Genomic DNA, 62,120 nt, shown 5'->3' with positions numbered 1-62,120 from the left:
CTGAATGATACATTGGATCAGATGGACTTGACAGATATATTTAGAACTCTGCATCCCAAAGCAACAGAATATACTTTCTTCTCGAGTGCACATGGAACATTCTCCAAGATAGATCATATACTGGGTCACAAAACAGCCCTTCATAAGTATACAAGAATTGAAATTATACCATACATACTTTCAGACCACAATGCTATGAAGCTTGAAATCAACCACAGGAAAAAGTCTGGAAAACCTCCAAAAGCATGGAGGTTAAAGAACACCCTACTAACGAATGAGTGGGTCAACCAGGCAATTAGAGAAGAAATTAAAAAATATATGGAAATAAACGAAAATGAAAATACAACAATCCAAACGCTTTGGGACGCAGCGAAGGCAGTCCTGAGAGGAAAATACATTGCAATCCAGGCCTATCTCAAGAAACAAGAAAAATCCCAAATACAAAATCTAACAGCACACCTAAAGGAAATAGAAGCAGAACAGCAAAGGCAGCCTAACTCCAGCAGAAGAAGAGAAATAATAAAGATCAGAGCAGAAATAAACAATATAGAATCCAAAAAAACTGTAGAGCAGATCAACGAAACCAAATCAAAGAGTTGGTTTTTTGAAAAAATAAACAAAATTGACAAACCTCTAGCCAGGCTTCTCAAAAAGAAAAGGGAGATGACCCAAATAGATAAAATCATGAATGAAAATGGAATTATTACAACCATTCCCTCAGAGATACAAACAATTATCAGGGAATACTATGAAAAATTATATGCCAACAAATTGGACAACCTGGAAGAAATGACAAATTCCTAAACACCCACACTCTTCCAAAACTCAATCAGGAGGAAATAGAAAGCTTGAACAGACCCATAACCAGCGAAGAAATTGAATCGGTTATCAAAAATCTCCCAAGAAATAAGAGTCCAGGACCAGATGGCTTCCCAGGGGAGTTCTACCAGACGTTTAAAGCAGAGATAATACCTATCCTTCTCAAGCTACTCCAAGAAATAGAAAGGGAAGGAAAACTTCCAGACTCATTCTATGAAGCCAGTATTACTTTGATTCCTAAACCAGACAGAGACCCAGTAAAAAAAGAGAACTACAGACCAATATCCCTGATGAATATGGATGCAAAAATTCTCAATAAGATACTAGCAAATCGAATTCAACGGCATATAAAAAGAATTATTCACCATGATCAAGTGGGATTCATTCCTGGGATTCAGGGCTGGTTCAACATTCGCAAATCAATCAACGTGATACATCACATTAACAAAAAAAAAGAGAAGAACCATATGATCCTGTCAATCGATGCAGAAAAGGCCTTTGACAAAATCCAGCACCCTTTCTTAATAAAAACCCTTGAGAAAGTCGGGATAGAAGGAACATACTTAAAGATCATAAAAGCCATTTATGAAAAGCCCACAGCTAACATCATCCTCAATGGGGAAAAACTGAGAGCTTTTTCCCTGAGATCAGGAACACGACAGGAATGCCCACTCTCACCACTGTTGTTTAACATAGTGCTGGAAGTTCTAGCATCAGCAATCAGACAACAAAAGGAAATCAAAGGCATCAAAATTGGCAAAGATGAAGTCAAGCTTTCGCTTTTTGCAGATGACATGATATTATACATGGAAAATCCGATAGACTCCACCAAAAGTCTGCTAGAACTGATACATGAATTCAGCAAAGTTGCAGGATACAAAATCAATGTACAGAAATCAGTTGCATTCTTTTTTTTTTAATTTTTTTTAACGTTTTTATTTTATTTTTGAGACAGAGAGAGACAGAGCATGAATGGGGGAGGGTCAGAGAGAGGGAGACACAGAATTTGAAACAGGCTCCAGGCTCTGAGCTGTCAGCACAGAGCCCGACGCGGGGCTCGAACTCACGTACTGCGAGATCATGACCTGAGCTGAAGTCGGCCGCCCAACCGACTGAGCCACCCAGGCACCCCCAGTTCCATTCTTATACACTAACAATGAAGCAACAGAAAGACAAATAAAGAAACTGATCCCATTCACAATTGCACCAAGAAGCATAAAATACCTAGGAATAAATCTAACCAAAGATGTAAAAGATCTGTATGCTGAAAACTATAGAAAGCTTATGAAGGTAATTGAAGAAGATTTAAAGAAATGGAAAGACATTCCCTGTTCATGGATTGGAAGAATAAATATTGTCAAAATGTCAATACTACCCAAAGCTATCTATACATTCAATGCAATCCCAATCAAAATTGCACCAGCATTCTTCTCGAAACTAGAACAAGCAATCCTAAAATTCATATGGAACCACAAAAGGCCCCAAATAGCCAAAGTAATTTTGAAGAAGAAGACCAAAGCAGGAGGCATCACAATCCCAGACTTTAGCCTCTACTACAAAGCTGTCATCATCAAGACAGCATGGTATTGGCATAAAAACAGACACATAGACCAATGGAATAGAATAGAAACCCCAGAACTAGACCCACAAACGTATGGCCAACTCATCTTTGACAAAGCAGGAAAGAACATCCAATGGAAAAAAGACAGTCTCTTTAACAAATGGTGCTGGGAGAACTGGACAGCAACATGCAGAAGGTTGAAACTAGACCACTTTCTCACACCATTCACAAAAATAAACTCAAAATGGATAAAGGAACTGAATGTGAGACAGGAAACCATCAAAACCTTAGAGGAGAAAGCAGGAAAAGACCTCTCTGACCTCAGCCGTAGCAATCTCTTACTCGACACATCCCCAAAGGCAAGGGAATTAAAAGCAAAAGTGAATTACTGGGACCTTATGAAGATAAAAAGCTTCTGCACAGCAAAGGAAACAACCAACAAAACTAAAAGGCAACCAACGGAATGGGAAAAGATATTTGCAAAATGACATATCGGACAAAGGGCTAGTATCCAAAATCTATAAAGAGCTCACCAAACTCCACACCCGAAAAACAAATAACCCAGTGAAGAAATGGGCAGAAAACATGAATAGACACTTCTCTAAAGAAGACATCCGGATGGCTAACAGGCACATGAAAAGATGTTCAACGTCGCTCCTCATCAGGGAAATACAAATCAAAACCACACTCAGATATCACCTCACGCCAGTCAGAGTGGCCAAAATGAAGAAATCAGGAGACTATAGATGCTGGAGAGGATGTGGAGAAACGGGAACCCTCTTGCACTGTTGGTGGGAATGCAAATTGGTGCAGCCGCTCTGGAAAGCAGTGTGGAGGTTCCTCAGAAAATTAAAAATAGACCTACCCTATGACTCAGCAATAGCACTGCTAGGAATTTACCCAAGGGATACAGGAGTACTGATGCATAGGGGCACTTGTAGCCCAATGTTTATAGCAGCACTCTCAACAATAGCCAAATTATGGAAAGAGCCTAAATGTCCATCAACTGATGAATGGATAAAGAAATTGTGGTTTATATACACAATGGGATACTACGTGGCAATGAGAAAGAATGAAATGTGGCCTTTTGTAGCAACGTGGATGGAACTGGAGAGTGTGATGCTAAGTGAAATAAGCCATACAGAGAAAGACAGATACCATATGGTTTCACTCTTATGTGGATCCTGAGAAACGTAACAGAAACCCATGGGGGAGGGGAAGGAAAAAAAAAAAAAAGAGGTTAGAGTGGGAGAGAGCCAAAGCATAAGAGACTCTTAAAAACTGAGAACAAACTGAGGGTTGATGGGGGGTGGGAGGGAGGGGAGGGTGGGTGATGGGTATTGAGGAGGGCACCTTTTGGGATGAGCACTGGGTGTTGTATGGAAACCAATTTGACAATAATTTCATGAAAAAAAAAAAAGAAAATAGAATTGGCAGGACCACTGGTCTCTTGGTTTTAAAGGGTAGAACTGCATCTCCTTCTTGGGGAGGTTTACACGAAAGATGGATTCTTGGGTGGTAGGCCTTGGACAGGGCGCTGCCCCCAGGCAGAGGGACTGGAGGTTGGGGGAGGATCCTGCAGCAGCTGCTGGATTCCCAGTTTCCTCTTCCCTGCAAGGCAGGCTCTGTCAAGGTCAAAGATGCAGGTTGAAGAGACATCTTGCCTGGCTGTTGTTTCTTCTTGACTAGAAGGATCATGGCAGCTTTGAAAACTACTGAGTCAGATTGTAAATATTGACACCAATTTCCACAGCACCAATTACAGGAGTGGGAAGACTCCCAAAAAGACAGAGAGGCAGTTTAAAGCCTTTGGTAATTAAAATAACACCTGAATAATGCAGTAAAGTCAATGTATCATTGAGAATCAGAGACTGCCCGCTCATGGGGCCTCCTCGGGTAGAGGGGGTGGGGAGCAGGCTTCCTTTAGCTTCAAGACAGGACTATCGTCTAGACATAGGGTGGGAATGGGGACCCCAAGCCTGGGATTTTTTTTCTTTAAGTAATTAAAGAGATTATCCTCTTTCTGGAAAAAAAAAAAAAGTTAGATGTATATGTTGGTTCAGTCTCAAGATAATACCTAATTAATTGCATGAGAAAAACAAATTCTCTGTTTTCTTGTTAAGTTTCTAAAGATACCTATAAGGTCATAAAATTAATACAATATTCAGTTAAAATTCTCCTTTGTTGCTATTCCTTTGAATATTGTCTCTCTTGCCCACATCTGCAGCTTAATATCCTGCTAGTTATTTCTGCTTAGGTACACCACTGCAACTTGAAAGTTACCACAGTTGCTTTCCAGCTGTGATAGTCTATGAGTCCATGCCTTACACCAATAATCTGCTCCCAACACATTCCTCCTGTTTCTATTGATGCCCCATGGCTCCTACAGATCATGCAGTTTCAAAATCTCACAACTCTCAAGTGTGCTTTACTCTTTCTTCTTCCTTCTTCTTCTGGTGTCCCCTGTACCCCTTGGTACCCTCTTGGTTCCAGAGATTTGCCAAGGCAGCTCCCTTTCTTATAGCTTTTGAACCCATCCCTTCTGTTCTAAACAATGAGCCCCTTGGTTCTATCAATTAGGACTTCATGATGCTTCTCATATTCTATCCTTTCTCACCATTCCTAGAAACTATGACTTGGGTAACTAAGGCACTCAGCATCTTTCATTTGGACCCTGGCACAGCTTCATATCCGTGTTCATCCCATTACAATTTATCTTGCGTGAATTATCCCATCAGTTTTCTTAAATCACAACTCCTATCACCCTTCCTGCTCCAAAACCCTCATTGGATGCCCTTGTCCAGCAAAGAAGTTACCACCTTTAACTCTGGCTTTTGAGCTCTCTGCAATACTGCCAATCTTGCCTTTCCAATCCCGCCTCCCCTTACTTTTCCTGTGCTCTGGCCACTAGATGATCCAGTGTCTCTCAAACACACCCACCTATTCTTTTTTTCCTCATGTTTTTATTCATGTAGAATACCCTCTCTCCCTTATCACTTGTCAATGTATCTTCAAGATTCATTCCAACATTCTCCATGAAAACTTCTTGATTCTCATTCTTTCCTATTATAGACCCTCGTAGTTGCTTTGTTTATACCCATCAGGAGAGAACACATTCCACCTATGATTGACAAATGGACAGATATCTAGGAACTGCATCTTAATGACCTTTATCTCCTCTCTAGATCCTTTGTGCTTAGCGTATAGAAGCATTTAATGAATGTTTATTGAACCGGATAGGTCTCCTTCCCTCTATTCTATCTCCTTGCCATAAACGCATTTACATTATCACCTAATAATCATGGCACTTCTTATCTGTACAACATTAAAGGTTGCAAAGCTCTTTCATATCTATTATTTCAACTGACTTTTATGAATAGCCTTTCAAAGACAGGTAGGATAAATACTAGCCTTACTTTGTAGTTAAGAAAATAGGCTCACAGAGGGGAAATAAGTTGTACAAAGCTATAAGCAAATAAGGAATGTAGCCAGTAATTGAACCCAGAGGTGTATCCTGATTTGTAGTAGAAGACCAAAGAAGAAACCAAGCAAAGTCCAAGCCCTCCCAAGTATCTCTTATTCCACCTTTATGGATGGCATAAAGAAGATATTCTAAGCCACCCAGGAGTACCTCATAAAGGGATACCAGTCAGGGAACTGAATAGGTCGCATTGTGCGATTACATGGTCATTTTGAATTTGTGTTTTTTCTTTCTCTCATGCCCTAGATACAGATATTGTTACATGAATACCAGATACCTTGGATTCCTTCTTCCCCTCCAATTTAAGCCATAAGTCAAAACCACCTTTCAGTTTGAACTCTTAGTACATTCTTGCTACTCAGTACATTTTTGCTCATCAGGGAAACTCTCCTAGGACTATGCCTAGGACCACTCATGTGATGCCCTGGGACCTGGGCCTAATTTTCCTCCTGCTATCACATTTGGAACTGAGCCTTAATTTACCCACTCATCAATTCTCTCAACTATCTGTCCATTCATCCATCCATCCATCCATCTATCTACCTGTCCACACATCAGGTGGACATCCATTGAATCAATGCCATCCATTGATTGATTATCCAACAGACTTTCCCTGAGTACAAGATTCATCACTACCATATATTCTACCTCCTTAGGACTCTTTCTGGCTCCTCAGTTCCAAAGAATCCTGTTAAGACAGAAATACGCTAATGTGTTTTTCTTTTACAGGTAATGCTTGTGTATTTTAACAGTGAGCTTCACGAAGGGAATGTGAAAGCTTTATGAAATATGGTGGAGGTTGAAGGCGTTTTTGGATGTAAAGGATCTTTTCCAAGCAAACCTCACATAGGATTTGGAGGGGCTAGTAATCTCCAATTTCCTACTCCCCAAAGGTCACACCCTTCTTTTGTTATTCAACACTGTTGAAAGGAAAGGTATAGCTAACCTTCCTGAAGATATTAGTGATGGTTGTCCTGCATAGGTTCTTTGTAGCTTTCCCTTAATAGATCTCAGTTTGGATGCTCTGCCTGGGGGTTGCCAGTGTTTAAAAACAGAGCTTGAGATAAGTGGATGTGGCAGGAGAAATCCTTGGGTTTTGATTATACTTTGGATTGTTAGATATTAAATGTGGAGAAATGAGGAAATTCAAGAACATAAATGTATGCTTGATCCCAGAAATGTTAGGAGTACATATCCCCCTGCCCCCTTTTCCACACTTACTTTCTGTGCCTTGAATGGATCCTGGCTAAGCTGCAGGGAGACGTCTGAGGTCCCTATTATCATGAAGCCCTGGGGGCCAGGACTTCCTAGTCATCCTTTCTCAATTTCTGGCAGGCTAAGTGAAATAAAAAGCCTGTTGGTTGATCTCAGCCTAGCAGAGAGCCTTGCCTGGAAAGAGCAGACTGTGGGTGAAGAAGACTGTGCAGCACATGAAGACAAATGAGATGCTTCTTGGGATCAAATTATGTGAAAGCTTTTGCAAATAGTTTTTCCTTTTCAGTTGGCAAATACAATTCCTGATATTGGTTACCTTTTTATTTTTTTAGGTGGCAAAATATTTCTCTCCTCAAATTCTCCCTTCCCCTTTTATTCTATTACTCTAAACTCAGTATGTATTCTTTGACAGGTTTTGAAATGCCAGACATTTGCTATCTTTCAATATGATTGAGCCAAATTGAGTGCTATGATACACAGTAAAGAATTCATTTATTTGTTTTCCCTCCCCCAAGTTTAGTAAAACAACTCAGATACTGATTTTCTTTAACTTGCAAAAAAATGTTATTTCCCAGAGTTCAGAGACCTTTAGCGATCTGATGCCAGCTTCAGTGCAGACCCAGTTCATGTGTGCTTCTGCTTATAGTCAGCTGCTTGCCACGAGGCTGGCTCACTGTATAGTTATATTAATACATACAGTTTGAGTTTTTCCCCTACTATATGAAAGTTTAATAGGAACGGAAGAATAAATGAGAATTGCATAAGAAATTAAAAGGTGATAGTAAATTCTCCTGGAGAAACCTTTGTGGAGGGGATCATGTTATTGACTGTGGCCGATTGTAGCTCTTTCAGTAATTCAGTGATATATCTCAGAAACATGTGGTATGTTTGAGTGGACAGGTCAATCAATCTTTTGGACTCAGTAATGAATTTTTCATAGTAATCAGAGAGTTGGTCTGAAAAATCCTGTAGTTTATATCTGAACTGCTGGTGGTAATCAGAAATGATTTCCTTCATTGCAGTGGCCTGGCTTTTAATTATTTCCTGAGCACTGGTAGAAAGCTCTGCAATCTTCTCTTTCCCTTTTCCATCTGCATCAGTAAGGATGCTAAGGTATTCCTGGATATCTTTCTGCACAAACTGCTCAACTTGATTTGAGAGTTCGGAAATCAAACCAGCAGTACTGATAGTGTATTTGGAATGGAAGTCCATAAGGACATCCACTAGGTTCTTGATCAAGCTGATGATCTTTTCTTCAAGTTCATAATACCTTGATGTCCAGCTGACCACAGTTGGGTCAACATATTCTTTGTGAAGATCCTTTATGAGCTGATGGAGCTGTTGTAACTGTTGAGAAGCTTCCTGGAGTTGGTTTTGGACAAGTTCATTAAACTTGTCAAAGTTAATTTTCAGGAATGTAAAAGCAGTTGGAATATATTTTTTGAAGATTCTATTGATCACGTGTTGAATATCATTAATGAGATAAGTAAATTTCTTTCCCTTTAAGTGTTGAATTTCTTCTTCTATCTCTTGGAAAGCTCTTTCTAAATATCTCTGAAGATGACTTAGCATCTCTGTAGTCTTGATAGACTGAAGGTTATTAAGTGCATCCTGGATCTTTTGTGATAAAGATTTCAACAGGTTCCCAAACTCCAAGACAACATCTCTTAGTTTATAGCTCTCTGAATTAAAAGGAAATTTAATCTCTACATCCTTGATTAGCTCAGATTTCTCCATCAGGTCTTGGAAATAGGAAAACAGTATTTCTAACCCACTATGGATTTTTGAATATACCTGTGACAGCACCTGCCCTACTTCCCTCATGACCATAGTGAAGAGTTCATCTCTAGAATATGTCCCGGCTTTTCCTGGGAGCTGGAATCTGGTGAACTTTAGGAAGTCAATCAATGAGTCAACCTGATGACTGACTATGTCTTTGTATTCCTGAGTAACTCCCATTAATCTCTCAAACACCTTATTCTGGAGTCCCTGGAAATCAGCTTGGCCCTCCTGAGCCAACAGTTCACGGTACAGATCCTGGGCCTTTTCCTTCCACTGCTGGTAGGTTCTAGTGGTGGCCCTGGCTACCCTCTGGAGCCCCATATCCACCTCATCAGTCTGCCTCATGGTGCTTTGATAGGCCCACTCGGCACTGTTCTGCAGACTTCTTCTCAATTTTAAAGAAGCATCTCTCAGATTGAGTCCTGTGTACTCCTGGTGATACTTGTTGGCATAGTCATAAAGGACCCCGGTGGCCTTGGGCACATTGTCTTTGAGAGAGCTTAGTAGTTCAGACACTGCCTCTTCTTCCCAGCTGACTTTGATCTGACTTTTATCATCAGATTCCTGGTACCTCCACTCAGTTTTGAATATGTTGAGTTTTTTATCCAGAGAGGACTAAAACCAGAAAAAAAGGGATGATAAGAAGATGTTTTCAATTATCCTGATTACATAATATACTAGAGTGAAACTTCATTAGCAGTTAAAAGTAAAGATCAGAGGATCTTTCATATTCTGAAGGGGGTTTATCTTTAACATGTCAGTTCATGTGTTTGTCTTATGGTTAAACAAGTTCACTGCTGTTAATTCCTCTTTATCATATGCCTCAAAAAGAATAAAATTATGCATGGCATTTACATAGTAACACTTAACATTAAGGCTTTCTTAGAACCAAAGATTATAAAAGGAGGAGGAGGGAGGGGAGGAAAAGGAGGAAAAGGGGGAGGAGGAGGAGGGGAAGGGGGAAGAGGAGGAAAAAGTGGAGAGACAGGAGAAGTATAAAAAAGGAAAAATCCCAGAGCTCATCTAGCAGAGCCCTAGAATACCAGTATCAGGAGCCATTCATTCTCCAAACTTATGACAAACTTTAGCAGTAGAACCTGATTGCTTCTTCTTTACTAATAGCATCTTTGATTTGGCCCAGCAGAGCTTGTAGAGTATATCAGAGAAATTTGGCATATCTGAACTAACACTTCTATTGTGGGGAAGAATTCTGAAGCCTCAAATACTTTGGAAACCACTATTTGAAAAATGTATTCAGCACATGGCAGACTTTGCTCATGATTTAGGTGATGAGACATAACCTCATCTTTCTTTTTTTTTTAAATTTAATGTTTATTTATTTTTGAGAGACACACACACACAATGCGAGCAGGACAGGGGCAGAGAGAGAGGGAGACACAGAATCTGAAGTAGGCTTCAGGCCTGCTGTCAGCACAGAGCCTGATGCGAGGCTCAAACTCACTAACCACAAGATTGTGACTTAAGCCAAAGTTGGATGCTTAACTGATAGAGCCATCCAGGTGCTCCATAACCTCATCTTTATAAATTTGCCGAAAACTAATAAAATAATTGTGGAAATAGGATTGAGTGTGCATCTAATTATAATCAATAAAACCATTGTAATACATTCTGGAGAATAGTTTCTCAGAGAAAAAGTTGAACCTGCTCATTGCTTGGTTTCATCTACTTTGGGAAAGCCTGGAGAGGCTTTCTGATCTGCCCAAATTCTCTACTCACTCTTGGGGTGAGTAATCCATTAGATGGGACTCACCTGAGGGCGGTAGTACAAGTTCCATTTTAAGGTATTGTTATTGCCTTCCAAGTCCAAGGCCACAGTGCCTATGGCTGGGGAGGACACTGAGGAGGAGAGGCTATTCTTATTTAGTTGGTAGTGCAGATGGACATCAGTGAATGTTGGGCTGGTGATGTCGAGGCGAATGTCTTCTTTCCAGTCCCTGAAAGGAGGAAAGCAGATGCGCCATCATGAAAGGGGTATGGACATGGAAAAAATCAGAATGATTTGAAAAGGCATAAGATTTCCACAAAAGTTCCATACCAAAGTCCTTGATATTTGTTATCTTCTTTATATTCCGCACTGATGTCATGGTGTGCGAATGTTCCCTTTGGCCTATAGAATAACACGCCATCTTCAATTTTGTGTGTTCCCACAACTGTAGAGGAGAGATGTTATATTTCATTAGATTAGTAACCACAGGACATAAGTATTTTCATTGTAAAAGCCAGGAGAATTCTATCTTAACTATATGCTTTCCATATTTGAAACATGCAGCCCACATTTAAGAAAAAAATAGAAGGAGAGGCGCCTGGGTGGGCCGCTGACTTCGGCTCAGGTCATGATCTTGCGGTCCGTGAGTTCGAGCCCCGTGTTGGGCTCTGTGCTGACAGCTCAGAGCCTGGAGCCTGTTTCGGATTCTGTGTCTCCCTCTCTCTGACCCTCCCCCGTTCATGCTCTGTCTCTCTCTGTCTCAAAAATAAATAAACGTTAAAAAAAAAAAAAGAAAAAAAAAGAAAAAAATAGAAGGAGATATTATTGGTCCTAAAAAATCATCATAGAAAAAAATATACTTTCTTTGAATCTATTCCTCTTGAATGCCAGTAGGTTTTCTACAGGGTGGTTTTTACGTGTGGGGTATGTATCTTTCTCTCTTTTTAAAATTTTGCTATGGAGAGTAATTGTGCTTCCGGTCATATACAATATGTTCTTATTTATTCACAACTCTCATTGCAAATATATAGCATCTAGAAGAGTAGTCAGGACATTTTCTTACCATTTAGATCATATTCCAGGAACTGAATGGTTGAACTGCACGTGGAATTCAGGAATGTTTCAATGTATTCTACTTTGTTTTTCAAACCAGTGCTCCAAGTAGCATTATACAGGGGAGAGGCCACTCCAAAATGTGCAGTCAGTGCTCCAAAGGAGGGTATGAAAATTCCAGCAGGTACAGAGAACTTGATGGAAGGAATCTCAATAGTCTGCTCAGGCATGGTAATAGCTGGCAACTCAAAGTCTGCAATCTTGCTGGCCACCTCATTTAGATACTCAACAGCACTGCCAACTGAAATACTTTTTGGAAGGGTGAATTGGGACACAGTTAACTGAGATGCAGGTATAGTTATTTCAAAAAAGGGAACTGAGGCATCTTCTGGTTCAGAATATTTTGTTAACACATCAACTTTGGGGAATTTCACTTTGGGTAGTGTTGGTATACTGAGGGCAAATGGCAAAGTGCTTAGCTTCTTGTAGATTTTTATTTCACTGAAATCAAGTGTGTAGGATGGAACCTGAAGATCAGTAAATGGGACTTGGAATGTAGGTATGACAAGACCTGAACTTAGGCCATTTAATTTCAGTCCGGGAACAATGAATTTATCAGCCAGTTCTTGCACAGGGACAGAGAAATGATAGCCATTGGGGTTTTTCGTGTACACGAGAGAAGTCGAAGCATGAAGATACTGTTTTCTATCAATGCTGGTGGTTACATCTAGCTTTAGGAGGTCCCATAAGCTCTTGTCATAAACTGGTAGGGCAATGTCTTTGAGGAACCACAGAGACACTTTTAAGGAACTTGCAATGTCAAGGCGTGCTTCTTCTTGGTCATTGGAAAGGTGTACATTGTTCTGGAAAAACCCAGAATGAACCTGGACCTCACTTTTCCAGCTGACCTTCTGATGCTCAGAGTTAGCATTCAGGGACACATCCTGGCCAAGGTAATTGATATCAAGGAGGGAATTGGGCTGACTTGCACGGACCTGAACAAGGGCTGACATTTTCCATGGGGAGAGTTCCAGGGTGGCTTTGCTTGTATGCTCTCCAGATGTTAAAAAGAAGCCCTCTAGCTGTAAATGGTTTTTCGTATTGTGTTCCCAGATGGCATAGATGCGTCGGATAGTGGCTTCTCCAGCAAAATTTTCTTTTACTTCAAGGTTCCAGATACCATCGACTTTGGAAGCCCCTTGCAGCTTCACTAAAGACCTAGTACTCTTGGAATTCAAATAAGTGCTGGCCTCACTGGCAATAGTTCCTGAATATTCCCGTGAAAGGACTGAACCCTTGATATCTCCTTTGGTAGATGACTCAACAGAAAAGTAAGAGGTAAGGCTTTCTAAAATGAGCTTGTGGTCAACTGCCCCAGTAGCAGTAGAGTAAAGTTTGGGAGAATTGAAATCATATGTTAACCCAATGGATGAAGAGATAGTAGGCTTTGACTTGGTATTTCCATTAAGTTCTTGTTTGAAATTCATTTTCAAAATGGGAATTTGGACTTTTGCAGATGTTGTCACTGATGCTTCCATGCTTTTCTTGGTCAGACTAATAGTACTGTCATGATTGCCTTCCATGAATTTATTACTCAGAGACAAAGCTGTGGCTAGCTTTAAGCCTCTTTTCCTTGTCAAACTTGAGGTGCCCTCTAATTTGTACTCCAGTGTGTCAGTGACGGAAGAAGAGGAAGTAACAAAATGAGCAACAATATCTGACTGGTTATAAAGTCCAGCATTGGCATTCAGTGTGATGACACTTGACTTAAAGGAAAAGTCATAGGTAATATTGCCCATGGCTGGAATTAAAATATTGTTTGGGGTACTCACTGCCTGGAAACCTTTTACATAAAAAGGGATTGGGATGGAATGCTTGTCTTTGTTTTTCTTATACTGAGCATTTACACTTAAATCAAACGATTGCTTTGTTGTCTTCAAGAATTCCTTCAAGCCTGTTTTTTCCCATAAGGAGAAATCTTTCACCTGAGGAGTTGTGAGCACTGTGTAAGGTAGAGTCATTTCAGGAATTGTTAGAGGAATGTTCAGAAAATCCAGATTGGCTTCTCCATTTATTCCTACGTGGGCCTCAATGCTGTTCTCATTGTTTCCAGCAGAGAAGTTTTGATGGTACTTATACTGATTGAACCTGGCACTTGCTTGCCAGCTTGCTTGCTGGGCACTAGGACTCAAAAACAGTGCATAATTATTCAGGAAGTCTACCTTCCCTATCAATTTTAATGGAAAACTAACTTTCAAATTCCCTTCATTGTTTGTGGATGCAGTAATCTCAAATGGCTGTGCGGTAAAGAAAAGAGAATTTTTCAAAGTTCCAATAACTTTTCCATTTAAATGAGCGTCATGGTTACCAGTTATCTCTGCCTTCCTTTCTCCAAGCAATGCTGTGCCTTTAGCAGCTAGAACACTGCGGCCCACATACTGGGATTCAACCTGTGACTGGATTTCAAATTTAGAAAAGTCGAGGAAGCCAGATTCATAAACCAAGTTTTGGCTTAGTCTTAGATGCTTGCTACTGATCTTATTAGACAATCCAAAGGATGTGATGGGTCCTTCCACAGTAAAGCTAACTTGTGATTCATGTGCTCCTTCATCTGAGAATGTCTGGTGGGCCCATTTCCATGACCCTATTCCAGAAGAAGTCCATGCTACGTGTCCAGCTTCCAACAGGGTTTTGATTTCATTACGCAGTTCAGCCTGGCTGGAGAAGTCCAATTTGGGGATGTTCAATTTGTGGAAGTACTTTGTGTTGCTGTCCAAAGTAAGCTGATTGTTTATCCTGACAAGCACACCATTACTAAATTCCAGCATATTTTTTTCTGTGTGTAAACCCGCCACTGTATTTGATTTTCCCTCAACAGCATTTCCAAAAAACAGCACTTCACTCTCATGCTCCGTTTTTATGTACTTGCTGGAGAACCTCATGGATTGCTTCATAACCAGTGGATTAATATTAGAGTCTGAAAGCTGTCCATTGGCTTGAAAATCAAAATTGAGAACTTCTAATTTGGACTCTCCTTTGGCAGTGATGGAAGCTGCGATCTCCGCCTTGTTCCCTGAAGTAGTTGCATTCTGAATGTTGGCATTTGCATCTAATACGAAAAGGGGAGATTGGATTTTCAAAATGCCATGCAGCTTACCAAAAGAAGGGACTTCAACTGTGTGTGACAGGTGGGGAAGCTGAAATTCTGGTATGTGAAGGTCAGGAATTTGGTAATTTTTTAAATCAAGATTTGGGATTATGAATTCTGGAATTGCAATTTCTGGAAAATAGAAGTCTGGCACAGTGATTCCAGCAAGAATGGTGTCCAACCCCTTCAGATCCCTCAGGTATATTTCCGGAACTGGCCACTGCAGCTCACTGGACAGCATTTGGTCAATGGTTCTGATGATCTTAACTTTTATTTCTACCAAGTCAATTGTAAAAGAAGGAACATGGAATGTGTTAAGGACAGTAAACTCTGGTGTGGCAAACCTGGATGGGATTTTTATATCTTTCAAACTTTTGAAGTTGATCTGAACTGATGGAATCTTCAAATCTGTCAGGGGGACTATGATGTCAGGAGTCTGATATGTAGCTTCCTGAAGAGCACGGAGACTGACTTCAAAGGCAGGGATGGTCCCAAAGATGGTCTGGATTTCAGGAATAGTGAACCCTTGTTCTACCAATGCTTTCAGGTTTCCAGCCCAGTCTTGGAGAGAATACTGTTCTGCAAAGTCAGTAAGGTTCTTAGCAGCGAGACTCCACCAATCAGAAATATAAGTGACAAGTGTGCTGTAAACCTGGCCAACCAGGGACAGGTATCGCTGAACTTCCTGCTGAATGTCCATTTGATACACTCTGTCTCGTATATCTTCCAGAGTCTCTTGGAATTTGGCTTTCATGGAAGTTAAAAATACTGCACTTAAAGCCTCCTGTAACCAATCAAAGAATAAGGTTATTTGGATGTCCTTTGTGTTTTCCAGATGGACTGAGACCATGGCCTTGATGTCCTCCACAAACAGTGTTAGTGCTATAGCTTTCTCTGAAAGTGCCAGGGCCTGGATTTCACCATTGATTCTCTGAGTCACTTCGCGGATTTTGTTATTGGTTTCATCTACAAACTGGTGATAATCAAATGACCTTAATTTCTTTATCAACATGTCAAGGAATCTGTTTACTTCTTCAATGATTTTTTTAAAAGACAGTGCTTTAAGTTGCTTGATAGCATCATCAATAAGCCTAACCAATTTCTCAAAGTGATCTTTTATGTTAACTTGTTGTAAGACATTACTTAGCTTCTCAACAGTCTCCTTCAACTGATATTTATGGGCCAACTGTACTGATGTATCCATTAAAACCTGCATGTGTTGGTCTATTTTATACATCTTAATTAACTTATGGACCTTGGCTCCAAAAGCATTGATTTTGTCAACTACTACAAAGTCTTCCATGAGATGGATAACATAGTATTTGATGTACTCAATAATTTCTTTTACTCTTTGAAATGGAATTGTAGTTCTCAACTTATGTAAAAGAACTCTAACATCCATAGCCTCAACCTGTTGTTTTAACTGTTCAGCAAGGTGCCGCATGTCTACATTCTGAATCTGTGTCTTGAGCTGTTGCAATTTTTCTTGCATCTGGATTCTGATTTGATACCTAGTATCCGCATTTTGAATCCAAGATGCAGGACTACTTCCAATTCTGTTAAAATCAATCTTTTCAATAAACAAATACACATCATGGATTGTTTTTACTAAATTTTCATGGATATGGTAATGTTCATCAAGAGTTTTTAATTTTTCAATGATTTGATCAATAATCTCAGCAATAGCTGTTTTAAAATCATGTAAATCATAATTATCTTTAATATACTGATCAAATTGTATCACATATGTTTGTAGTTGAGATAGTTTTTCATTGAGGTTGATTTTGGTATTGTTCAATGCAATTTGTAGATCATTTTCTGTCATTCTGTAATTTTTTGTGAAAGCACTTAGTTTTTCCTTGGCACTCGCAACTTGACTCTCCCAATTGAATGCATTCAGATAATCATTAACTTGCTGTGGGAGTTTGTCCAAGGCTTCTCTGTATTTCGTCATAAATTGATCAATATTGATGATTTTCAATTCTCTCTGTATGGTTTCCAGTGCCATTATAATGACCATTCGTTTCTTCTCAAAATATTCTGGCAAGATTTTAAAGAATGGGAGGTTGATGGTGTGAACATCTTGATTCTTATCATATTTTACAAAAGCAACAACAGTGAATTCCTGAGGCTGGTCAATAGCATCCCTCATCCCTAAAGCATCGATTACGTTGGTGGGTTCACTGAGGAAAAATGGCACTTGAATTGAGAAGTCTAGCATGGCAAAGTCAGCCAGGGCTTGTCCTCTAAGCTCCACACCAACTTTGTCTTTTGTATTGTAAGCATCAAAGTCCTGGCTGTATTCATTTTCGTTCAGCTGGGTCTTGAGTTTCCAGGTGGCTGTCTGCTCAGCCGGAGTGAGCAGGGCACTGACTTTGTGATCAAGAGAAGCACTGATGCTGCTCTTCAATGGAAGATGGTGATTTGTGGATCCTTTGTAATCATGAGAGACAGTAAGGGCCAGAGGTTCTGCTTTCAACAGGAATTTGCTATACAGCTGACCAGTATGCTCTCCCCAGAAACTCAGTTTTCCATTGCCATTTGTATGTGCGTCGATGGTCATTGTAAATGGCGCCATTGCAGAGTGAAAAACGTTGCTGAAATGGAGTGAATCAGAATTGTAGTTTGTACTGATGTCAATGGCTGAAGCCAGCCCAGCGATGTTTGTGTTGAGCCGATGGCTGAACTCTGTACCCTGCACCTTAGCTACGGTGTCTGTCTTATAACTTGTGGATAAGTCAGCATAAGAAATGGTGTAGATGTGTTTTATTTCATTATTTTGGTAGACTCCTTTTATGTTCCCACCCACATTCAGCTTCAGGGGCTCTAGTCGTAATTTCCCACTGTTGGTTAGATCCAGAGCGCTGAATTTCAGGTCATTGTTTAAAGTAGTTACAAGAGAATAGGGCTGTAGCTGTAAGTTAAAATTTTGCTTATAAAACTTGTCAGAGCTATAAATGTTGTCAAGTTTTGAAGAGAAGTCCAGTGACAACCCTGCGATGTTCAGGTTGTTCGTGTGGTCAAGCTTCATTTCAGCATAAGAGCCCATCATGTCATTTGAAAGCTTAAGTCCCTCTTGGCTGATTTTGAAGTTAAAGATATTTTTGCTGTCAAGACCCAAAATCATGGCCTGATAAACACTTCCCAAGGACACCTCTGTGAGGGCAGCTTTTCCATCTAGGCTGAATTTTGCATTGTGTTCCCTGAAGCGGCCATTCGTTGTTAGTCTCACAGATGCTCCAGAGGGGCCAAGTGCCGCATTCAGCTCATTCTCCAGCACCAGTGGACTATACCTCAAGTTACTCGTTGCACTGGTAGACATTCCATCTCGGGTAATCCTTAGTGTTGCTTTGTGAACACCACTATTACTTTTGTCAGTGCCCAAAATATCAGCATTTAATTCAAGGCCATGGGAATTGAGTGTTCCAGAAAGTAGGGTGAAGAATCTCAATGACTTGTAATCAGCCTGATACTCAGAACGTAGCAATGCATTTTGCTCAGAGAAGGTGAGATCTATTTTGTTAGAAGTGGCAAAGTCCTCGTACTTCCCATCTGTGTCAGATTTCATAGTCAGCTCATAGTTCTCATATTTTAGGGAAGCAGTATTTTTAATGATGCCACCTTGCAGATTCGAGGTGGAGGTTAAGGAGACAATTCCATCCTCATATCTTCCTGTTATCTGGTTGGTGCCCTGGAGGTAGGAGGAGTTAAACCTCAGGTTGGACTCTCCACTTAACTGGCCAGTGGTAGAATCCTTCTGATAAGATAGATCATATGTGCCTTTGGCATGGAATGAAGAGACTCTGAGCTGCCCATCAATCTTGACTTCCTTGACATACAAATGATGTTTCCTTTTTGAGTCCACATGTACTGAAGCAGACATCTGAGGACCCCAGGCACTAGAAGCATAAAATGTTAGCAAGCTTTTTGAGACTGGATTGTTTCTAATTTTTTCTGTGTGGCTGAATACCATCTTTGAATCCAGAAATTTGTGGTGTAGAGACCCATCATATGACAATGTGAATGTATTCTTGTGGTCATATGTTGTTTCTCCAGATCCTGACATAAAAATTAAAACACATTAGTTACATTAAGTAATAAAATTTCCAGAGCAATTTCTATGTTCAGAGTCTTTCAATAATAAAGTCCCCCTCCACTCCCACCAACCAAAATAAATAAACTTCCACTGATCTGGGTTAGTTGTGCAAGTCTCCTCCATTGATAACATAAGCATAAAATCTGAAAGCAAAAGACTTCCCTGACCACCACAGATCTTGTTGGGTTCCCTTATCAAGGGCTTCTCTGTGCCTTATACTTATCCACTATACCCTATCATGGCACCTCCTACGTTGAATTTTCATTGCCAGGTTAGCTATCTGCTTTCTCTGTTACTGCCCTAGTAGGATACTTGGTACATATTATATGCTTAATAAATACTTCTATTAGATGAATGAATAAATAGGCTCCCAAGTAGCAAGGAAAACATCTGAAAGAAAGCCCAAGTCTTTTCCTTCCCAGAGGAGGCTATCCCGCCAGAGCCTGTGATGAATTAGCCCGACCACAGCTCACCTTGCACACTGTAGGAAAGCAAGTCAACCACAGAGTCAGCCTTCATGTAGTACTGAGTCTGAAGCCTCAAATGGTTGGTGCTGGTGTTGCCACCAGTGTACGAGGCAGACCAGTTGTACAAATTGCTGTAGATACTCGTAGAGAGGTCTAGAACACCCAAGAGAGGTACTCGCAGTTGATACGACTTGGGAATGGTAAAAGTGGGGACTTGGAATTCCTGAGATGGCAGGTAGAATTCCATCGACTTGAAGTTGATGGCTAGTGTCCGAATAGCCTCTAACATCTTTAGATCTTTGGAGGATTTGCCACCAAAAGGCAAAGGAATCTCGATTTTCACACTATTCTTGTTCAATGTGTATTTGACCCGGCCATCACTGAAATGAACAATAAGGACAATGTCTGCAACAGTCAGGCATCGAGAATTCAAAGTTCTCTGCCATCTGACCTTCCAAGCAATGGTGCATGTGCCCCATTCCCAACCCCATACCGTACTTTTCTTCCTGCTACTCCCTGTGCCCGGAATTGTGCCTTTTACCTCTCTGCTCATCAAACACTCAAATCCATTCAAAATCCTTCCAAGAGTCAGTCCTTTACATCAGTCTCAAAGAACATGCCACAATTCTGCCAACATAGCTAGTACGTATTTGTTCATTTGTCAGTGTCTACATGGTGTCTTCTGGGAGGAAGGATGATACCTTAACTGGTTTTTATCTTCTCACTGCACCTCGTCTAGTATCTTACACACATGTGACGCTTGATACTTCATATTTGCTAAACTGAAATGAGGCAGCTGGATATGTGGAAGGTGCAGGTGTGGAAAGCAGTGATAGGGGGTTACAGTTTTAGCTTCCACTGAGTGGTGATGATACATCTGTGTTTTTGACTCCCTGAGTCACAGGGATGTTATCTGTGTCATGAGGCTAACGGTACCCTTTCTGCTGACCTCACAGAGCTGGCACAAGATACCTAAAAGCACTTTGTAATATTCTCAATACTATGCTTCTACATATGTACATGTACTATGTATTATGCATATGCATATGTACTCTGCTCCTGGACTATTATAAGTTATCCTAAAGGACAAGAGCAGAATTTAAATGTTGTAAGCAATGAACTGTTGATAGCATGACTCCAACAGGGACTAGCACTGCCTATCTGGGACCCCAATCCTCAGTGGGAGGATGCTTAATAAGCCTTGTCCATTTCTAAGGTCACACGGGCCTATCTTCTGTACAGCACAAAGAAGACTGTTGGTCAGAAATACTAGCAGTGAAAGAAGAGAGTCCTGGGTCGTCTGAAGCTGACAATTTTTCCTCTTATCTTTAGTAGACTTTGGTAGACTTCAGCTGTTTTACACTTACTTGGTCTATTTAATTTTGCTGCTCAGCCATAGACTATGGAAAGGCCCACGTGACACAGATCACTTCTTACTTTTGTTTTCATTTTTAAAGTGTTTTTATTTATTTTGAGAGAGAGAGAGAGAGAGAGAGAGAGAGAACAAGCAGGAGGGCCAGAGAGAGAGGGAGAGAGAGAGAATCCCAAGCAGGTTCTGCACTGACAGCATGGAGCCTGATACGGGGCTCAAACTCATGAACCATAAGATAATGACCTGAGCTAAAACCAAGAGTTGGACGCTTAACTAACTGAGCCACCCAGGCACCCCCAGATCACTTGTTTTCTTAACCTTGAAGATCATACAGAGAATAGTCAATCTAGAAAAGACTACAGTGTTTTTAGCTCCTGCTCTTTTGTTTGTTTGTTTGTTTTACTGTCATGAAATAAAGCAAAGCATCCCACGTATTTTTGGAAATAGAGAAGTGGACAAAGCAGTTTGGAACTGACTTCCCCACAAGGATGGGGCTATATTGCGAAAGTGAATATCCCCTCGGGACACTGCCTTCCTGCAATGCTCCAGGGCTGTTCTGACCCTCAAGAGCTCCATAGCCATCCTGAAGTCAGCAATTTCTCTAGCCACTCTCAAATCCCCACAACCAATTATGAGCATATCTTGATCCGGAACAAAGGGAGTTCACTTACAATGGAGGAAAATTAGATGGCTTTCAAATCCAGGTTGCAGAGAATAAAACCTCTTTGGGTGAATATACCAGAATCCCCCAGTTACTTCCTTAGGTTCTTTCCGATTGGATTGGTGTTCACGTTCAGATCCCATGTTCAATAATGCAAAAATGCCACAGTGCTTATGCTACAGTTATTAATCTCCTTAAGATGCTTAAATTATTTCCCTTAAAAATGTAAATTTATAAACAGTCTAAGTTACACTAAGTGAAATCTTTCATTTACTTTTCATGGTTCAAGAAATTTTTTTTTTTTTTTTTTTTTTTTACCTTTTCAAGAAGAGGTTTTCTGGGATGTGGAAGTTTGGCAATCCCATTTTCTGGAGGTACAATTCTTTTAGGCCACTGAGGTGATCTTGCAAGTTCTGGGCATAAGGAAGACTCCCAGATGCCTTCTGAAGCCATGTATTTGTTGCCTATGAAACAATAGAAGTTTTTAGAGCAATGGGTATGGGTGGATGGGCCTCCAAGTACAATTAACATTAGGTGATAATCCATATTTGACACATCAATCATTAAGCAGGATGATGCACTGAAGGTGAAAAGCAAATCATAGAAAATTGTGAATTTTGGCTGTTAGTCATTGATCTCTTCCTGTATTTTATAAAAAGAATATATAACATAGTCAAACTCCTAGCCAGGGTCCTAAAGCTTCCTTTGATATTATACGCATAGTAAACTTTTCTGCCTAGTACTATTCATTAGGTATTTATCACACACAGCCTGGTGTAACTGGGTAACTAAACACCCGTGAGTGTTTCTTCGCTCCTCAGGAATTCTCTGGGGTAGGAAGCATACCTTATCCATCTCTGGATACCCTCTTTTACCTAACTCAGGGTTGAGTATGTAATTAGTCCTTATAACCATGTATTTATTGACTGACTGATTTGTACTTACAACTATTAATTTGGAACCCATGTGCCGGAAAGTCATGTCTGTTTGAGGAACTCTGTGATCCAAGAGACTATTGGCATACATATGCAAGCTTTTAGGATAATCAGAGAGATCCAGGGGGAAGTTAGAAGCTGCTTTTTTGGTATCCACATTGGTGCCTGTGTTCCATTCAAATTCAATCTTCTCTTCATCTGAAAATGCACGTATGAAACAGTTGTCAGTGGTACTAGGTCAGCCCCTAACCCATGTCCAGGTGCTCTCTGGAAGTACCCATGGGGAGAGGAAGGACATACCATAACGCCATGCCAGCTTCTTGGAAATTGTTGAGCCATAAGCTGTAGCAGACGAGTCCATTTGGAAGAGTAGTTTTGTGGGAGACCACTGGGTGAGGATTTCACTTCTGGCTTCTGCTTGCAGACGGGGTATGGAAATAACACCTTTGATTTTGCCTTCTTCACTTCTGTCGTAGCTATTGGGAAAAAAAATCATTTGATGTCAATGACTACCCATGCCAAAGAGACACATAGGATCAAACTGAAAAACCACTTGTGGTGATAAAAAGGAGGTACATGAATGCCCCCCAAAATGAACTCATTAACTTCTGAGGCCAACTTCAGCACAAATTCAGGACTTTCCAGGAAGGTATGGGGGAAAGACAAGATTTTCAAAACCTGTTTGAATCCTGCTGTACCATTTACTAGCTCTGTTGCTTTGGCCATATTATTTAACTCCTCTGCGCACCATTTTCTTATCTATTAAACAGGGAAACTCAGACCTATGTTGCAGTTTATTGTGAGAACTGAGATAATTCCTTTAGCACAGTGTCTGATGAATAGTAAATGCCCAATGAATGGTAGGAAGATCCAACTGGACATTGTACAGAGGGTCAGAATGCTGAGGGCTCTATCTGCCCCTTGGAGCACAGACTGGGGACACCCCAGGTTTGGTCAGTTTTAAAGCTCAAAAGGAAGAAAGGAAAGAACCAAGACTTCAAATCAGGTCACCCTGAGCCTTCATACCTTACGTGGCCGGTAAGAGTGACCTCAGTGATTTTCTTGTTCTGGATGTCCAAAGTGAGCTTGTAAGACTTTTTTTCCATAGCAGATTCATCACGAACTCTGAGGACTGTCCCAAGGTCAACATCAAAATCTGGAATTTGGATTTCACTAGACAAAGTCATACTCTGCCGGTTATATTTGAACATCATAGTAGCCTCAGACTGCTTCACACCTGAAAGGGTGTACAAGAGAATCAAGACATGTGCATTCAAAGCTATGTTTAGGAAGGAAGGGGAGGAAAAGGCAGAGAAACGCTAAGCATTCAGTGTGCTTCAATGAGGACACAGTTCAGGATTTTACGGGTGTTCGTGCATTTGTTCAGTATGCAAATATTTATTGATTGCCTGTCACGTGCTTGGCACTGCCCTTGGCACTGGGGAGACCTTGCCCTTATGGAGCTTACATTCTGGTGGGGGGTGTCCAGACAGTCAAGAAGCACATTATTTATGGCAGATGGTGATATGTGGCAATAAGGTGATATGTGGGCAGACACCAGAATGAAGAGAAGGGCTGAGCTATGCCATGTTCTGGAGGGACCTGGAATGCAAAGGCCCTGACATGGGAGACACTTGGTGTGGTCAGAGAACAACAAAGGCTCGAGTCCTTCTGAGTCAGCAGACATGACATCTCTGTGTGACCCTCCACCTGTGTCTTCCTGGCTCCTTGCCACCCCTGCCCTGCCTTCCCCTCTCCCAGACTTCTTCCTTTGTCATGAGATTCCTAGGTTTTCTTTAACTCCCAGGTGTGTTCTTTTTACATTTCTGTAACATTGTTACATGACATGTTTTTCAGCATGCACCCCCCTCCTGTGGGTTTTGTTTTTCTCACTTGATTTTGTGACATACCATTTCTACATTACAAAATCTTCCAAAGTGAACATTTAAGTTCGCCCCATCCCCTAAGACCTGCTCCTCCACCAGCCTTTTCTATCTCAGTAAATGGCAACCCCATTCTTCAGTTGCTTAGGCCAAAAAACTCAAGAGTCATCCCAACTCAATTTTTTCTCTTACAGTCAATACCACATCAGCAAATCCTGAGAAGCCTGATCTTCACAATATGCCCAGAATCCAACTACTTCTTAGATCTCCTCTGCCACTGCTCTAATCCAACATCTCTGGCCTGGATTATTGCCAGAACCTAAATACTAGTTTCTCTGTCCCTGTCCCCCTAAAGTCTTTCCTCAATATAAACATAAATCAATTCATGCAAACTCTCTAGTGGCTTTGTATTTCACTCAGAGTAAAAGCCAATGTCCTTACCATGGCCTACAAGACCATCCCTGCCCTACCTCCCCCTTTCTCTGTGACCTCATCTTCTACCATTTTCCTCCCTGATCTCTCTGCTTCAGTCATACCAGCTTCCTTCCTTTTCCTCAAACATGGCAGCCACAACCTGCCTCAGGGCCTTTGCACTGGCTAACCCCCAGCCTGTAACACTCTTTCCATATGGCTTATCCCCTTACTTCCTTCAAGTCTCTTTTTTATTCTCTTTCACCAGTGCTACTTTCCCTTGTCATTTCAAATGGCACCGTCTTCCCCCATCCTTCTTCCTCCCTGCCACTCCCAGACATTCCCTACACCCTTTTATGCTCTATTTTTTTCTCTAGCACCCATATGGCATTCTGAACATTTACTTGTTTGGCTTCTTGCCGTAAACTGCATGAGGACAGAGACTTTATCACCGCTGTTTATTGTTCCAGCCTCAGCATGTAGACAGGCCTGACACTTTTCAGGCATCAGTAAATATTTGTTAACTACATTAAAATTAAATAAGTTGTCCTTGTGAGTCCTGGACCTGAGGCTGAGGCAGAGATGTGGGAGCCCTTTCTAGATACTTGCCTTCGGTCCGAGTTACAAACTTCAGGGTGTCCACCAAGATTCCACCCTCTCTCTGCAGTTCATAGGTTGCGCTGGCAGAATACTGTTCTACTTCTCCAGTGGGCTTCAGTTCCAGAGCAAACCTAAAGGTGTCACAGTGTGTATGGTGCATAATGTTAGAGCTTTCAGCAATGAGATTAAGGACCCCCAAACAATTTAGCCACTATTTCAACAACAAAAAAATTTTTTCCTTATTTTAACATTGGCTCTTGTCCCTAACTAATGATGACCCTTCTGATCCCTTTCAGTCCCTCCAAAAGCCAAGGTTAGGGAAGACCCCAGGGTGTTTGGACAAACAGAGCCGGAGCTGGCCGGTTGTGTTAGCAAAGCTGAGGACAAGTAGAAGTGCTGAGAGTTGAAGGCAAGGAGCCCGTAAGCACGGCCAGGGCTTTGAACACACCAGTGGGCTCCAGGAAAAGTTGTGCTAACGTGTCTCAAGGCTCGGAAATATGGACATTGAATTAGGAGCAAATTGGAATCTGTGCTGTGATCCCATTATCTAATGCATAAGGGAGAAAAAGGGGACACCATCTACAAAGAGAGGCTTTTAAAGGAATATCTCTCACTGGCAATGCTACAGCTCCCTTGAAGGAGTGTGATGGAATCACTTTGTTAATTTTTGAGCTGAGACTTCCTTAGGGGTTGTGACTGCTTACCTTCCTGCCCCACCCTTCCTCACCTATGGAGAAACTCCATCCTACACTCAAAGTTTAGTAGGAATACAAGTACACTTCAGGTGCGTTGGGACAGAGGACCATTATCGTAACTAATCAAAAGGTGGTGCAAACCCCTAAAGCTGGTGGCACAGCCTCTTAGAACAGACAGCAGGTTTCTCCTTTCCTGCCAGGTGGCCACAACGTAGGAGGTGAGCAGAAGCTGGGTGGGACATCAAACATCTCTGACCTGGTGCCCCCGGTCAGCAGACAGTAGGAGGTGGCTTCTGGGGAACTGGCGTTGGAGTAAGAGCCCGACGTGCAGTAGTCCAGGCCAGTAAAGAGAGGCTTGCAAGTCGACCAGGACTGCCTGTTCTCAGTGAGAGGTGGAACCTCTTGTGTTTTGGTGGTAGAGACCAAATGCAACGTGTTACTGGTGAAGAAAGCACAAACCCTAGTTACCTTCAAGTCATGAGTTGAAGTGAACATCACTGATTCTCTCAGTGCTAATATTTGCCCCCTTAACCTGCTTTCTCTCTCCTCTCTGTCCATACCCACCCCAAATTATTTGATTTACAGAAACAACTAACAGTATGAACATCAGCGAGGCTAACAAACACAGTGACTTTTCCATTACAGACATTGTACAAGTCGTTTACTTTTGTTAGCTGTGATCCCTACAACAGCAGACATCAGGAGGCGCCTTCTTTTACAGAGGAAACAGAGACTCAGAGATGTTAAATAATGATCACTGGGACCTAAACTCAGGTCTTTTCCCATGAAAAGAAGGCTAGAAGGAACTCTTACTATACTGGCTTCTTTCCATTTCTTTCTCACATGAAACCTGTCCAGGTCACCTCTCCCATTGTGTGAATGCACGCCTGGGCACACACACTCACTCACACCCCTTTCTTTCCCTGCTAGCCCCTTCTTGTCTTCCTCCCAGTCAAGAAACCTGTCTGCCTTTGTGGTCTCCATCCTTTCAAAACGCTTCTCACTGAACTGTTACCGTGCGTCTGGGATTGCTTCCATCAGCATCTCCAATCACCGTCTTGCTTCCAACTCCAATAGACACTTCTAGGCATTATTTTCCTTGATCTCCCAGAAGTACTTAGTAGAGCTTCTCACTTCTGGCCAGATTAAGACTTTAATCTCACCCTTCTCTCAAGTATGTATTTGAACACGTTAGGAAGTGCGACAAAGTTCAACAATGTCCCGATTTCTCCAAGGATGCTTTCTTTGACATATCATGTTCTTTCCTCAGTATTGTGTCCTCCTTTTAGGGGTGCCCTAAAATCTAGCTTTTCTGGGGGGCCGGAGCCCTGAGTGCCAGCTTTGGCTGCCAATGGGGCGATCCACCCTGGTGGCCACTTCTGGGCTTCTATGACCCTTTATGGCCTTGGTGCTTCTGTCTCTGGCCACTCCTTCTCACCCTTTGCTGTTCCCCTCTCACTTCACACGTTAACATTTCCCACATTTCTGTGCTAGTCCCTCACGTCTTACCCTACACCAATCGCTGTTTGACCTCAACAACCTCTATCTGCAGGTGCTAAATCGGTATCTGTAGCTCCAGCCTGCTTACCAAGCTCAGACCCATTGGTCCCACTGCCACTGGAGATTCTTACTGGTTGTCTCACAGGACTTCAAATGCAGCATATCCCAAACTGAATTTGTCAGCTTCCTCCAAACCAGCTGCTTTCCCTATTTCAGCGAAAGACACCCCCACTGCCTTTTCCTCTTTCTTTTTCCTCAACCCCACATCTGGTCAATCACCCAGTGCTCTTGTTTCCACGTCCTGAGACTTTCTGGAGTAGGCTCACTCCTCTCTGCACCCTCCCTGGCACTCTTGTGCAGTCTGCGACCTGTTCTCACCCACACGTGGGTGTGACAGAATCCAGCCAGTCTCTCTGGCTCCAGTCATGCTTCCTTTCCATCCCTGTCCCACTCTGGAGTCAGAGGAGGTCTCCTAAAACACCAAACTTGCTTGATTTATGCTCCCATTTTAAACTCCTTTGCCTTCAGAAGAGTCCAGCACCCTTCAGATGGCTGAGAAGGCTGATCCTTGCCAGCCTCTGTCACCTCCCTCCCTGTCCCCTGTGCACTTCACCACACTGAGTTTTGAGTTTCTTGCAGCTCCTGAGCCACATTATTTTTCCTTCGGGCTGTTCTCTTCTCTTGGCCTGGTAACACTTATTCCTTTCTCTTTTTTCTGCATATCTCTGACATGGTCTTCATGTCGATTTCTTCAGAAAGCTTTCCCTGAGTGGCCCAGGCTACCTCATACAGAACTTCATGTCCTTCTGTGCTTCCTCTCAGGCCTCCGTTTATTCTTAGGGTTTGCTTCCCTGCATGTCCTATCTGTGAACTTTAAGTGCTAGAGAAGGTCAGGGACCTTGTGTATCTCATTTAACATGCTTCGTATAGAGTTGGCACTTAAATACCATTTTTACTATTTTTGAATCGACAAATCAATGTGTCCAAGATATACAAACTAAGGCAAATCGATGTTTGAGGATATCATCGAAAATGGAGCTCTCCAGGGGCGCCTGGGTGGCTCAGTCGGTTAAGCGTCCGACTTCGGCTCAGGTCACGATCTCACAGTCTGTGAGTTCGAGCCCCGCGTCAGGCTCTGGGCTGATGGCTCAGAGCCTGGAGCCTGCTTCCGATTCTGTGTCTCCCTCTCTCTCTGTCCCTCCCCCATTCATGCTCTGTCTCTCTCTGTCTCAAAAATAAATAAAAACGTTAAAAAAATTAAAAAAAAAAAAAAAGAAAATGGAGCTCTCCAAATACGCTGCCTCCCATAGTCATGAGATTAAGACTTTCCTGCTCTATCCGCTGAGCTAGTTACCACAGATCAGTATGTCCTCTGGTATTTTTCCTGTGAAAAAATGTTCATTTCCCAATGATGATTTTTCTAGAGTTTGTGTTTCTTCTTCTCAAAACAAACAAATAAACAATAACAAAAATCACCTAATAAGAAGTGATTAAATAGCAAGTCCTAAATCTCAGTTTGGTAAAATGTGGACAGTTGAAGAAACTGTAATTATGTAATGAGTCTAGGCTAGGTTAAAAGTAGGTAATTCACTACATTCTCTCCCCCCCCACACCCCCACGGCCACAGGGCCTTGAATTATGTTGGGCAGCCAAGCCTTACAGATCCAGTCGCAACCTTCTCTCTTACACTGGCTAATCAGAGCTGGAAAGAGAATTACCTGCCACTGAACAGCCTGATTGGCCTCGTAGGAGACGGAACCGTGAACTTCAGCTGCCCGGCTTTCATGGCAACTTGCACACCCAGGCCTGTCTCGTGGAAGAAGTTGGTGTTCATTTGGATCCCCGTCCTTGAAAAGTCCGGGATGATGATGCCCATATTTGTCACAAACTCCATGGACACAGAGGGCTTTGCCATCAGCTCTGCCTGCATCTTTAAGTCAGAAAACGACCTGTTCAGGTTCATTAAACACCTCAGGCCCCTGGCGTCAGATCAAGTGCCCTTCCCCACCCATGTGCTAACATCTCTGGATAGCTCACACCTGAGGAAACATTGTGATTTCTTTTTTTTTTTTTTTTTTTTAAATGTTTGTTTGTTTGTTTGCTTGGAGAGCCCATGCCTACATGCCAGAGGGGCAGAGAGAGAGACAGGGAGAGAGAGAATACCAAGCAGGTCCCCTTCTGTCAGTACGAAGCCTGATGCGGGGTTCGAGCCCATGAACTGTGAAATCATGACCTGAGCTGAAATCAAGAGTCAGAGGCTTAACCAATGGAGCCATCCAGGCACCCCTACTGTGATTTCTTTGGAGGAAGAAAAGCCACGTTCTCAGTTCCCTAGAGCCAGACACTGATACCCAGCACTAGGAAGTGCCCCAGTTAACTTTAAGCATAACAGGATGAAAAGATGACAGGAATCCTCATTTATTGAGAGAATAGCGGTCTCCTTACTGCCAGGAGCTAGCAAGGTGGCGCCTCCTAGTGGAATCCTAAAGTTCATAAAAATGAGTAGGGCGATTACAATGATGATGTACTTCATCTTCAACTAGACACACATTTTAAAATTGTACAAGAAACCCACCCCTGAGGAAAAGAATGATCTAAGGAATCAAAACAATGAACAGGATCTTACATTGGCTACTTCCAGCTTCATTCCACCCCTGATTCCAGGAGTGATGACTCCAGAGGAGGAGATTTGCAATTGTAACCCAAGTCCGGTGGGGAGTTCAAAGGCGTTGTCCATGAAGATGTAGTGAAGAAACAAGTCGCTCCTTAAACCTTTCTTGATGGCCTCGCCAATCTGTGGGTCCAACCGGGTACAGTAACTACAAGTAAGCCTCATCAAACTGGGGTTTGTGAAATGTGACGTCCCACATATCACACAATAATTGTTTGTTATCCAGAAGGGACAGACTAGCATATTTTGATTATCTGAGTATTTGATAAAATTAATGATTATCAGTTTTGACAGGTTGGGATATAAGAAATTTCCCTGGAAAGATACCATGTCATTTTGAACTAGTGGTTTGGAGACCCTTGAGAATATTGCTGTGCCTCAGAGCTTTATGTGCTTTAAGTAGCCTTGAATGGCATGGCTTAATTCCAGTTATTTGGAGTCTCAACATAAATGAGGTTTTATGTAAGTGTAATATATTATGATAAAACCATTTCTTCTTGAAACCAATGAGCTATTGACATGATAGACATAATAGTATGTATTAGTTTTTTTTTAAAATGACATTTCTAGAAAATAACTTGTGGTCTGTTTTCTTAAAGCCAACATTGTTATTTATCAAATACCAGGGAATATATTTGGATATTTTCTACCTTATTAATAAATTAATAATAGTGGAAACTATAGCTCATATTTAGATAGTGGACTACAGTTTATCAAATACATTCCTTCATCATTATAATTTCAATATTAAAAGGAACCTGTAACATAGATATAGGGAGGTAACACTTAATATTTTTTTCCAGATGAACAAATGAATGCTCTAAAAGATATACCTAACGTTACAAATGGCCTAGTTTCTAAATGTTACCAATTATTTGCAGTCTAAGAATCTTCCTCTCTGAAATTCAAGGCAATTGAATTGCTTTATTGAAGGAAGTACCAGCACTTTCTCTGGTTTGTGGGACAGGATTGTAAGGAGTCTTGGAGATCTAAAAAGAGCACTGGCTAATCTCATTGCCCTATCATGGGGCCTGGCCGACTTACCATCTGGGGGATCCCCTGCAGAGTGCGAACACCATTCAGCAGCAGCTTTCCCAGGAGCTGGAGGTCATGGAGCCTGACAAAGCCAAGCTCCTCTCCCAGGATGCGGAGGTAGGCTCTGGCTTCTGGGAATTCTCTGGATTTCAAATCTTTGATCAGCTTCTCAATATTGAGCATAATTCCATTGACCATGTCCTGGGATTTTAACAACAAAATGTCTAATGAGATGTCAGCATTGTCAGACATTTAGAGTCCTGATGTGAGGCCCATCTGCTGCCGCCATGATGGGCTAAACACAAGTATTCAAGGTGGGGATCTAGAGAAGCCACTGAAATCAGACTCCCACCTTTTACTGAAAAATAGATAGCTCCTCCAAATTGAGATGAAAAACAACAACGACCCTGAGGTCTTACCACGGATAGCAATGCTTCCACACTGTTCTTAATTTGAATAATGCAGGCATAGGAAGATGTCAGGATTCATAGGACTAACCAGGAGTAGAAGATTGTCTATCCCTCACCCCTTCCCAGCTTACCCCTTTCTCCTCTGATAAGGGATGAATACTAGGGGTTTCTTGAGAAAATGCAGCTGCTGTATAAATTGGCCAAATGCTTTAAAAACACACCATCCTAGACAAGTTCTTCTTAGAGTTAAGAAGAATTCTATAGATTGATGCTTAGTCATTGAGAAAGAAGAGAGTGTTGATAGACCCAGAACACAGCAAAGAGCCTCAGCCTCAGGTGGAGGTAGTTAAATTACAAGGTGGAGGTGGGGCCATCTGTGAACATCTAGGAGTAAATTATTGCCCTGTCTTTCAAACTGAAATGTGCATACATGTCACCTAGGGAATGTCCTTAAGATGCAGGTTCAGATTCAGTAGATCCTGGTGGGGCCTCAGAACCTGCATTTCTAACACGTTCTGATGTGATGCAATTGCCTGAACCACACTTTGGGTAAGGCAAAAAATTAAAGAATAAGAAACTCCAGGTTATTCAATCTGCTTTCTACTCCTTAAGTGGGGTCTTATGCTGGCTTCAAAGTGGTTTGCTCCCACTAGCTAGTACACTGATATGAGTAAGAGCCAAAAAAAGCAGTTAATTATGAAAATATGAATTCAAAAATTGTAATAGTATCTGCTTATTGATCAATCAGTACCAGTCAGGCACTCTGCTTAGCATTTTACATACTTTACTTCATTTAGTTTTTAAATCACCCTGGGAGGCATGGATTATTAGCACACTCTGGGGATCTAGAAACAGACATAATATCAAACAGCTTTTCTAGGTATGCAGTTTGAAGACAGTGTGGTGAGAATTCAAACCCATGCCCCTGAGTTTACACTCTTAATCATCATGTGAGAGTGCCTCTAGTGAGTCTGGCCGCTGGGCACATTGAATATCCAGGAGGCTTATAATTACAGAGGACATAGTCCTTATCCCCATAGGACTGGTTAATAACAGTCGTAACTGTCACTTCAGCTAGACAGTTCCTTGATGACTTCTAGGCTTGGATAAAATGTTTTCACATTGAGACCGAAAGCCTTCCTTGAGGGAGTACTTAACAAAAACATACCTGCTCACGTTTATCATCTTTGGTATAGCCAAAATGGTCCACCAAGACCCTGGAGACATGATCAGGAACTTGGCCATCAACCCAGTACAAAGCCTTGTTGACACTGTCTGGGAAAAATCCTTGCTTTCCAAAAAGAGCTTCCAATGTTGGCTCAAAGCCTTTTCCTTCCAAACCAATCTGAGAAAGAAAATCAGGCAAGAAAATGCCGTCAGGTTTCTTTGTTGTATGTCAGCCTCTAATTCCTCTCTTTATGTCCATTTAATTAAACAAGTATTTAATGAATACTACAGCGTAGGAGCTGAACTTAGCACTCCACAGGAGTTGTGGTATTTAATTCTTACTAGAATCTTGAAAGGCAGAACTTATTATTTGCCCTTTTCCAGAAGAGGCGAGAGGATAAATAATTAAACAAAAGATTCGGATTGAGAATGAATTTGGGGTTTGAGCCAGATCAGTCTGATTACACAGCCCATGCATTTTCTTGGATTTTGGTTCTAAGGACTTCTCTGAGACATCTGCATTTCCGTTAATACTACAGAGTCATGCCTCAGGTGACCTCTAGCTGGAAGGCAGGGGGGCAAGGGAGGTGGGAAAGAAGAAGCCCTCAAACAGTTGGTATGAATGAACTGCCTGAATATAATTCCTCCCCAGGCTGCCTCACGGCTCCCTCAACTTCCTATTTGTGGTGTTGTATACAACAGGAGAGAGGACGTAAGCCTCTTCTTAGTATCACACATACCTCAAAGAGGTCCGCTGGAGCAAATCCAAAGACAGTGAGGGTTGTTTTCAGCATGCTTTCTTTAGGAAGGTAATTATTTGGATCAAATATAAGATTTCCTTCAATTTTGGCTGAGACTGGGTCAAGTGATGGAAGGGAAACAGATTTGGAGAGGTGGTAGTTCCGGGAAAATTTTGTGAAGTCCATGATGGTTGGGAGTTGAGATCCTTTCAAAGCATCTTCCACTAAGCTTTTCAAGCTAGATGGAAAGAAGGAGTGTTATTTTTAGCTTACATGTCATATTACTAATCCATTGTCTGTCCCACCCCAAGGAAATAGGGATTGCCAATTGCTACTAAAAGATTTGGGTTTCATTTGCTCAAGAGCTTGGCTCAGGTCTGGTGCACTTTTGCATGAATGTTGCCCAGGAGAAAGAACACTCCATAAGGGTAGGCAGTGGCCTTTCGGAATGAGGTTTAGAATTCTAGCACTTTGTTTCAGATGGGGGAACATTACTCCTACTTACTCTTTGATATACAGTTCTTCTGAGTTTAAGATGTTGGTGATGTGGGAAGCCACAAAGTTCTTCACTTGTTCATTCTGTTCCCATGGGAGAAACTGGACAATCTGATTAATATCTGACTGGGAAGGGCCCCTCATCAGCATGAGATAGGCAGCCAGTCGCTTATCCCCTGGAGAGGCATCACTGAGGAAAACCCGAAGAAGGACTTCCCGGACCTGTAGCCAAAAAAGGAGACTATTACCACTGTCCTTTGGTCAGAACACAGAACATGCCTGGCAAACACTGGTGGGGTCTGCTAGCAGTTTATTACGTGCAAGTCGAATTTCTTTCTAATAACTTTCCAAATGCTGGTACTGAATCTTCTCACCAGTATCCCTCAGAACAACCAGCTCCAAGGAAGGGTCTCAGAAGACTCGTGTCAAATGCATGTTGCATTCAACTATATTAACATACTCAAGTTGTGACTTGATGAAGGGATGCTACTAGGTGAAAGTAAAGTTGTTTTAACACAAATTATTTCAGTGTGGGAAGGGGTAGTGAGACTGTGGGGTGAATAAATAAGGCATTTTCCAAAACTCTGGAGTCATTTCCACCCAAAGTAGGGCCAGGTCGACAATCCTAGTTTGGGAAGACTGGGGAAATCAGGCATGTTTTCCTAAGATGAGTGGCGGTTGATCTGGTAGGGGGGAAGCATGGAGCTAAAGTCTCATATTCTGAGTGCTAGAGTAGCAGCATGGTCCAATATTTCTCTCTTGTCCACAGTCAGGTCAATAGGCTTACTGAAATTGGCAATTAGAAAGCAGTAAAATAAAGTAAGCTGAATGATGAGATTTAGAATCTCATTCCAAGTCCTTGTTAATCTGAATAAACTTTTTACGTTTAGACATCCTCTGTGGACTTAACCTCATCTTTAAGTTCCATTTTCCGCAGGGCCTGGATGGCAGCCTTCTGAATCAGCAGTGATGGCTCTGAACTTTGGATACATTTCAGGATCGAAGACGTGAGTCTTGGGGATACTGTCTCCATGGTTCTGCCAGTATTTCCAATGACCTGCATTGAAAAGAAATGAGGGGGAATCAGGGTGCAGAATGAGAAGTAGGGGGTATCCAGGAAAATGCTTCTGAAATGATGTATATTATACAAAAGACCAAAAGTACCCTCAGAATCAAGTAGGTGTGATCTTCGTTCCCAGTGCAATCATCGCGAATCTGTTCCAACAGGTAATCAGCAATGTCCAGCAGGGCCTGGGTCACCACAGGGTTTGTCTCATGATAGCTACGGAATAAGAGTTAGGACTCAGCAAGCATAGCTAGGTTTACCTTAACAAACTTGTGTGTGCAGATTTCTTATTTCGGGGCTTTACTCTCAAAACGGCCAGTGGAAAAACAGTGTACGCGTAAGAGTCTGGAAGTGGAGGGTAGGGTATGACCTTAGTACAGAGATGTAGGGTCTTCCTCAACTCCTGCGAGGAGGGCCAGTGTGAAACTCACTTGTTGACCACGTGACCCAGAGCATATAAAGTGGTCCGGCTCTGCTGCTCCTTTGCTGTGCTGAAGATCTCCTGCAGCCTCTCGGCCGAGGGCTCTGGCATCAGGGCCACCAGGTAGGTCACAACATCTGTCAGAAGGGGGTTGGCCTTCTCACTTCTCAGCCACTGGAGGATGTGAGTGTAACACTGGGGCTGTCCACACTGAATCAAAGCTTGTAAGGTGACGGGGCTGAGAAAGAAAGAGCAGAGGATTACGTAGATCACCTTTAGGCAGCTCCATTATCCTTGGCTCATGACGCTCCTTTGTCAGGAGTGCTCTGATCTCCTGTATTCACTCTCCAAATCTGACCATCTTCCGAAATCCAACTTGTATCCCAGGAACCAGGAAGCCTTCCCTATAAGCACTATCCCCTGGGGAAGCACCATGGAGGAAAGTCTGAAGAAGGACCCCAGATTTATCACCAAAAGAGGACAGTTATCCCCGTCCTTCGTTCAGAACATAGAACATGCCAGGCAGACACTGGCATGGCCTCATTTTGGTCCTCAGTCCCTCCTCTGACGTTCCCAGCACTTAGAGCCAGTGCCTTGAAGTATAGAGAAATCACGGTATTACTTTGTTTGCCTGAATTCTCTCTCCACTAGCCTAGGCTTCCAGAGGGCACAGATGTCTTTTTCTCTCAAACTTTCCAAGGTACTCACCATAGAATGAGGGATTAGATTAGTAGATATCCATCAAAATGTGTGAAGTATTTCCCTCCTATATTAACACACAAATGCATATCTGCCTTGAATGCAGTGTGTGTGTGTGTGTGTGTGTGTGTGTGTGTGTGTGGCCCATGGAACTCTAAGCATGTTAGCTGATATTTCTCTATCCAGCAAACATTAACTGATTGACTAGTTGATTAGCTGAATTGATATTTTAATGGCCCCTGAGGTTTTCTGCTTGGCCAACGTTTGAAAGTTCAGCCAGATACCATAGGTCATACGAAAGATATGGTTGCAACCATTAAAGAAATACCTGGACACCTGGATCAGCTTTGGCAAGAGGGATGTGATTGCCTCATTGTTGAGGCCTCTCAGCTCAGTAACCAGTTTATTGAAGAGGTTAGCTTTCTGGGCATTCTGGTCAGAGACGTGTAATGTTTGCAGTTCCTGCAGAGTCTTCACAATGGCCTCGGCCTGCTTTGGGGGTGATGTGGATTTGGTGATCTCAAAGGCCAGACCCACCTCCTCGGTACCTGGGAGGAGGAAAGCGTCAAAGGGATTCCTGCTTATCTACATTTCAACCACCTCTTGGTCTACTAGAAACTAGAAAGTAGGGAGGTATCAGCAAAGAAGAAAAGAAAACTATACTGTACTCGATGCCTATTATGTATCTGTCTCTGTGCTAGGTATCTGACTTCAATGTCTTTTACTTTAATGCATTTGCTCATCATACTATCCATATGGGTTGCTATTATTCTTCAATTTAAAGATAAGGAAACTAAGATCCATAGATGAGCAACTCACCTTGCCTAAGACCTCTCTGAGTGTAAGAGGCAGAGCCGTAATTGAATCCCAGCTTGTCTGAATTTGATATCAGATTACCTCTTTACTGGAAGGAAGCAGAGGAGGTGCTATGGCTGAGGCTAGACCCACTGGTGCTCACCTGCCATCTTTTCCAGAGGGATCAGCTTATGGGGGGATGATCCTCTGTGTCTCCTCCATCACCCTGCTCTGACCCATGCCAGCATATGTGTTAATGTGGGAAATGTGGGGGAATAACAAGGGAAATGTGGTACCATGGAAAGAGTCCTGACTTAGACTAGACATGGGGGCTCATTTTGCATCACTTCTAATATTCAGAGACCTTGAGTACATCACAGACCTCTCCATGTGCCATTTTCCCCTCTGTACAGTGGGTATGAAAGTCCACATAGCTACTACCATAGGTTATGCATTCCCTCATTGAGAACAACGAGGGAATGCATTAGACAGATTTAAATACAAGACAAATGCAGGGCTAGAGTTGGACTAGAGATCGCTAAGGTTCCTTCCTACTCTAAAGATGGATTCCTGACCCCAAACGCCCTCTCCCATTTCCCTACCTCATCCAGGTTCCAGGCCTAATTACTGGGTGTATAAGGTTGTCAGATCTACCAAAGGTAGACTTAGGAGGCCAATTTCCTATTTCTGAAAATCTGGGTAGCTTTGGGACACTTCTCCTTTTCTTTTGTCCCATCACCACTTGACATTCTGAAAGGAACATGCTTGCTCACTAGAGTGGCCCAGAGCCAGAACACCAAAGCCCGCTGGACTCATTAGTCAGCAGACATTTCCCAGGACCCAGCAAGAAGCTAAGCCATGATACATGGTGTTTCTTGGGCAGACTTCCCAGCCCTGGCAACTGTGTGCACCTAAAATCTTACCTTCATCAAAGAAGCGGCTGTTGATCTTAGGTGTTTCTTCAAGTTTCAATGTCTGTGTAACCTGTGCCATCATCCCATACTTATTCCTGGTAACAAAGGAAGTACATCATGTCATGGATGGTCAGCTCGCCCGCCAATGAACACCACCTACCTCCACCTGGACATGCTAGCTGTCTTTCTTTCAGAAGGACATCTGTACCTTACACCTCTCACCAGTCTGGAGTGCCCAGAGTATAGGGACTAATTTGTGCCTTGAAATTCCTGTGTATTACCCTCAGCACAATGCCAAGAATGAAGCAATTACTCAGTAAATACAAGTTGATGGATCAGGTTTCAAATGGATTGGTATATCCAAGTCTCTGGTCCCCATCTCAAATCCTCCATAAAACTGTTCTAACTCTTAAAGTCTGCGTCTCAGATACATTTTGTTGATATCAAATTATTTTGCATGCCTAAGATTTTCCTGCTGAATTTTCTGTTTGCTTGAAAATGGCGACAGGGATGGGCTGTGCTCTGTAGCTCCTCAGAGCCTCCTCCAGGCACAGCCTCACCTACAACAGGGCACCCGACAAGCACTCATCTTACACCGACTCCATAAGTGATGAATCAGGGTGCAGAAGGTAACCTACTTGTAGGAAAAAGGCAGGAACACGTGTTGCTCCTTACAGATGGCTTCTGACACATGCTTCTTCTTGGGGTCCAGAGTGTACTGGCAGGACTGGTTGCTACTAATCAGAGTTGACAAGGGGCCGATCTGTGAATGGGATCGGGAAAAGCATTTTGATCAGTTCCTGAGGCTTGAACCTGATTCTTCTGCAAGGGACATTTACCTTCGAGGAAGATGGGAGATGGGAGTTCTGCACCACTAGATAAACTCAGTTATAGAAGGGAACTTGGTACTTGACATTGAGACAAAAGGATGCAGCAACTTGGCATACGCCAAGCTGAGTCAAGCTGTACTCTTCTTATTCCACCCCAATGGACCTCTCATCCTGTACAAAGTGTATATAACCTGGTATTGTATGCATACTCACCCACTGCACATTGACACTCGACAAACTACTGCTTCTTAAGTTTTCTTTGCCTAGAAGCCTGTCCTTAAGGCTCTCTTGCACTTTTACATCCTTTGTATCTTTCAGGTTCATGCTCCACATCCTCCATGAATCTTTGGGTCTAGACTGATTGATGCTTGCCCACCATTTCTTCTAAGTGGATCTACCAACAGCTCTGCCCAGTGAGCTGTTTGAATAGTTGCTTTCTCATTCCTGGTTGGAGTTAGGATTGCTTGTCTGTACTGTTCAGTGTATAACTTTATCAAGTATGCCATTTATTGTCCTTTATTGGCATGTGTAGGAAACTTGTTCCTGTATTAGACTGTAAGTACCCTGAGGGGAAAAATCCATGGTTCATCTGCCACTGTCTCTGACCCTCAGTGCTGCCTAGAGTAAGTCTGAGCATACAGCAGGTGCTCAAGATAAGCCAGTGCCTTGGCCTCTTTTGATTGTGGCTCTTGTCATCAGATGCCCTATTTTTGGCCCCAAGGACAATGACCAGGAACATTGCCAAGCATGGCAGTGATTGCTCAAGACCTTCCAATTTACTGAGATAAGCTGTGATTCACGTCCCACAAGATATTACAAGGCATTGGGCAAGCTCTGGTAATGTGGTGCTGCATGAGCCCTGTTAAGGTGACAGCAGAGAAGGTTAATACTAAGGGGGTGGCCTAGACAAGAAGCAGAGGGGCCAGGTATTGAGCAGGGTTGTATATGGGATGAAAGGAAATGACACTAGAATGGTCTTGGTAATGTCACTCCATGGGAGTGAGGGAGAGGAGAGCAGAACACAGGTCTTGGGGCTTCCTCAGAGGTCAGATGCCTAGAGGTCGGGGGACATCCAGTTCTCTTACAGGAAAGAGTGGCAAGTGGCTTTGCTGCCCTACATTAAGCCCTAGAACCTTCTCATGGATGGACAGTCATTATTCTCCATCGATGGCAGAAGGTTTGGTGCCAGTGACAGAATAACGGCAAGAAAGACAGAGCTCTGGGCTGAGAGTCAGGAACCTGATTCTTGTCTTGACTTAATTAATAACAGGCCATGTGGCCTCTATCAGTCCTTTCCTGGTTTGGTCCTCAGTTTCCTGCTGAAATCTATATGAAGATGAGGCTGGGTTGGATCTTCTCTGAGATTCGTACCTGCTCTAACATTCCAGAATTTTAATAACCAAGAGGACTGTGCTCAGTGCAAGGAGCGATGTGGGTGTGAAACTTACCATGCCTTTGATGAGAGCAAGTGGGCTAACTCCTGTGCTAATGGGCTTGAAGCGATCACACTTCTCCAGGTTTCTTTCGATGGAGATTCCTGTTGCCACATTTGCCTTCTTTGTTTTAACAGTTAAGTCACTGGAACAGTTTCCATACACAGTATCCTATGCGAGCAGAAGAGACAACAGGTTTATCCGATGGATGTGCGAAAGCAGCCTTAGGTGCTTCAGAGGGGGTGGGAAAGGAGCCTTGGAGAAAAGGCAGGAGCCATATGGACAGGGAGGGGACTTTCTTCCTCTTAGGCAGAGTGTGGGCATTGCTGCTGCCTGGCTGGCCAGAGGCAGAGTAAGAAAGCCAGTTAAGAGTGGTTCTGGTTCTGATGCACTCCAGCTTGGCCTCCCAGGACCCAGCTAACTCTGACTTTTTATTCTGGGCTCTCAGATCATTTTCTCTATTGCTCATTTACGGCATGTATTCCAATCTGCCTTGTATTTAATGTATCTTGGTTTTCTCCCCAGACCACGAGAACTCCCTGAGGAAAGGCTTCTGCAGGATACATCTCTGTATTCTCCAAGTGTGGTATAGCATAGAACTTAGAACTCAGTAAGGGCTCAGAAATGTTCCCGGGGTTCAAGTAAATTGAATTGTCTCTCAGATTGAAACTTGAAATTCTTAAGAGAGGCTGGCAACAGATTCAATTATTTTCTGTGTTGAAAACACACACAGGCTTTACTTTGTGACACCTGGTGGGGATAGAAAAAAATCAAACAAAAGAGTAGGGTGGCCAGGACTCCTCAAATACTGCTTTCAAATGAAGCCAACTTGCTCAGCCTGTTCATGAGGATCCACCAGTGAGCCCAGGAGACAGGGGGAGCCTTGGGTACTGTGTAGCAAGCCATGGAGCCACATGAATAACCCACTCTACATACACAGTGGGACCTGGCTCAAATATGTGAAGAGGAGTTCAAAGGGCCACTATTACCCACTCTCTGAGCTCTCACCAGAAACAACACTTGCTCATCCTCTTCTGTCTCTGGAGGAACCAGGAGGGCAGAAATGATGCCCCTTTTGATGTTCAGGATGTGTTTAGGCTCCTCCTTCTCTGGGTAAAGTAAAACTTGCTTCCCTTCAGGAATGGCCAGCCTGAGTTCGTACCTGTTCCAGAGAGAGTGTGGTCACGGAAGTGTCTTTTCTCCACTGTGAGCCTGTTGGACGTAAGCTGGATCACTTTGCAGCCTCCTTTTTCTTTTTTTCTTACTTACCGTTTTTTTCATTTTGCATCTTTTCTTTACAAATGTACCTACACATATACACACATTTTTCAAAAAAGTATAGAAATATGTGTATATTTTTGGCATTCTTTTACTTCTTTACCTGTTTTCGCTTGACTCACGCATCCCGTATCTGTTTGCCACCCACATCAGTCTCTGCTGACGTGCTCTTCAAGGAACAACCCACTGGGTATTTCATTTCTATCTCCACACGCAGGCAATCCCATACAGAGGTGTGGGGGTGGAAGCATTTGCACATAAAGATTTTTTTCATTGCTTGTTTTATACAAACGACATTGTGTTTTCCACATTTTTCTCTTTCTCGCTTTTCTCACTTAATTATACTCCATAGAAATCCTTTGACTCGTTTGGTAAAGCTCTAACAGATTTTTTTTTTAAAAGCTATAGAGCATTCCCATTTTATGGTTATATATAATTTATTCAGACATTCTCCTACTTAGTGGCATTCACTTTATTTCTGGATCTTTTTTTTTCCCCACACGAACAACACTGAAATAAACATCCTTATGCATATACTACTGCTTTTCTTTTCACGGGCTAGAATCCCAGAGTTTTGAAATTGCTGTGTCAAAGGCAATAAGTATTTTTAATTATAATAGCTATTGACTATCGGCTCTCATTTCTACCACCAATGCATACGTACACTTTTCCTCGGAGGCCTGCCAGCAACAAGTGCTGTAGCTGTTTTAAATTTCTGTAGTCTTATGGGCATAAGGTGATAAATACCTTGTTGTTACCTTAATTACACTTCCTGACTACTAGCGAATTTGAGCTTCTACTCATATGTTTGTTGGGTAGTCACTCGTATGTGGTCTCAGATCGTGTCTGAAGCCCATGTCAACTATGATCTTAGGGACTTCCCTCTGGGGACTCCCTTTTGGGGATTCAGGGCTGCACCTTTTCTAGTTAAGTCAGCAGGAAGAGAAGGGGGCCAGGCACATCTCCTACAGCTCGACATCCTCACTGACAGTTTCAGACACAGCCATGTGGGCTTGGAAAGCCTTGTGGTGATCAAGAGCAGGAGTCCCTTTTGTTCGGAGAGAGATAAGGACCAAAAAGTAACTCCTAGTCCCTCCTGTCACTGCATCCCTCTCCCTCATACACATTTAGGTCTTAGAAAAACTATTGGTGGGAGTCAGAAGCCTCAAGGCTTACTCTGCAGAGGAAGGACTGGCTTTCATGTCTAATGTGTAACAAATTGAAGATGGGCAGAGAGCTCCTGGTGCTACCAGATCAACGAACCTCTATCACTGCTTGTATTTATTTGCACACACTTAGGACACCATCAGCTGTGATTTGGACTGGAGGCAGGGGTGATGTTCAAAATATTTAACAACTGGTGTCACATAGACATTGATCAGTCAGAAGACACACCAGCTGTAAACACCAGGAATGGCCTGGTCAGCGTGCACCAGCAGAACGCTCTAGACTAGAGGCTGGGCTTGGTCTCCATGCTGAACAGACCCCGCACCACCATGAGTAGCCACACCAACAAATCCTGCTGGACCCCCTCTTCCCCAACGAAGAGCACTAGGTTCCTGTCTCATTTAATTCTTTAAACAAAAATTCGCTTACTTAAATCAACCATCTCAGCCTTATTGTCTCAAGGAGTTTTAAAGCATGAAATTATTTGAGAAACACAGTTAAATGATAATTAGGGGAACTTCACTAGGGGAGGGTAAGTAATGCTTCCTCTTTCTGATTTTTGTGACAACTTAGCAATTCCCTGATCCGTGGTGAATACATAAAATACTTATTCTCACACACATGCCTCCTATAAACACATAGATTCATCCCTCACTGGACACACACACACATGCAACACACACACGTATATGCACAATACATGCAGCGACTCCCAGAGTCAGAAGTTTACACAAGCCCGTGCCTTACTTGGACATGGCAGCAGCAAACTCCTCAGAGTTGCTGGTCTTGTGCAGCAACGGCTTCCCCCTAGCGTTGAAGCCATACCCCTCCTTCAGCGCACACTGGCTCGTCTTGAGGATGAAGCTACACAGTTGGGGCACCTCTAGTTCAACCTGGGAAGAGGATAGCAGCACCTGCAGACTCTCCACCAAGAATGTGAGCCCCTCCACAGCCCAGGCCTTACTCTTTAATCAGGACACTACAGGCAATCCGCTGGGGACTGTGACACCTGCTCCCCACGCCACGTGGGTCTTTAACATGCCTTCTGGGTCCCCCATGAATCAACAGACTTAGTCCAATTTTGGGTCTTTTTTGCATTCTGAGGTACCAAGTTTTTTAAGTCTGCCCCTGTGCATGTAAAGGAGGACTTATTTTTGTATTGGTTCTAAAGAGGCATGACTGGTTAGAGGGAATGAAGCCTGGGAGCAAGAGGAAGACCAACAGGAAGCAGGAAGCAGGCTATCATTGGTTTCAACACCAAATGTTTCCTTAATGTCACCACCCCCCCCCCCCCCCCCCCCCCCCCCCATTGTTTGTATCTATCTATTAGGGCCTCTTCAGAGCTTCTCGTAGAGCTGGCGTGTATGGAGATCCCTAGTTGTCATCTAGCACTGTTAAAGAATTTTCTGCAATGATGGAAATGTTCTATATTTATGCTGTCTGACATAAAAGCTGCTAGCCATGGGCACTTGAAATGTGGCTAGGGTGACTAAGAAACTGAATTTTAAGTTTTACTCAATTTAAATAGCCACATGTGACTAATGGCTACCTTAGTCGACAGCACAGACTACGGGGTCCTAGAAAGAAGAGGTCAATGTCTCAGCCTGACTTTTCTTCCCCAACACAAATCCCAATAGTGGCCCTTAGATCCGTTCCATATCAACATGGGCATGAATACAGTTATCTGAACCACAGGTAAAATTTTATTCAAGAACAAACTGCATGTTTAATTTTTTTTTTCTTTTTCCTTTTAGCAAAGACACTGTTTGGCTTAGAGTATCAAAACTGCACTCCATAATGCTTTCCTGAGATGCCCACCTCCCTTGGCTCACCCACTGGGCTTCTCTCATCATGTTAAATCTACCGTCCTGCAATGCTGATATTCTAGATATCTATTCCAATGGCATCTTGCAAACGAATGGAAAAATAAATCTGGTTGGCAAAATTTTCTGTGGCAGACAACTCAGCAAAGTGGCTGACTTGCAAACTGAGGGCCAGTCCCTGCACTTTGAGGTCACCAGTCCTAGCATAAGCTGGGTTTGCTCAGCTGTGGACTCCGTGCCTCCGGGTGCTCTTCCTCTCCCTCCATACCTTACAGTTGATCCTGGTGGTACTTCTTGCATCAGCAGCCCCAGGAACACCACTGGAACTCTCAGCCTCATAGTTGTACACATACTTCCGGAGGTGCTTGAATCGAGTTGCTCCTTCTAAAATGGGGAGAAATAGGTCAACTACGTAGCAGATAACTCCCCCAAGGATAGTCAACTCTGGGAAGAGAGGGGCAGTGGCCCAGATCATAAAAAATGGTAATTAAAATTATTATTTTCAAGTTTATTTATTTATTTAGAGAGCGAGAGAGAGAGACAGAAGGGGGATGGGCAGGGGCAGAGAGAGAGAGAATCCCAAGCAGGAACTCAGGAACCATGAGATTATGGCCTGAGCTGAATCAAGAGTCATACACTCAACCAACTGAGCCACCCAGGTACGCCTAGACTCAAATTATTTTTAATTGACTGCATTATACTTTCCCTTTACAGATTTAACTTCCCCACTGTGTTTCATTGAGGATAATGTTTACATTTGATGGTATTTTGGATGTATCCTCTGAGGTGCAAGGAGGGGAGCGTTAAACAATGGGGCCCAGAAAGTCTACAAGAGAAACCAGCAAATACCTCTAATACCTTTCCAGCTTGAAAATACCACAATTCTGTGGCTCTTTTTTGGTTCTCACAAATCCATGAGGCAGAGTTCATTAAGTTTTAGGAGTATCTGTCTTAAGAAAACCTCAAGGAGGAGTATCTGGAGGTTTCCATTGTGCTGGAGAGGAATTTGCCTAACAATTTGAGAAAAAGGACATTTGGGGCATGAACACAGATGCAGTGACGCGAGATGGACACAAGATGGCAGTGCTGCCCCATCGGAGGCCAGCCTCCCGCTCTCAGGAAAACACTGAGTACCACCGCAAGGCCAGCTCCTTTGACCCCGAGAGGTCAGGTAAATATGAAGGACTGGGGGGCTGGCTTCTGCACAAAGGTTAAAGTCAGCATTTCCTCACCCTCATATGTTTCGAATTAATGATTAGCCACCGATAAACAGATGGTGATGTCTCTTTAAAGTGTCCACGGGCCCACAGCGTGACAGTTCCTTCCCCACCCTGCCCTAGGCCATGCTTTTGGGACAGAATAGAACAGCAAGGAGAAGAGAATTGAGCTCCTTTGGAGGTGGGCAGAGGCCCCAGGAACTGGCTTCCTGGGGCTCAGAGCAGTGCACACCCATCCCAGCATCCCAGCATTTTAGTGAGCTGGCGTGCAGCAGGGTGGGCTGGGGGGTGGGGGCGCCCTTCCCTGCCCAGTGGGGAAGCGCCTTACTTGGGCAGCCGGGGCTGACGTTTTCCAGCACCTCGTCTTCTGTAAGAAAAGGAGAAAGACATTGGTGGTCTCTCCCGTCTTCCGATGATGGGCCCCAGCGTCTCACAGGGAGAGGCACCGCAGGGGTCTTCCAGCTTTTAGAGGAGAAGCGGCTCCTGGAGAACCCGCTCCCCATCCCGTGCTCTCCCCGCCCCCCCACCGTGCTGCGCGAGGATGAGGCCCCGCCGGCCCTTTTCCGGGTCCCCGGCGCCCCCGGCCCCCTCCCCGAGGACGCAGCCCCGCGCGCCCGCACGCCGGCCGGCCCCACTCACGCGCCCAGGCGCCGGCGGCCGCCAGCAGCAGCAGCAGCAGCAGCGTGGGCCTCGGCGGGCCCATGCCGACGGGGTGGGCGGCTCCCTCGCTGCGCCTCGCGGGAGGCCGGCGGGCGGGCTGGCTGGCTCCTCAGGGACGGGCACCCGCAGGCAGCCGCCCCGCACCCGAGCTAGGAATGCGCGGCCAGCGCCCGCGGCCCATTTATACCGGGCCGCCCGCCCAGGCCGCAGCGCCCTGGCTTCGAGAGAGCGCGCCGGGCGAATTGCAAAAGGTCCAAAGGGCAGCCGGGCCTGTTTGCTTTTGCACACCGGGCTCGCCTGGCCTCTGAGCTCCAGGAGGGGCCGGCCGGGGGCCTGAGCCCAGACCCAGCCAGGGCCACGGCAGGCCTCTACTCCGGCCTGCTTAGAGTGGGGCCCTGGGGCGGGGGTGCTTGGCGCCTGAGAGACCTGCCCCGGCCCAGCGGGGACTTCAGGAGATGACCGGGCACGTGGACAGAGCCCACCCCTGCTCCCTGCCCCCTGCTCTGATTTTGTAGCTATTTCCAGAGCCAGTCCGTAACAGACTCTTGGTTGGGACGTTTTCCTTTCTTTTTCATTTTGGTGGACTTTGTCCTGGCAGGGTGCCCCTAATGTTCATCAGTACTGTGGCTGTGCGTCACCTGCCTGGGATTCAGCCCACTGAGACGGAGCAGAGGGAGAGGGGAAGGAGGCCTGGTGAGCTATGGACTGGGTGTTCTGAGGAAACTGGTCTCATTCTCCTGCCCCACCCCACCATCTTGGAAAATTGAGGAGAGGAGGCTTTTCCCTACTTGCACCAGCTCCTGAGTTTCCTCTCCAGTGAGGAGAGGAGGTGGGGGGGGGGGGATGGACAGGGCGTGTTGCCCCTACACACCCCAGAGCCTTCTCCACACATCCTTCCCTTCTTCCCACAGGAGAGGTTGGCCAAGGTGCGCTTCCTCTCCCAGCTGTGGGGAATGCCACACCGCATGGCTACTCAGCACCACTGGCTGTACTGACCCAGAAGCCATCCTAAAGCGGGGTGGATGGGCTGGCACAGTGGGGGGATGGACCGACGACTGAGACTGGCCTGTCCACGAGGCACCTCCAGTCTGCCTGGGGTGACAAGATGCACGGACAGGCAACTGCTGCTGAGAACTGCAGGTAGACTGTCAGGATTAGTGAAAGTGCGTGGGGTGTAACTGCGGGAGGGGTGCAGGGCGGGGGTGAGAGTGAGGGGCCTGAGCACCAAGGCCCGACAGGGGACTATTGGATGCATGAGCATGTGCTGCTCAGACTAGCGCTCATGGTGGCGAGCTGGTGCTTGTGTACATTCAAGTGGAACAAACTACTTGTGAAGTGTTGAGATCTTCTGGTGGTGAGAAGGATGGTTCCAGAAGGGTTCCTTCTGGAACAACGTTTGCCTTGTTGTCCCCAGCACTCGGGGCCACATTTCTCCTCATTCGTGTTTTGTTGTCTTTAGCCAGGAACTCCTTGGGCAGCTAAATTCCCTGCAGGGGTTCAGCTGCTTTGCATCTGTGCTCTGTTAATATGGTTAAAAGTCTCAGCTGGCCATGTTTGCACCTCCGAATTGTGGAAAGTCTGGAGAAAGGATCCGTCCCCAGCCCCATTTCTCTGAGCATTTGATCAGAACTGTTTTGTGACTGACCTTCCACCGGGAGCTGGTGTTAGTATTTCTGGAAGTGGGTTTTCACTTTAAAGAGGATGGGTGAAAAATTTAGGTCTTAAGAACCAAAAGGAGGTGAGAGATGAAGTCACTGTACTGCTGTCAGTGTCCACAGACCACATCAGTTTTGTGATTTGGGAATCAAAAATGGATCTGGTATCTTGGATGCAGAGAAAAATCGTGGGGTGTTTAGATGCTTCTGAGCTGTCATCATCTCCAAAGAAGGAAGCCCAAGACTTGGAAACATGGAGGGTCAACTTCTTTATTTCCCTCATTTCCTCTGGAAAGTCACCCTGGGCGGGGCTTCATCCTCTGACAGGGTCCAGTGCACAAGCATCATCAAGCAAATGTTGAATCATCGAGTTGACTTGACTACACTGGCAGCAATACTAGGAGGATTCATATGTAGATTTTTCTTAAGTTACAAATTCACGCAGATCTTTTGTCAAAAGCTATTTGAAAACGCAGCATTCATTGTGATCACGGATATCACCCTTCATTCCTTTCCTTTGGGTGAAACACTTCTCAGTTCCCTCTCCATAACAAGTTCTAAGTTTCAAAGGATATCTGCTAGTTTTTGTAGAGACCTCAGATGGAATTAGGATTCAGGAAGTCTTATGGCATAAACTGTACTCATGAACAGAAAAGATACTGGTCCAGAAAGGTCAGCTGATAGGAAGGAAAACAGTGCATTAGACTCAATAAGTCCAGAGATTGAGTCCTAGCTTTCTTGTGAAGTTTGTAACCTTGGGCAAGTGACTCTGTTAAGTCATCCCTAAAATAGGATTAAAAATATCTACGTTCCTCCTAGGAATTTTTGAGAGAAGTAAATGAAACAATTATGTAAATAATTGCACTGATAGCATGATGCCTGGCCAAAAGAAAAAAAAAAAAGAGTGACTTATTTATTAATGTGTGTATTAAAGTGGAAGTATATTTGTAGCATACCTATTGAACTAGTTAACTAAAATGTATACAGAATCGGGGATTAATAGAACAAAAATAGGAATTGAGGGCTGAGGAAAAGCACACAACAGGGCCTCCAGGAGGGCTATGCATAGCTGTGACCAAGCATCCCTTTGTCTCTTGATGATTCCTTACATTTCTGAGTGTTTGAAATCACTGCCCTTTCTGAGGCAAATGGGGGCCTTCCTACAGCAGGCAGACTAGTGACTCTAGCAGAGACACATTCTGGTGTCATAAAGATGTGGCTGGTTAATCCCAGCCAGTGGCTGTGATTTATCAGCTCATGAATGCAGAGTCCCTTTGTGTGAACCATCAGTCTGAGTAAACACAGAGCTCTGGGTTGCCATTAGAAAGCCACCTGACCAGTGGAATTTCAAGGAATTAGATAATGTTGAATTTTCCAGTTGTAGTCTCTAGAAGTGAAACTATGCATTCTGTTTATGTGCAGGTGACCAGAAAAGTCCTGGCCAAGTTTAGGGCACTATGGAAGTTATTAAAGAGCCCCCAGAAACTTAATATTTTGAGTTCAGTGCAATTTACATACTGGTATAGATGTTCAGTACGTAATTTGACGAATACTAATGAATGAATCTGTGCCATTCAGTTATACCCCTCATCGCTTCTAGGATATTTATGTACAGTGACCATGATGCCAAATAAATCTTCTCAGTGACACTAAACAAGGAAATACAATCTGATACAAATTATTCTCAGCTATGCTGTTCAAAAAACTCATCTGGAAAGTAGGGACCAGTATTGACAATGACTAATTAGCCTATCTCTTTTCTGCCTCTGACTGCATTGTAATTGCAACTGATGCCCAGAAGTTGGAAAGTAAACCTTAAGAGATGTGGATGGAACCATGCATGCCCAGTATGGTCTGTACACATATGTGCACACACACCATGCACACCCTCCCCCCCCACCTCACACACACAAATGAGAAATGTCAAGAAAAACATGGTTGCATTTAGGTGGATGGGATAGGTAGAAGGTAGTGGGATGGGCCAGTGTCAGCCAAATGAAGGCATTACTGATGGCTGATTAACCTCCTGTTAGGAAGCAAAAAAAGAATTTTTCTCACTCCCTTATTCTGCTATCCAAGAGATAAGGTCAAAATGTTGAGTAGCATTTCTCCCCAAAGGAGGGAACTCAGATGTCAGCACTGTGTTACCTGCTGTGAGGCTCTGTGTGTATGAACTACCACTTCCTTGAAGATGCACATCTCATCCAATCACCTTCCAGGGCAGGCTGCTGCCCTACCTACTTGGAGGAAGCTTTCTCTGGGTCCAGCCCAGTTGGACCTCACAGCTTCTAACCCTGCTCTCTTCTCAGTTTCTTTTGCGAACAACCTGTCATGTAGAGCCTACATACAAACCTTCTGCTGTTGCCCTGAACTTATATTTTTCCCCGATAATATGATTTTAATTTTTCATGTGTTAACCTATTACCTTGCCAACCAGAGAGATAAGCTAGGAGGGCAGGAACTGTGTGTGGTTTTCACCTTTGTATTCCTCGTCTTTCCTGTTCACCAACACCTTGTAGGAGGCTGGGCAGGTGCTAGTTAGGGAATACATACTAGGATTATAATGTGAGATGGTACTTGTGAGGCAGGTGTTTGTTTGTTTTTTTTTTTATTTTTTTTATAATGCATGAACTTCATTTTTAGTCCTGGGTGCTGCCTGCGTGTGTCTATATCTTAATTCAGAATGTGTGGTGCATTTGAATCGGTATGCGAGAAGTGAAGCAGGATCATGGGACTCTCAAAAACTCAATCTCAAAAACTGTCTGTCCTTTACCTGTGTGATGAGTGGACAGGACTAGGTGACCTCTTAGGCCCACTGCAGCTCTGACTAATTTGATTCTGTGAAGACTCTGCAACTTAAAAAAATAATAATTTATAAGTTACACCGGGCTCACACCTCATGATTAGGGGCTGGAGCTGAGGATTCGGAATCATTGAGAAGGATGGATTTTCTGAGAGGCCACCTACCTCTGTAAAGACTTGCATTCTTGTGTCTGAGAAATAGAATGCTCCACTCATTTCAAACAGATTTCCAGCTAAGAGAGTGCATGCCTTCCTAGAGGGACTGGGCAGTTCTCAGGGAGTGCTTCCTGGTGTCTGACCTTAGTCTTCGTCTTTGGTCAGATAAGCTTACCTTGACCTCAGATAAGCTTCCATAGATATACCTTAGCTTGTTCTTTGAGAGGCTTCTTGCTGACTTTTGTCAATTACTTTTTACTGACCTGTTTTTTTTCCCTTGAGTTTTCTTTATGTTCTCACAGGACTAAGGACTGGAATGTACTGCCCTCACAAGGCTGAGGCCAGTGCTGATGGTAAACAGATGGCTCACTGGCTAGCTGCACCTCACCATTGCCACCTCACCATGAGCCATTGATTCTCAAGTGTTTATGGAGGTCATAAGCAGTATGTCCTCTGAGAGCTTACAGATGAGGAGAAGGCATGAATAACATCCCAGCTAACAACTACTGTATATAAAGTGCCCAGTGTGTGGTCTGTGGGTCTCAGAGGTCCTGACTTGAGCTGCATCTTGGATGGTGGGCAGGATTTGGTAATTGGACTGTGTGGCACCATTGGAAGAACAGTGGCAGGAAGCTGAGACTATGATGTCCTGAGGGTTGGTAACCCAGACAAACAGCTGAGTCCATGGAGAAGGCTGGGGGTAGATGGGGGGAGGGCCAGGAACTGAGCTTTCTGGCTAATTCAATCTTTGATTTAACTGCGGGTTACTATACAAACTTCACAGTATATATTTGGCATTAAATATAGTACATATGCCATTCAAACCCTAGGTTGCATAGAAGGCTGTGAGTATTGGGCTGAGTTCTCCTTGTCCAGAGCTCTAAAGGGAAGTGGAGGAGCAGGGATTCACAGACTATTAGACACAAAGATTTTAAAAGACTGACCCTAGATACATAGAGAAACTGAGGCCCAGACACCTGTGGTGGTGGCTGTAGTTTCTAACACAAGGGCAGAGGTAGGGCAAGATTATAAACTATAATATTCATTCTACTCTAATTGCATTAAATCTATGTTGACTACATAAAATTGCTTGGAGATTGTTTTATACAGATGAATCTTTGATATCAGTGTATGTTTCCTTATAATCTACTGCCCATTAAAAGTGGAAAACTTAATTGATTTTTTTGTGGATTTGTATTCAGAATAAATATTGTTATGTAACTAATTATATAGAATCATAGAGATTTGGGGGCTTAAAGGGCCATTAAGGTCATTGAATCCTACTCATCTCCCAATATAGGTGTCCCAACAGTCAGAATTCCTGGGCACTCATCAGGAGACTGCCTGAAGAGTGCAATTTTGTGAGATTAGATAATGCTCTAGTCTGCCAAACAATTTAAGAGTCCTAAAAGAGAAGCCACCCAGCCTGCTTATCCACAGATGGTCGGATGGTCCTGTGCATGGACAACAATGCTCTGTAGCCCTATCTCATGTCTCTTGTGTTTATGTCCCCTGTCCAGGTCACAGACCATCCATTGCAGGGAAAGCTCTCTGAGAAGAGTGACAATCTGGGGATAGATGATGCTCTGACACTGTCATACCAATTCCGAAGTCAAAACCAAGTAATTACCAGATTGTCTGATGTCTTCACCTTACCTCCTTCCTCTCTATTAGTGCAGGGAGTGGAGGTGGGGGAGTCAGGCCAGCCCCAAAACTCAGTCTACTTTGGTTTCTTGGTCTCCAAAACAGAAAGTAGGTAAAAGTATGTGCCATTTAGTATCTGGGGTTCCTTGTCTTTCTTTCTTTCTTTCTTTCTTTCTTTCTTTCTTTCTTTCTTCTTTTTCTTCTTTTTCTTTCTTAATTGGGGCACTTAGCCTTAATAAAGTTACTTTAAAATAAATAATGATCACCTTCAGTGTTCTGAGAGCTATCCTAGAAGGGGACTTCTTTAATAGCTTTACTAAGACAAAATTCATATCATAAAATACACACTCATTTTAGGAGGATAGTTCAGTCATTTTTAGTATATTCACAGAATTGTACAACCTTTACCACAATACATTTTTAGATGTTTTTATCACCTCAAAAATAAATCCCACACCAGTTTGCCAACACTCCCTCAAATCTGCATTTACCCAGCCCTGGGCAGCCACAGATCTATTTCCTGTCTCTAGATTTGCTTATACTTGACACTTTACATATAATCATAAAATGGGTGGTCTTTTTTGACTGGCATCTCTTCACCCACCGTAAGGTTTCCAAGGGTCATCCATATTGTAACATTTCATTCCTTTTCATTGCCAAATAATATTCCATTGGATGGATATACCACAGCTTATTTATCTATTCATCAATTGGCAGACATTTGTGTTGTTTCCACTTAGGAGCTATTATGAATAGTGCTGCTATGAACATTTGTGTATTAGTTTTGCATGACATATCTTTTCATTTCCCTCAGGTAAGAGTAGAATTGCTCAGTCATATAGTTAACTCTACTTGAAGGACAGCCAGACTTCAGACTTTTCCAAAGTAACTGCACCATTGTGCATTCCAACCACCAGTATCTGAAGGTTCCAATTTCTCTGCATCTTTGCCAACACTTATTTTTATCTGTCTTTTTGGTTAGAGTCATCCTAGTGGGTGTGAAGCAGTATCTCGTTGTGGTTTTGATTGGTATTTCCATGACGGGTAATGATGTTGGGCATTTTTTCATGTTCTTATTGGTAATTTGAGAAATGTCCTTTAGAGAAATATCTATTCAAATCCTTTGGGCTTTGAACTTTTTAATTGAGTTGTTTTAACTTTTTGTTTGTTAAGTTGCAAGAGTTCTTCATATACTCCGGATATAAGTCTCTTATCAGATGTAGTATTTATAAACAGTCTTTCATTCTGTGGGTGCCTTTCACTTTTTTGATGGTTGAAGTACAGAAGTTTTAAATTCTGATGAAGTCAAATTTATTTTTCTTCTGTTGCTTGTTTTTTGGTGTCATACCTAAAAAATGTTACTTAAAACAAGGTGAAGAAAATGAACTTTTATATTTTCTCCTAAAATGTTTATAGTTTTAGGTTTTCTATTTATACCTGTGATCCATTTAGAGTTTTTTTGCATGTAGGAGATTCCTTTTGAGCCTTATTTTTAGAAATGTCTAGGTTCTGTGAGCTTGTACATGGCCCTGACTAACCTCTCCTGCTACCTGCTCATGGGGCATTATCTGTTCCCCGGGAAGATGACATCAGTCCTATTGCTCAATGAGCAGAATCAGTCCCTTATCAGAGTACTGCTCCTCCCTGGTGCTTTCCAAGCAGTGACCAGTCACCTGGGACTGAGAACCACAGTCCCTGAGGGGATAGGCCCTGAGTCCTTGTCTTTTCAGTAGGAAAAAAAGATGTTTTTGGTCTCTGAGGCTGAAATCCAAAGCTCCTTGTGGAGTCCCAAATGCCACAATGCTGTGATAGCTGTCTTTGCTTTTTCTGCAGAAAGGACCCAGTGAAATGAAGTTTTTGTTTGCACACCAAGCAGTTCAACATGTTCTACAAGGAAACATAGTAATAAACTAGTATTAAATAAAACTAGTACTAAACAAAACTAGTAATAAATAAAAGAAGTGACATAATGAACCTTAGAATGGTTACTCTGGGGGTGAGAAGGAGAAGAACGGGAGTTGAGAGTCGGGGCAGGGAGTTAGAAGGGGGACTATTCAGGAGTGTCTTGGTGGCTTATTTGGCTGGGCATCCGACTTCGGCTCAGGTCATGGTCTCAAGGTTAGTGAGTTCGAGCCCTGCATCAGGCTCTATGCTGACAGCTTGGAGCCTGGAGTGTGCTTCAGATTCTGTCTCTCCCTCTCTCTCTCTGACCCTCCCCGACTCTCTCTCTCTCTCTCTCTCAAAAATAAACATTAAAAAAATTAAAAAAAAAGAAAGCTGGCAAATTATAGGTTCTCTGCCCTTTCTTAAAAAAAAAAAAGAAGAAGAGGGACTATTCAAACAAATAAACCAACAGACCATTGATAACAGTATGCCAGACACTGAGGGGGGGAGAATGGTCCTCTCTCTGCTCCTGAGGGCAAACAAAATGATAGTTATATAAGTATAAATATTTTTTTAAACCCCAATATTTATCAAGCACCAAAAATGTACCAATCCTTATGATAGTGAACTTTCATAAATTATCTCATTTAATTTCCAAAAGAAAAAAATCTTCAAAGTAGATATTTTAACCACCAATCTTACAAATAAATAAGGAAGCCAGAGCTAAATTCCATGCAGCTCACCAGGTTCTAATGTCTGCATTATGCAAGTAGGGGCCAATTATGAATGTGTAAGAGGATCAAATAAACCAAGGTTGCATCTCGGTGACTCTGGTCATACACACAGAAGTTGCCTTCTAACTGGGGAGGGAAGCTAGTGTCTTACTAAGAAGAGCTGCATTCCACATTGCTTTGAGGGTTTGTTAAGGGCTTTGGTATTCATTATTTCTTTTAACTCTTCTAATTGTCCTGTGCGTTTTATGCTGTATGTCACAGGTGAGGTATCTGAAGCTGCCTGGAGTTAAATGACTTTCCAGGATCACCTGGCTGATAACTAGCTGAACTAGAACTCAGGTTTTCTTACTTCCAATCCCAAGTAGTTTGTACGCCATCATCTTGAATCTCAGTGAGAAGATTAGGAAATCCAGAACTCTTTACGGCATTTGTTCGAGAATTAAGGCAGGGGTTATTGAGCCTCAGCTGTCTCCCAGAGAGGATGCTCAGAGAAGCAACATGAAAATACCGTAGCACTCACAGCCGGAGCTGGAGATGGGGCTGAGTGGCATTTCCTAAGGTAGGCTTTTGATAACATTCAGATTTCTGAAGAAATGTGCTTGTGGGGAAGCACATACATGCGGAAACACCTGCGGTCACTGCTCTTTGGATGAGATTTTAATGTAAACGCTGTTTATTGCAATTTCCCTCTTCTACATGCCTTTTCCCCAAGTAGATACATGAGAAGCTGGCTCACATACCTTACTTCTTTTCCATGTTGGTTCTGTACATACATAATGGTGTTTGCATGGCTAATCCTCCTGGATCACCCTCCAGAACATGAGACACTGCATCACACCCTGAAAATCCTCTGAGAATGACTCAGTGTGAAACAATGTGTCTGTTCTCTCCTTCCAGACCAGGTCTTGGGACTTGAGTCCCTCAGGGGAATGGCTGATAGCATTCTCTATCACTGGCTGACCCATGAGCATAGTTAAAGGTCATCCTTATAAGTTACTTTGGAGAAGTCCAATATAAAATGGTAAATTGAAGCAATTAATTCAAATTAATCTATTCCTCTTGACTCTTACACTTTTTTTAACCTGAACATTTTAGTTGAAAATGGTGATGGATGTCTGAATTATCCAGATAATTACTTCATTCTCACTTCGTTAATGCCAGAGCTGTATCTTCTTGTTAGAGGGCAGATGAACTACTCCCTTACTGCTCAGAGAAGCTAGAACCTTCCTGAAAGGAGGGAGGTAGACAGGTGAGGAGTTTTATGACTAGAGCAGCTTCTGAGTTCATCCCACTGATGACCCCCATCTATTGCTCTCCTCAGCTGGATGCTGTGCTTCCATCTCAGTGCTCCCCTGCCTTATCATTCTTGCATGGGTGGAGAAGAGGTGCTCCTATGTGTGTCTCCTCCCACATGCCCTCACCTTACTTGGGTCCCTCTCAGTACTCTCACTACCTTGCCCTGGTCACCAAGCCTTAGCCCTCATTTCTACTTTGTCTCCAGGTTGTCTGTTCTATTCCTCCTCCTTCTTCATATTTTCTTTATCATACCCACCATTTTCGTACTCCATTATCTCTGAATGAATGATTGTTTTGAGCTATTTTGTGGCCTGTGATGCTGGCACATGTGGAATATACCAAAATGATTCCCCAGATAGCCTGAGCATTAATTTTGATAGGGCTTTGATAACAAAGTACCACAGACTGGGTGGCTTAAGCCACAGAAATTTATTTTTTCACAATGCTGGAGACCAGAAGTCCAAGATCAGGGTGTTTGCAGAGTTGGTATCTTTTGAGGGCTTTCTCCTTGGCTTGTATGTGGCTGTCTTCTCTGCCCTGTGTCCTCACATGGTCTTCCCTCTATGTCTGTTTCCTAATCTCCTCTTTTTATGAAGACACCACTCATATTGGATTAGGGCTCACCCTAATGACTTCATTTCACTTAATTTCCTCTTTAAAGGCTCTTTCTCCAGGACAATCACATGCTTTGAGGTACTGGAAGTTGGGACTTCAAAATATGTCTTTGTCTGCTTGGACTGCCATAACAAAATACTGAGTGCTTAAACAATGGAAATTTATTTCCTTACAGTTTGGAAGCTGAAATTCTGAGATCAATATGGTAGCATGGTTGAGTTCTGGTAAGAGCTCTATTCCTGGCTTGTAGGAAGCCTGTGTCCTCACATGGCAGGGGAGTAGGGATGGGGTGAGGAGAGGAGAGGGAGAGAAGTTCTGCAAATATCATTACATTAGAGATTAAGCTTTCAACATATGAATTTTTGGGTCAACACAGTTCAGTCCACAACAGCATATGAATTTTAGTGTGTCTGTGGGGGGATACACTTGACCCCAGAATAGTCTGAATAGGAGATTAAAAACACAAGTATATGATTTCCTTACAGTGGGCTGTGATATGGACCCATACTTTCTTTGTTTCTTGAGAAGGGTTTTGAAGAGCTTCAAGAAGATCCTGTTAGTTGACTACTTTACTGTAAACTATGGTCCAAATAGTTTTGTATCTGCCTCACAGAGCTAAATATGGCTTCCTCAGTGTCTGAGTGCTTCCTGAGTTGGGTTTTGGCCATGGTGCTTGTTGCACTGGAAGAATATTGTTGGAGAATGCTCCTAGGGCATATTAGTGGGCAGCATTGCTAATGCATTCCGGGGGCCACACAGCCATGAAATCCTGGGACATTTATTCCAAGGGTAAGAGAAATCCAGAAAACAACTATCCTGGGACATTAAGACAGTCTGTCAACAATAGCAAAATAACCCAGGAAGAAGAATGATAAAGCTTGTTGACTTTTGCTCTCCAGGAGCTATTTTTCTTCTTGCAGAGTAAACTCATCTCTGGGGGATTAAAGGCAGCCTCCCAGAGAGCTATGGACTCCCTTCCACCTCCAGGCCAGCAATTCACTTAGCTCAAGAGACAATGGTGCCAGTGACCTGAGTCTAATCTGGAAGGGCAGATTAATGCTTGACACTGTGGTTGCTTTGGGTAGGGAACAGAGAAATAAAGGTGTCTCTGGCAAGAAAAGATTAAGTGTAAAGACTGTAAATTAGGAAAGAATCATTTATGTGAGATATCAAGCTTCTTCAAGGAAGTGCTGGAAGAAATATTTTTGGTTATTTAGGAGATTTTAAAAAGTGACACTTTGGATGTAAATCAGCCTATGAAAAATAGTATGGTAATAGTATATTTGGTAAAAATGATATCAAAATATGGCAAAAATAGAATTATATTGCTTGGCTGAGTAGTCTGATTGAACCCAACCATAGTTTGATTCCATTAGGGTCAGATAATTTATACTGTGTGATTTTAATTATTTTAAATATGTTGGGGTTTGTTTATGACCCAGTCTATGGTCTATATTGTTAAATATTTCATGGTTACTTGAAAAGACTATATTCTACTGGGTTGGGTGTAGTTTTCTATAAATGTCAGTCAGATTCTGTTGGTTGATGGTGTTGTTGAGTTCTTTTATATCTTTTCTTATTTTGTGTATTGATTCCATGAATTGCTGAGAGTGGGGTGTTAAAGTACCTGACTAGAAATAAAGCTGGGACTCAAAAACCAGAAAGAATGAGGCTTCCTCCTATCAATCAATCAATGAATCAATCAATTAGTAAAAAAGGCATTTTGAGATACAGATGGGCCCAGTTAAGAGAATTGGATGTTTTCTTTAGGTGTGATATCAGTGTATATAGGCTTATGCTGATATACTGAAGCATTTGTAACTTCCCTTTATCAAGATTTTCTATGTTTGATTAATTCATCTGGTTAGCCAGACTTGGTTCAAGGCAACCTATGGACTAAGGAGGATGGCAGAGCTTCCACATGTTGGATGGTCTACTAAGGAACTTACTCTTGTTGTAGAACAAGTTGATGGCAGGCAGCCCCAGAAACCCACCATTTTTTCAGAGTTGGGTACTGGTGCTTCCTTTGCTCATGTATCTATTCTTTTTAGGAAGTGGACCAGCAGAGTGGTTAAGAGCATAAATTCCCAAAGCCAGAGCTTGGGCTTACATTGGCTGTGTGATGGGGACATGTTATTTAGTGTCTTCCTTCTCTTTCCCTACCTATAAAAAGGGAATCATAATAGATGTTCCTGCCTGATAAGGCTTTGTGATTATTAAATGAGATAATGCAGAGAAAGTACTCAGCCCAGCTCAGGAACATGGTAAAGCGTAGGTAAGTATTAGTTATCATCACTGGTCTGTCAGTACATCCTTTCTTCTTTTTTTTTAAATGCTTATTTTTGAGAGAGAGAGAGAGAGAGAGAGCAAGTGTGTGTGTGTGTGTGGGGGGGGCAGAGAGAGAAATACAAAGATATTCCCACAACATTGTTTGTAATAGCAAAGTTTAGAAACATATTGAATGTCCATTCACAGGAGACCAATTCAATAAATTACTGAACAAATACATAATGGAAAACTATGCAGTTCTGTATGTGCACCAATATAGAATGATCTCCGAGATACACCGTTATGTGAAAAGTAGATGAAAATAATAGTTATAGCATGTTTTCTGTGTAAAACTGTGTATACATGTACAATATTGCTACATACAAATGTATGCTTGTATATGCTTATGCCTTTTTTTCTTTTTATGAAATTTATTGTCAAATTGGTTTCCATACAACACCCAGTGCTCATTCCAAAAAATACCCTCTTCAATACCCATCACCCACCCTCTCCTCCCTCCCACCCCCCATCAACCCTGTTTGTTCTCAGTTTTTAAGAGTCTCTTATGCTTTGGCTCTCTCCCACTCTAACCTCTTTTTTTTTTCCTTCCCCTCCTCCATGGGTTTCTGTTAAGTTTCTCAGGATCCACATAAGAGTGAAAACATATGGTATCTGTCTTTCTCTGTATTGCTTATGCCCTTTTTATTAGAGTTCTTCAGAGAAACTGAACCAGTGGGAACCTAAATTTGTGTAAGTGTATATACTTAGGTGTATATGTGTGTATATAGTATATATATATATATATATATACTATATGTGTATATAGTGTATATATACTATATGTGTATATACTATATATATATATATACTATATGTATATATACATATATGTGTATATATGTGTATATAGTGTATATATATAATATATAGTATTATATATATTAAATGTATTTTACATCAGGAGTAAGTATTATCTATTAAAAAACAAGTAAAATATAATTTTTAGAGAGTGGTAATGGGTAAGATGGTGATGGTGTGGCCTAGAAGATGGGGAGGAGAGTGCAAACCTTGCTCAGAATTTACTCTTACATTTAGGAAGATAAGGAGTAAAAACAAGTTGCTCCAAGTGAACCTTATGGTAATCAAGCACCCAGAAACATTTATGTTCCAGTGTATCTTATATGTGTTTTTGATGCAAGGAGGCACGAATGGTAGAAAAGTTTGTAGACCTACGAGTCGCACAAAGTACCTGGAACATAGCAAATATTCAACAAGTTTTTATTGATTGAGTAAACAGAGAGGTGGACCCCTCTGCCCAGTTATAGATGATGAAGTTCTTTTGAGCTTCAAGGAGACTACAAGGTGAAATAAATAAACTTTCCCGGAGACTGTATGAGCTCTGGGAAGTCCCCTTGGCATTTGTGTGTTTTGCAAATATTTCAAATATGATGTGTTTGTTCAATGAATAGATGAATGAATTTGTTGAACAAAACTTTTCCATCTTCTGTATCTCGCGTGGGAAGGAGCTATCTTTGTATATGGTGGCAAATATTTAATCACATGTCTTGATTGATGGAGATTCATAACTTAATATTTCTCATCTATCATTCACAATTTGTTTCCTTTCTGTTTTGTTTGCCTATGAGATGTGACAATTAGACTGTTTTCCTCTAAGGTAGTTTCCATTGTTCCATGGAAAGATCACTTCTTGGGGGCACCTGAGTGGCTCAGTCGGTTAAGCGTCTGACTTCAGCTCAGGTCATGATCTCGCAGTTTGTGGGATCGAGTCCCACGTCAGGCTCTGTGCTGACAGCTCACAGCCTGGAGCCTGCTTCAGATTCTGTGTCTCCCTTTCTCTCTCTTCCCCTCCCTTGCTCACACTCCGTCTTTCTCTGTCAAAAATGAATAAACTTAAAAAAAAAAATTAAAGAAAGATCATCTTTTGTATTAAAGCACAGAGTTAATAGGAATGCTTCTGGATGCTCAATTGGATTTGAAAAGGGTATTGGTATCTTAAGAGAGTACACATGTATTTTAAAAGATCAAGAGAATATCTATGGCAAAATTATTTGCAGCTTACTTTTAAGAAGTTCTGTTTGCACACACACGCACACACACTTTATTCACAACTCTCAAAAAATTACTGAATAAAGAAGGGGAAAAAATCCATATTCTCTTGGTGCAGTAGATGGTTTTTGGTAATTTCTACCATCTGTGTGGCCAGACTTAACTTGGAGAATGTTCTTCTTTAGTGCTATGTGAAATTCCTCTGGCTCTACCCTTTAAAGTATTGTGCTACTCTGACCACAAGCACAGAATCCACTTTTTAATTCATTTTTATGGTTAAGTAGCGTGATATAACTTTTATTTGAGTAAAATTCTTGGGGATTTGAAAAAAAAGGAGTAGTTTAGAATTGGAAATATAAACACCCTGGTACATAAACCACCGGCTCACTTTTTCAGCAAAATAACCTATTAATTCATACCAATGAACTATAAAGCTGTGAAGGGGAGAATATATTTCTCATTTCTCAGCTATCTGAAAACTGTCACTGGGCCAACCTTAATCAGCTTTCCCATTATCATCTAAATGTACATTGAAATGTAGCATCATAAACTAAATGGATATTTTACATTATCATGTTAGATTTTCACTGGTTGTATAGCTGTCCGATATTATTTTCTATTATTTTAGAAGCCAACCAGAGCTCCTTTTATACAATGCTTACACAACTCTCCAAATCAACTTTATATAACTGAAGTCACACAGTGTAGTTAACTGTTAATTTTTCCTACTCTTTATTATTCTATTGGTAATGACCCAGTTACAACAGAGATAG

General features: G+C 42.6%; 1 protein-coding gene across 1 annotated transcript; it reads right to left on the bottom strand.

The window, feature by feature from the left end:
• Positions 1–7,587: 7,587 nt before the first annotated feature.
• APOB (apolipoprotein B) lies at positions 7,588–46,387 on the bottom strand. The gene is made up of 29 exons (XM_049652009.1): positions 46,206–46,387; positions 45,895–45,933; positions 44,618–44,733; positions 43,274–43,419; positions 41,090–41,243; positions 40,097–40,252; positions 38,457–38,581; positions 37,828–37,913; positions 36,438–36,657; positions 35,421–35,648; positions 35,088–35,205; positions 34,834–34,980; positions 33,934–34,145; positions 33,429–33,666; positions 32,690–32,866; positions 31,121–31,312; positions 30,032–30,199; positions 29,124–29,335; positions 26,162–26,344; positions 25,220–25,341; positions 23,343–23,553; positions 22,617–22,792; positions 22,327–22,514; positions 21,700–21,845; positions 19,355–19,728; positions 11,648–18,844; positions 10,915–11,029; positions 10,630–10,813; positions 7,588–9,473 (listed from the first exon to the last, which is right to left on the bottom strand). Exons 1-29 carry the CDS (start codon positions 46,267–46,269, stop codon positions 7,845–7,847), a joined length of 13,323 nt encoding a protein of 4,440 aa, XP_049507966.1. The 5' UTR covers positions 46,270–46,387; the 3' UTR covers positions 7,588–7,844.
• Between the last annotated feature and the right edge of the window lie 15,733 nt (positions 46,388–62,120).

The sequence above is a fragment of the Panthera uncia genome (assembly GCF_023721935.1).
Source record: "Panthera uncia isolate 11264 chromosome A3 unlocalized genomic scaffold, Puncia_PCG_1.0 HiC_scaffold_12, whole genome shotgun sequence".
Classification (NCBI taxonomy): domain Eukaryota; kingdom Metazoa; phylum Chordata; class Mammalia; order Carnivora; family Felidae; genus Panthera; species Panthera uncia.
Note: the sequence above shows the minus strand (reverse complement) of the source record. Positions and strands in the feature narration are given on the sequence as shown.

Excerpts from the sequence above, each read along its gene's own strand:
- APOB (XM_049652009.1), bottom strand. The coding sequence starts at position 46,269 with ATGGGCCCGCCGAGGCCCACGCTGCTGCTGCTGCTGCTGCTGGCGGCC. Across the intron at positions 22,793-23,342 it reads ACTCTTACCGGCCACGTAAG|CTACGACAGAAGTGAAGAAG; the intron begins GTATGAAGGCTC and ends TTTTCCCAATAG. Across the intron at positions 22,515-22,616 it reads GAAGCTGGCATGGCGTTATG|ATGAAGAGAAGATTGAATTT; the intron begins GTATGTCCTTCC and ends GTGCATTTTCAG.